This window comes from Homalodisca vitripennis, chromosome 3, assembly GCF_021130785.1.
Source record: "Homalodisca vitripennis isolate AUS2020 chromosome 3, UT_GWSS_2.1, whole genome shotgun sequence".
Classification (NCBI taxonomy): domain Eukaryota; kingdom Metazoa; phylum Arthropoda; class Insecta; order Hemiptera; family Cicadellidae; genus Homalodisca; species Homalodisca vitripennis.
In genome coordinates this window covers 20,636,882-20,690,246 of record NC_060209.1, presented here as the reverse complement: position 1 = coordinate 20,690,246, position 53,365 = coordinate 20,636,882, and the positions used below count along the sequence as shown (strand labels likewise).

At 34.4% G+C, this 53,365-nt stretch overlaps 2 protein-coding genes across 3 annotated transcripts; one reads left to right on the top strand and one right to left on the bottom strand.

Moving 5' to 3' along the window:
• Positions 1–513: 513 nt before the first annotated feature.
• LOC124356673 (ribonucleoside-diphosphate reductase large subunit) lies at positions 514–31,417 on the bottom strand. The gene is made up of 14 exons (XM_046807807.1): positions 31,227–31,417; positions 23,829–23,917; positions 22,172–22,349; positions 20,456–20,616; positions 20,090–20,292; positions 16,767–16,992; positions 14,965–15,206; positions 10,975–11,176; positions 10,664–10,813; positions 9,419–9,640; positions 7,431–7,643; positions 6,174–6,269; positions 3,191–3,379; positions 514–1,624 (listed from the first exon to the last, which is right to left on the bottom strand). The coding sequence occupies exons 1-14, from the start codon at positions 31,288–31,290 to the stop codon at positions 1,394–1,396; spliced, it is 2,466 nt and encodes an 821-aa protein (XP_046663763.1). The 5' UTR covers positions 31,291–31,417; the 3' UTR covers positions 514–1,393.
• Positions 31,418–33,032: 1,615 nt separating this feature from the next.
• On the top strand, positions 33,033–52,311 carry LOC124356672. 2 transcript variants are annotated; one of them, XM_046807806.1, is made up of 2 exons: positions 33,033–33,135; positions 50,917–52,311. In XM_046807806.1, the coding sequence occupies exon 2, from the start codon at positions 50,921–50,923 to the stop codon at positions 52,199–52,201; it is 1,281 nt and encodes a 426-aa protein (XP_046663762.1). In that variant the 5' UTR covers positions 33,033–33,135; positions 50,917–50,920; the 3' UTR covers positions 52,202–52,311. The 2 variants fall into 2 exon arrangements, with proteins under 2 accessions (XP_046663762.1, XP_046663761.1); XM_046807805.1 differs by lacking the exon at positions 33,033–33,135 and adding an exon at positions 39,727–39,906.
• The last annotated feature ends 1,054 nt before the right edge of the window (positions 52,312–53,365 follow it).

Below are 53,365 nucleotides of genomic sequence, written 5' to 3'. Positions count from 1 at the left end.
CCCATGCAAAAAACACGATTTTGTCTTCTACTTTGGTACTAAAAATTTCGTTTGGGAAGAAGGTTGGATTCTCCTTTGGAAGAGGCTAACCAGTGTGCGGTTTCAGCAATCTCACTAACCGCTGAAACAACCGACCATGTCCTCCTGGAGAAGTTCACAACTATTATCCAGACTGCAAAAGATGGTGTAATGCTCCTTTGCTATTGCAAGACAGTCAACGAGCAGGTGTTACAAGGCATTCAAACCTCATATCCAAAACTTTACGGTAGTGCTGTTATATTTATTAGAACACATGCAACAGGTTACAGATAAAATTTAAAACTTCTTCAAATCAACAAGGGCAATACTAGGATCATATGTTTGCACTTTCCTGGTGAGAAGAAATGTTATAAAGTTGATATTTGTTGTCGATCATTGTGATGTTGACATTACTCATTAAATATAACAGGGGCCACGATTTAAATCTACAGTGTACTAACCAAATTTCAACACATGTCAAATAAAAATACTGAATATAATAATAACGCTTTAATTTATTCATGTAAAAAATTTCATGTATAAAGCGCATTCACATGGTGTAGCAAATTGTACTATAGTACAAGCCTACACAAAATACGCCCTTAGGTTACTTTCTTGGTGTAAACAAATTTAAGTACATAATAATAACAAGTCCTAAATATAAAGGTGTATGAGAATAGAACACACAATAACTACTTTGTTCCATGAGCAATTAATATATCAGAAACTTAAACATAAGGCATGTTGAACAATTAATCTATATTGTAAAATTATTAAATATAAAGCTAATACACTGGTTACTTGTTTCAACTGTAGAATCAAAAAATGGTAAATAGATTATTTAAAACAAACAGTTCAGTTTCATTCCACTCTGGCAATTTTATGCAAACGCTTTTGAGAAATAAAGCTAACTCTAATACAAGCTATAAAACAACAAAGCAATTTACAACGATCAACAATACAATAATCTACACAATGAATCAAATAAAATACCTAAATAACCATCTTTAGTTTTAAAACATTGTGTTCAAGAAAATAAATTTTTGTTAATACCAGAATTAAAATAACATGTAAAAAATATTATATTTGAAAAACTATTTACTTTGAAAATTTGTACTTATGCTACATATTATCCAACTTGTATGGTTAAGTGGTGATGTAAAAACGTTTGTAACAAAGTAAAAAAGCTACATATACACATATAAATACAATTTCAAGTTAATATTTTAGTATGCTATGCATAATAAAAACACAAGAATTACTGATTTGGACAAAAATACTACATTTCATAATAGAACATCTCTAATGCTGCTCTATAAGGAACAAATACACTAAGGCTCTTTTGGTGTAAAACAGTGTGTGGGGTATGACGTTACTACGAGCCACACATGAGACACTCGTCTTTGTTGTCCAAGGAACAGACCATTCCACTCATGTTGTAGGCTTTTACATCTTCTGAATCTTCTTTCGCAGACGAAGCTTTTCCGTTCGAAGCACCGTTGGTTTCGGTGGCCAGGGATTTCTTCATTTTCGACTTGTCAATAGAGAACTGGATTGCATTGGCTGCAGGTTTGGTCCTCAGGTAGTACATACCAGTTTTCAAACCCTAAACAAACCGATACTTTTAAATTAACGGTGTTAAAGCATTAACTTAATAACACTATTGTAAACTGTAATGTATTATTTATTTCATTGCTCTTCACGGATCAGAATTGTGAAAATTCTCCAATAGTGTGAAGTTTAGCTCCACTTAACTATTCCAGGACAAAATGTTTAGTATACTAATTATTCCATCACAATAATCTAATTTATAATTTATTGCTAAGGAAAATTAATTTAAGATTTAGTGAGTCAGGTAGACTAAAATACAACTAGCTCTCAATGTATTCTCAGTGCAATGGTTCTGCATGAAATTGAAAAGAAAAAAACACATTGCCATCTTTTTTAAACACATTTTGAAAATGTATTAAAAAACATAAGAAGTTAAAGAACAAATGAGCTTAGTAGTTTATTGAATTGGCCCAAGAATCATTCAGCATGTCTACCAAAACCCAAAACTGAGATTCTCTCACTTATTCAAGTTTTTTTTATTTTCCAGAGCATTTATCAATACATTTAAACACACTAACATTAAAAAAAAAAAAACTAGAAATTTTCAACAGTGAAAAGGTTTTGAACTGTTTTCTTTAGTCCACACTCCATCCAGCCACATATTTGTATAAATAACTTATCCATAACTTTTAATAAGTAAATTATGAAAACTAGATTAAAAATACACAGAACAAAATGTTAATTATGTGACTGCAAACATTAAAATCAAATCCAAAATAAAAATTTAGTACTTGTATATTGGCTGAAATTACTTCGATTTTCTGTGACTCTCATATACGTTACATAGCTTTAATTAACCCTCAAACAGTAAAGTAGAAGAAAAATGGGGTTTGACTACACAAGTAAAATAAATAAATTAGTTTTCATAATATTTTTTATCAAGAAACTACAACTTAACCAAGCACATTTATTTACATCCAGACCTCAAGAACAAAGATGTAGACAGCGAGGGGATCCAAGGGGGCCGGACTCTCCAAGTTTTAAATTTTTTCAATTACCTTTTTAGTAATGATTTTCAATTAAATAATTCAGTATTACTGACATGTACTTGCAAAATATCGTTCTCAACTAAGAAAAGGGTCAAGAGCTTATTAGGGAACAAAATGAGGCCTTACTCTCTGTCCACTACAGGAAAATATCAGTTGTTTGGACCCCCCAAAATGTTTTCCTGGCTACGTTCTTGCACAAGAAATATTTAATTTGATAACTCTACAATAGGAGAAACCAGCCAAAGCTTAAATAAAAAACTGTCTATTTTCTATCTTTACACGAGCAACCAGCCAAAGCTGGATTTCGTTGTTCAGAAAAATATATCAAACTTTTCATATTTAATTGTTTTCCATAAAAAAAAAAAAAAAAATTCACTTCACAAGAAAATGTAAACAGCGTTTGGATGTGTCTTGATTGTATCTTTAAAATGAGAAATGTTCCATAATTCTAAGACCAGAAACGGCTTAAAAGAATTTGAAGTTTAACGTTGTTTCTAAAGGGCAAAACTCACGTCCATTTCACTACGGCCGGATCTTAAGTACTTAATTGTGCTTTGTAATTTTTTCCTTACCGCTTTCCAGCCATACATGTGCATGGAGGACAGCTTGGCGTACGAGGGCTCAGCAATGTGAACATTTAGCGATTGTGACTGGTCGATGAAAGCTCCTCGGTCTGCCGCCATCTTGAGTATGGTTTTCTGCGATATCTCCCACACAGTCTTGTACAGATCCTTCAGATCCTGGGGGATACCTTCAATGTTCTGTGTGACACACAAAAATACTCAATAAGAAAAAAGTGTATGCAGCACTAATAGCACAAGAATTTGAATATAAATACACTTGAAAACTAGAGAAAAACCATCTAAAGCACACCAAAGGTAAAAAATACTTAATTAAAAAAAAAATCTATTATCACAATTAGTGTTAAATTTTACTGTCCTACTGAAATTGTAAGAAGCAAGAAAATACTTAGACACAGAAGCTGAACACAACTTCAAGAAACCTATGTACAATAATTAAAATATATTAACACAAGTAAACTATAGCGCTTTAAAAAAATAAACTAGCTGTGTTAAATAGACCTATGCTCTAAATAACAATTTTACCTCTAGACACCTGAGAGTGTTAAAATTAATTACAGTACAAGATGTAGTGATTAAAAGGTCTAAATGTAATCAAAACACTATTAATTTATTATTATTTAAAGAGTTTTATTGATAAATAATGTCTAAAAATTAGAGCTGGTGAATTTTGTGCTCAAACCTAGAAATTCTTAAGACATTTATTCATTTGACAGAAAATCCTTTTTACAAACATGATAAATAACAATACTATAATTGGCAACAAATTTCAACTAGCTCTAACAACAAGACATGGCCTAAAAAGCCAAAAAAGTAAAATAGAAAACATATGTATAAAATATAAATATATAAAAGACTAATATGTTATAAAAACAAGGTGTAAAATAAATTATAGAATGACAAGGTATATGACAATAACAGCTAAAAAAAATGATAAAGAAATAACTACTAACTATATGATGGATAATACTAATACAATATTAATGAGATAACATATAACAAAATATAGTGAATATTAATAGAACTGACCAATAACTGGCTATAGCTCCTACACAAATAAAGATATCTTAAAACAGAATTCACATTTGTATTCCTAACAAACTGGCATTCAAGATAATGTGCCACAAGACCCCTTCCTAAATGAAACATTCTACCCAAATCCAAGATGGTACATTTTAAGATGGCCTGATCAACAATAAAGTTATTTTTTATTGTTTTTTACTTCAGCAACATATGAAGAGAGCTTTAAATACAAGTTAGAACCCTCAATATTCCTCCAGAAGAGGTAAAAAGATCAAATAAACTCAGAATCAAAAACTTAAAAGTAACACATGAATGCAAGATGACCCTTTTTCTAATATTAACAAATGTGTGAAATCAATCATTTGTAATATTTAAATAGCTGGGAGGACATGCTAGAGGCATTGCAGCAGGACTTCAGTGTGCCCGACTATCTCCTGGTCATTGTGCAGGACTACCTGAAGAACCGTCGGCTGTTGTATGAAACCAAAGACGGAAGGAGAACAAAAGAGGTCACTGCCGGTGCGGCTCAAGGGTCTATTCTCGCCCCAGACCTATGGAATGTTTCATACGATGGTTTGCTTTGCCTCGAGATGCTCCACGACGTCTACCTCGTGGGTTATGCTGATGACGTGGCTGCAGTCATCACGGCGAGGATTCCGGACTTGGCACAGTTACGCCTTAATCAGGTCGCCAAGACCGAAATCGTTTACTCACTCGACGGAGAATCCCCACTCTGATCTCTATGAATGTGGGGGGTGTCGAGGTTCGGACAAGGACTGCGGCGAAGTACCTGGGTGTGATACTCGACTGCCGTCTTCGGTATTGGGAGCACATTCAGGCTGTGTGTGACAAAGCCTCTAAGGTGGTTATGTCTCTCGGCAGGCTGATAGCTAACGTAGGAAGCCCTAGGTCAAGTAAGAGACGCCTCCTCATGTCTACTGTAAACTCAACCCTTCTGTATGGCGCAGAGGTTTGGGCGGGTGTCATGAGGATAAGGCGATAGAGTCAAAAGCTGTTATCGGTACAGAGAAGAGCGGCACTTAGGGTCGCCTGCGCCTATCGCACCGTTTCCGGTTCGGCCGTGGCGGGGGTGATTCCTATTGATCTGCTGGCCATCGAGAGACAGACCGTCTTCCGGGAGACTGCCGAGCGGGGTAGAGAGGATGCCTTGGCTGCTGCCAGGGTGGAGACTCTGCAGGTTTGGCAGCGGAGGTGGACGGAAGGATCGGACAGTCGCTGGACCTTCCGTCTCATTCGAGAGCTTCAATCCTGGGTAGATCGTGGCCACCCACGGGGAGATAGATTTCTACCTGTGTCAGTTCCTGACGGGGCATGGTTACTTCAGGAAGTACCTCTACAGGATGGGAAAAGTCAGGTCGCCTCGGTGTGCTTACTGCCCGGAGGAAGATGATGATGTTCATCACACCTTCTTCGCTTGCGGGCGCTTCACTGAGGCCAGGCGAACGCTCGTCACCACAGTTGGCGATGTTACGGCAGAGACCATTGTGGAGATGACGCTGCAGAGTGAGGACGCCTGGAATGCAGTCACCACTCATGTACATGCGATCCTTCATCAGAAACGTGAAGACGGATGCCTGGCTGACTCCTAGCTTCCGAAACAAGTAGTTTTGTCCTGGTTGGGACATAAGACACACGGACCAGACAAGATGTCATCCGAAAGGGTTCCGGCCTGGGCCCTCCGTGGCCCGTAGGGGGTTTAGTGGGTAGTCTGCAAGGGAGTCCCACACTCCGTGCGCAAATGCATTCTCCCTATGTAAAAAAATAAAAATTTAAATAGCTAAAAAAGTTATTAACTACAAATTTGTCTCAAACCCTATTTGTGGTTAACCGAACCAGCAGTGGTAGTCAATGATCTTCGTGGCTGATGATACACACTGATCTCAACATCCAATATGTAACATAACTAGTAATAATCAGTTACACAACGTACTTGGACTGAACCATTTTCTTGTATTAGCTGAGCTTTCATGTCCTCGTCCCATAGACCTAGCTCAACCAGGTCCCTCAGCAAGTGATGGTTGACCACCTGAAATCAAAGAACATTGGTGACTTCATTCCCCACAAACATGTCATGTTTCAACAATAACAATCTAGCTCTGCAATATGTCTTGGGAGCACTAAAACTTGATACAAACAATCCACAGCCAATTTGTAGACACAACTCAATTTTGACGGAATACTAAGAAAACTCGGACGGTATAAATACCAGTATTAATGGTAGCAGCACCACATAAACTTAAACAAATTAATGGAACACACAATTTATGAACACTATCAAAACGGAACCCAAAAATTGACATTGATGCATATTTTCCCCCCCTAAGAACCAGTGGACAAAAAAAATCGAATTAAAAAGTAAACACGAATTTCTCTAGTTTCGTTATATGGAATTGATGAATGTGACTTGGAGAATGCTGGTCACTAGTAAATATTTAACATACATTCCAATTAGATTAATGTTATGTATGTAACAAAATAAATAACAAATATGTGCACAAAATTCATACACAATTTTATGAATAAAATAAGAAGTAAATTTAATCAGTTAAAGATAGGAAAAGTAATTTAACATAATATTTAAACTCAGCAATACAAGTTATCACTATTATAAAATAACTTGAAATAAGGGAATACACACAAACAAATTAGATGTTTTTAATTTTTATTACAACAAACCAGTGAACATGGACTTTAAAGTTGAAAGCTCTCTTTTTATGGATTGTGATAAGACTGAGGATAGGTAAGCTGACTTCTTGTGGTCTGACTTAAGATGGTAATATGTTGAACGTGAGCATAAAAGAGGAGGCGTATATGGTTCCGAATTCAAAGAAAGTTACATAATTTCTACTCCCTTAGTATATCAGAGAAGTTAAAAAAAAAAACTCTAAATAGCTAGTTCAACACATTCACAGTAACAACTTTCAGCAGCTCAACATATATGTGGCTTCAAATTTAATTCATATATCATAACTACATGTACAATCGGTATAGAATAAGAGGACCAGAAACCTTACTTGAAGCAGAAGTTATGGAAGAAAAACTAACAAAACTATGATGGAAATCAGCAGGTGCCATACAAACTAAAAACATTAAAGTAATGTTAAATATGGAGCTTATATTGATTTCTTATTTTAATCACAAACAATTGACAACAACCAATGTGATTAAAATTTAAGGAGGTAGTTACCTGGAACTCGCCAGAGAGCACTCGTCGTGAATAGATGTTACTAGTGTAGGGCTCGAAGGACTCGTTATTGCCAAGAATCTGTGCGGTAGATGCAGTGGGCATGGGGGCCAATAACAGCGAGTTTCGTACACCATGCTTTGCGATCTTAGCCTTGAGTGCAGCCCAGTCCCACAGGTCGGTGGGTGTAACTCCCCACATGTCATACTGCAGGATCTGGTCACAAACATGTCATCATGTAAATAATAAACAACATGCCGGACAACACATGCTGTGCTGTCTTAGCCTTGAGTGCAGCCCAGTCCCACAGGTCAGTGGGTGTAACTCCCCACATGTCTACTGCAGGATTTGGTAAAAAAAAAAAAATGTCATCGTTTGAATAATAAACAACATGCATGGCAACAACATATATCCAACACATTCAACTCAACACAGGCTAGCTAAGTTCAGTGTCTAACCAACTTCAATTATGAAATTCCTGTACAATTCTCACATTTTCAAGCAGATACCTTTAAAATTCCAAGACGATGAGTTATCTAGTCTTTTCCAAAACTAGATAATGTTTAGTTGCTGCCTTAAGAATATATCTGGTACATTCAAATGAATTTCTTTTTTAACCATGTTCTGCCTACATGTTAATTACAAAAATTAGTTTAAAATTTTGACTCATTGACATTTTATTTTAATCTATTTATTGCCCCTATCACGTGTATTACGGTAAATCTCGCAATCGAAGTGTTAATTTTTTGTAGTGAACTATAGTTCGTAAAACTGCTGATAGAATGTTGTCCCAACCTCAGACAACGACTGCGCTCCATTCATAGTTCTCAGCCACCCGTTACCAATCCGAAACTGGTTATCATAGCAACTGAATGCCATTCTGACTTGCAGACTGGCATGTCTTACAGGATTTCCCGTGTGGTGAGGGCGACAGTGCTGTTCACGAGACTGCGCATAAGCTTGTTCCTGTGTTGAGTTGCATCATTGTTTTTTTTTGTTATTTCTGAACAATTTTTTACAGTTATATGATTTCAAAAATTGTGACTTCAATTTAAAACACTTTATGCTTCAAAGTGTTTCATTCAAAAAAATTTTTTTAATTGGCAAATTTCATGTTTTGTTTTGTTATACATCTTAATCTGTAAAGAATACAAAAGTCTTTAAAAATTCAGTTTTTATGTTTTTTCTTCCTATAATAACTTTAGAAATATTAAATCAAATAGAACTTTAAAAAAATTTATTTTTTAAGCTAATACCACGCTAGGGAAAAATATAGGAATTTTTATTCAGCGCTCTAAGGGTTAATAAGTGAGGGATTCGAAAAAGTAAATTACTTGTCCTGTAATAAAACCTTTTTATCAGCACAAACACAAAATAGCAAACATTACATATTGTTTAACTAGTAACTGATGGGAATACTGAGTAATCCAGAGTATAAAATAAATTTCCAGGATTAGAAAAACCAGGAATCCTGCAGGTTAAACCCAAAAAGATTTTCTCACAAACATGCAGGAAACTCAATGAGGTTTCACAGAGTATAATAGGGAACTCAAAGGCATCTCAATGTACAACGTTCCTAAGGTTAACATGCAGAACACAATATTTCACTGATTACTGCAGGGAATTTATAGAGGTGTCACAGTATAATGCAAGATCTATCAAGGTTATACTGGAAACTGTGTCGCTTCCTCTCATGACGTACTTTAGGGAATTTGTATGAGTTTGAAATTATCAAATTCACAAAGTACATTTAGATCTCAATGGTTAAGTGGAGAATCTCAGACAAAAAGAGAGAACACAAGATATAACTGTTAGGGAGTTTTTAGGGATCTTCTAGTATAAAGCAAAGAACTTAAGTATATTCAGGATAAGGCAGGAAAAACTTCATGTGATAGTAAATTCGCATAGGACAGATGTAAATAATTATAATGACTTTTGACATATCAAAGCTCTATATATACTGTGTTAGTAATACTGCTCTTCTCACTCACCCCTTTGCTGACTGGGCTTCCAGGGTATGTCTCATAAGGGCCAAGTTTCTCTGCCAGTTCACATGAAGCCTCCAGAGCAGCGTAGTAGATGGTTTCAAAAATTTGTAGGTTCAGTTTCTGAGCAGGTTCACTCTCAAACGGTAATCTCATCAGAATGAAGGCATCAGCCAGGCCTTGGATACCGATTCCCACAGGACGGTGTCTCATATTTGAGTTACGAGCCTTTTAACAAATCAATAGTTTATTAACTACTTTATTTTATTATATATTAGTAACTTTATTTGTCTAACTTAAATTATTACAAATGAATTATTAATTTCTACAAACAGTAATACCTTTAGACCATCATAGGTCAAATAATTTATGACAAATAATTTCACTGCAAGGATGTAATAGGGAAAAACAATGCCACTTATTTAAAAAGATTTTACTTAACAATGTTGTTTTAATGTTACTATTACTATATGCATTTTAAATTTGTATATTTCAATTAATAATTTTACAATATGTTTTTTCATTTTTATATTTAAAAATAGTTTTACAAAGTAAGGCAAAACAGATTGTTACTCTTGTTAAACTTAAAACAATTCATTAATTTTCGTTGTGGTTACAATACATAGTAGTCAGTAGATCATAAAAATAATGGAAAGTAAACTATTGCAAATTAAAATAAACGTTAAGTTGAAATTGTGTGTATACACATGGCGCGTGCACTGTTAGCCTATCTGAAATTTCAATAATAATTTTGGTTTGCATGCATTTCTCCGTTTAGTAAGAAAAACTGACAAAAATATGTTGGAAACAAAAAGTAACGTTTATACCTTTGTCTAAAATTTCACAACACGCAAAATGTTGCTAACCAAAAAATTTAAAAACATTCCTCGCTTACTGAAATTTAATACACTGTGCTAATGAATTAAATTTGGTTTTAGGTATTTGGCATTTCAAAATTACATTTTTGTGTTTACACAAAAAAATTATATATCGTTATTATCAGCGGCCTTTTCTAAAGCCAATAATAACATTTTCAGTTCTGTAACTTGTAAGGTGCCATCAGAATCTCAGGAACAACCTAAAGCTCTAAAATGGACACAATTCAGGGATAATTCTATTTCACCAAGTTTGCACCATCTGGCAACAGCACAATTCTACCCACCTACCCAATTTGGTGGCCCGACTGTAGTTATGACACCAGTTGCACGAGCCTAAACAATCTGTTATGAACTAAAAAAAGTACATTCTCACCTCTTGGACGGGATAGAAGTTGACTTCAATTACTTTGTTGAGGTTTCTGGTCACAACTTTGGTGATTTCCTTTAGCTTGGCAAAGTCGTAGGTCTTGTCTGGTTTGACGAACATGTTGACAGCGATGGAAGCCAAGTTGCAGACGGCTATCTATCAGGTGATAAAACATTTTAGGTTGTACTATAGAAACTGAATTAATTTATAAATTATTTGATTACAATTCCTGATTCATAACAAGACAAAAGAAAACCTGACAATTTATAAATTATAAAGTCTGAAAGAACTGAGAACTCCACCAAAACCACACTAACCTCATCCTTACTGGTGTACTCGACAATCTCTGTGCATAGGTTGCTACACTTGATGGTTCCAAGGTTCTGCTGATTGCTCTTGCGGTTGCAGGCATCCTTATATAACATGTACGGAACACCAGTCTCTACCTGGGCGTCTAAGATGGCGAAGAACAGTTGGCGTGCCTGCACTTGTCTTGTGTAGCGCCCCTCACTCTCGTATCTGCATAAACCACTCCTTAGTTTTAACTTCCAAGTTATTAAATGATTAAAATTAAAACAATTTCTAATCACTATTTTTCCAATGTATAAAATCTGATAATCATTTTTAATGGTTTGTTGCAAGTTTGAGGCATTTATTATTGAAATTAGTTCAGAGTTCAAGAATTTATACTATTTTGTAACCAGTTAGTTTTTGCTGGGTAATAAAGAAAAATGACAACACACTTTTTAACCAAATTATTATCAACCCTTCCCACGCAGCTAATAAATCCATTGATTTCTCTCTAACACAAAGACATCTATAAAATATACTTTTCTATAAGTTCAAGGCTAATGTTTTATTAAAAATATGCTAAAGAGGTAAATTAAAAACATTAAACATGGAATTTTAGTTGAAATTAGTACACTTATTGATAAAAATCTAAAAATAACAAATTACTGTAATATGAATTTGATGTAAGTTCAAATTCTTGGTACAAACTAATAAAACAGATAAATTATATAAACTACTAGTTATTAGACCATTTCCTTATCTAAGGTTTTACAGTTAAGGTCATCATCTTATCTTATCATCTTGACAGATAAGGATATATTTGGTTATGGCTTTGTAGGACACAAAAACAGATAAGCAGGTGGATGGCTAGACAAAGACCACCCCCTCCCCATGCCATTGAGTGAGAATGTCTATAAATACTTCCTTATCAACTGTGATAAGCATGGAATATATACCTGCCATTTTGAAGGTCTTTTGTGAACTAAAAATCTCCAAGAGACACAATGTGTAATATCAGATATACTTGTGTTTGGCGTTTTGGTCAAAGTCTACCATTGTGATATATCTGTGTGGGAGGGGTTAATTTTCAACCCTAGAAGTGGTGTACGGCACAATAACATAGTTTCCATATTATGTAACTTTTGAAGTAGAGATTAACCGGGATAAAATTTATACAGTTACAAAGAGGAGGAACCAAACTTCTCATATATCAGGTTTTTACCATATTAAGTGTGGATCTCATAATTCTATAAAACAACAAAACTTCTGAGGATGCTGTAACGTAATTTCATGGAATCAATGTTTTTAATTTTAACGTATTATGCAATCGATACTATTATATACTCGAATATGTACGCTATATTACATGAGCTTGTTTACAAAGTAATGGCTGATGACTTACATTGCTTGTTTCTTTTTTCGTCTGCCAAGATACCCAGAATTTCTCATTTTTTATATATATACAAGATGCGACAATAAAGTAGTTCCAGTGTTTCTGCTATTGACTGTAACATTCCTGGAACTCATCTTCTTTAATATCCTCCAAGACCCTCGTCACAGCTTCTTAGATATATTGTGCTGTTTGAAAACGGTTTCCCTTGACCGCCATTTTGACTCTTGGAAATAGAAAAAAGTCGTACGGAGCGATATTTGGCTGTGGTATTATTGAAATCTGTTTTGAGGTTAAAAAAATTGCTGTACAGACAGAGCAGTATGGAATGGTACATTATCATGATGCAGAATACAATTATCAGCAATGTTGGCACGGACACAAAGAATTCTTTTACCAAGTTTTTCTAAAATTTATTTGAAGTGATATTGATTAACTGTTTGTCCAGGAGGCACTCTGCCTTCTGTCTTATGAACAATTCCCTTGGAATCAAAGTAGCACATAAGCATGGATTTCACTTTTGACGTTTCAGTTTTTATTGGTCTAGTGATCCCTTTGAGCATCATTGCGAACTTTGGCTTTTTGTCTCTGGGTCATACTGAAAAAAACAATTCTCAACAGTTCTAGATTGATTTCCGTTTGTTCTAACAGATTGGCTGCCACATTTCCCCGTGTTTCTTGCTGTTGTGGTGTGAGATTTTTTGGGACAATTTTTGTTCAAATCTTTCTTATACCAATGTCTAAAGTTATTATTAGATGAACCGTTTCTCGATTGATGTTCAGTTCTTCTGCAATCATTTTCAATCTTCGATCAGATCGTACGAGTTCACACACCCTGGCCAAATTGACAGTTGTTCGTGAGGCTGATGGTCATCCACTGCGGTCTTTATCTTCAACATTCAACATTCGCAACATTCGTTTTGCATTCACTAAGCATTTTATGCCAACGAAAAACTTGAGCTCTTGACATAACCTCCACTCCTAAAGCCTTCTGAAGCTTACCGTAAGTTGTCGTAGCATTTTCACCCAATTTAACACAAAGAGAAATGGCCTACCGTTGCGCAATATTATATACTATGTGAGAAATTCAGTGACTTATGTATCTCAATGTGTTGACAAACATTGTATATACCTAATAACTTCCTTTCTGTGATGTTTGGAAAACACACGTATTCAATCCGTAAAATAAAAAGAACAAACAATTACCAACACCAGACTACAATGGGGCAGACTGCAATCCAGCATTATGGATCGGTGCTGCACAAATTTTTGGTATGAGATCACGATTTTTTCGGTACAGAAGGTCAGTTTGATACAGCTTTGTTTGACCTTTTGGGAAAAGAAAGCCTAAGAATACCACGCTACTCATATTTTTAAAACTACAAGTCATATCCTCTACCTTCTGCTTTTAAATAATAAAAATGGTAGTTTCCAGAATATATTCCATTAACATAAAAGTGCATGGATGTATATTTATGGATAATCAATTTAAAACTACACAAAGTAAGATTTATGAAAATAATAAAAATTAGCGATTGTCTGTTTGCCGCAGACCAGCAAACATCCACTTAGTGAACCAGTAGACATGCTAGCGTTGACAAATATAGACACAGAAAATACGAATTTCAATCAAAATATTCTTTATAAATCACGTTATTTTGTTAACTGTTATGTTTCTAAATAGTTTTTATACACAAAGAACTAAAAATACACATTCTAGCAATCGGCAATTTGTGTAATGCTAATCAGCTGTCGTCCGCAAATACATTTATTTGCATTCGAGATTCACCTTCCACATATGATTTTCCAAGCATATCTTAAGCACTTCTGTTGGTATACAAATCTCGAGTGAAAACATCTGCGATATCGGAATCAATACATCCCTAGTTGGCCCCAGAATATGATCACATTATCAATTACTATATATATATTTTGTGTTTGCCTTTAATCTTTCCCACACCGTAGACAGATATATCAGAATGGTAAGACTTTGACGAAAACGTTAAACACGTGTTTATCCGATATTACACATTGTGTTTCTTAGAGACATTTTTAGTTCACAAGAGACCTTTGAAATGCCAGGAGCATGCTCCTTGCTTATCAGTTGATAAGGAAGTATTCACCATGCACAGGCGAGGAGGTGTCCTTTGTCTATGGCCACCCTCCTGCTCCTCTGATCTGTGTCCTACAGAGCCATAACCAAATATTACAGTTGTCTGCCCAGATGATAGACCTTATCTGTGGAACCTTAGATAAGGAAATGCTCTAATAACTAGTACTTTATATAATTTGTCAGTTTTATTAGTTGGTACCAAGAATTTGAATTTAGATCAAAATCACGGTATAGTAAATTGTTATTTTTAGATTTTTATCAATAAAAATGCTAATTTTAAACTAAAATTCCCTGTTTAATATTATTTTTGCATTTACTTCTTATAGCCTATTTATAATAAAAAATTAACTTTGAACTTAAAGAAAAATATATTTTATAGATGTCTTGGCGTTATAGGGAAATCAATGGATTTATTAGTGGCGTGCGAAAGATTAAGATAATGCAAAAGAATTACTCCATCACAATGACACAAATACAAAGAAAATAAACATCATGTTTCTATGATTATCTTACTTGGTGTATAGTTTCTCAAACTCCTCCCCCCAACAATCAGTAAGTCCTGGACACTTGTGAGGACACATAAGACTCCAGACATCGTCTGCCTCCACCCGTTTCATGAACAGGTCTGGGATCCATAGAGCAAAGAACATGTCTCGTGCTCGCACCTCCTCAGCACCCGTGTTCTTGCGCAATGCAATAAACTCAAACACATCTGAGTGCCATGGCTCCAAGTAGATCGCAAACGCTCCTGGTCTCTGCAAGTCATAATTGACATAAATTATTACAAGACACAGCTAGGACCTTTTCATAATAGGAGTTCAGAAGTAATATTGTAACTGTCCTACTTAACCTGTGAGTGAGGTAGGACAGTTACAATATTACTCTGAACTTTTGATAGGTTTGTACAACATGGTTTTTAGGTAGTATTTGTTTTGTATTTTGATACAATGTTACATTATAAAATGAAATAATGCAATGTACTTATACCATTTAATGATTTATTACACGCTTTTTCACACGATGTAACTGGAAAAAATCTAAAAATACAGTAAATACAAAAATTAACATCAAACATAAAAAAAAAACTCTCACAGTTGTTTATAACAAAGCTTCTCACATGAATAAGGATAAAACATAACTGTTACGAGTATTGCAATCCTTATTTCTTTACAAACAAATAAAAAAACCTCCATCAAAAATGGTTGGTTAGTTTTCTTTTTGTATTAATTTCCCCCCAGATGCAAGCAAAACTGTATTAAATGGACCGGCAATTTAAACATATGAATTGGGAAAATGGTAGTGGCACTGAAAGTTACTTCTAATAAAACTTATTAGTCGTTATTGCAGTGTCTGGTATCTGATGCTGTCTTGGATACTAGATGCATCAATAAAAAGAAAGGTGAACTGGAGCTAAATTCAACATTCAAATTGAATCAATCCTTCCTACCGTAGGTACGTTATGTGTTAACTTTAATTATTATTTTTTTATTTCAAAAGCAATATTTAAAACGTTTTAGTTTTATTGTTTTTAAATTATACAAAGTTACAGGTTGTTTAAATAAATGTTTTGACCAATGCACTGATCATCATTGAAATTATATATATGCTAAGTAAGCTGTATCAAATATATTTGTTATATTTGTATTTTACTAATTTAAATTTAATCCAAAGTTTATAGCATACAAATATTTTTTTAATAATTTTATAGTTTTTAAGATTTGGAAGATGATGCTATGTTTTTTGTTATAATGATCATATTGAACAAAACTGGAACTTTTCTTGTGTTAGCCAACCAAAAGGTGCCATCGCTGCAAATGTTTGTTTATACATTCGGTTCCATGTTTGGCAGCTGTTACAATATTGTTTTTAAATAAAATACTTTTTATATATTTTCTATTATGATAGGCAAACAGAAAAATAGCAATTTGGTTGAGATTTTCTATATTCTGTACAAATGAGGGCAGTGTAATGAAATGGTTAAGGCAAAAAGCATAACAAAATTGTTATAAAACTTGGATGGTGAAAATATGGCTTTTTTCACTCTCCACTGAGTGAAAGAAACTTTCAGTACGCTCCAGCATGTTCCGAACAACTTAAAAAAGTGTTGTAACTAACCAATGAGCTTTCTTTGAAGTATGACCCTTAACCCAGTAATGATATAACTAATAATTCATACACTATAAGATTGTTTTACTTCAATTTCACATTGACAACTCTGTGATGGCTCTCCACAGTAGATAGTAATTGCGAAGCACAATGTTTCACCCACACGCACACTGACACTTCAGTTGACATGAAAATAAGGAAACACTAACCTTGTTGCCTCCCTGGTCTACGTAACGTGCCGTGTTGTTGAACACTCGAAGCATGGGTACAAGACCATTAGACACTCCATTGGTACCAGCGATGTACGTGCCTTTGGCTCTTATACAGTGTATATGTACTCCGATACCACCAGCTGACTTGGAGATAAGTGCACACTGCTTGAGAGTGTCATAGATGCCTTCGATACTGTCTTCACGCATAGCTATTAAGAAACAGCTGCAAAGAGATATAACTGTTAGGAAACAGGAACAAGTATCTGGCCATGCAGGATTTTCCCCTCAGCCCGTACTTATTTTCCTTATCTTACCTCATAAGTTTTATTCTTAAGTTTAATTTTTATAACAAGAGTATATTTTTATAAAATATACTCTTCATATTTTAGTTATCATCATTGTTTAACTTAATGCTCATTAAATTTGTAAAATATATACAGATTATTTGAAAAAATATATATTTGATTTGTATTTTAAATTAAAATTGGATTTAATTACTTTATATCAAGGTCAAGAAAAGTATATTATTTTCTTATAAGTAATTGTCGTAACAAATCATGAGAACAAATCATGGACTAAAATGAGATAATCAGTTTGAAGTTTAGAGTTATATAGGAATGGTCTAATTGGATCTATATGCTACCATATCTTTGCACTAAATGTGAATCCAAATATTGTTTCAGCTGAACTAAACCTAATATAAAGAAGTCCAGAACTGGAAATGCTTGTGCATTTTAATTACATCTGATTTTCACATCGAATTATGTTCATACTGTCACATGTTTCATTATCATCAACATTGGACCGATTAACGTCTATTCATTGTGAGGAAATTTAGTGATTCATAAACTTGCAACTTCGATGATTTTTATATAAATATATACACACATATATATATATATTAGGTTTTTGATTATCCATACAGCAAGTTGTACTATCTTTTTTAATACACAGTTCGTAACTCAGTACCGCCGATATGTGATCCTTGCACTAGCCAATAGCTCATGAGGACGGGCAGAATAAAACTTAGAAGGGGAATTTCCTCTCCCTAAAAAGAGCATAATTCATAAATGAAAGCAGAATGTCATTATGTATTGTATCAGATTTATGTACTTGTACTAATGACAGTTAATTGTAGTGGTTCATATGGCAATTAAGTTTATAGTGTGAAAATAAATTGCATCATTACAATCATACTACAAATAGTATTTTAAATTCAATTTATGTGGCGAATAACATATATAACAATTTCATACAAGTACAGATTTACATCAATGATTTGCTTAGACAATGGCATTAATCTATTACTTTTTTACACACTTTTTTGAACATATATTTAGGAGTGATAGCTGCAACTAATTTACTCACAATTTTATTTGGTAAATAAGTTTTTATATATAAATTTTCAAATTTACAATGTCCCCATTTTGAAGTGAGGATAGATAATTTTTGAAATTTGTTTGCCATAATATCTTGACAGGTGCAAATAACTTTGTTAACCCTTTGAGTGCCAAGGGCCGATTTAATTGGCCTAGCAACGTTTCCGCATAGTGCCAAGGGCCGATGTAATCGGCCCGATCGTATTGAAGAAAATTGCCACGGGCCAACTAGATCGGCCTTTCCAATATTGGTCATCCTGTTGCTAAATATTGACGTATGATATCGTAAAACGTATCAAATTAAAGCCCAAGATTTGTACGACATAATTCACGTGGTGATAGTTTGTATATATAGTATACAACATTTTTATGTAGCTGATATCTAGAAGGCTGTTTTCGCAAACCGGCTGTTGTCACGCTGCTGTCGTTTTGTTTACGTTCAGTTGTTTTTGCTACCTGTCTAGTGTGGCTGTGTTGACATTTTGGTTAATGTTTTTAAAAGTTTCCTACTTTTATTACTTCAGTTCAATTTCATTATTGAATAAGGTATAGTTTTGCCGAAATGAGTAAAAGGAACAGATCGCCCTTAAGCGAAAATAGGTCAGATTCCGTTATATGCCCCCAACGCTTAAACTTTATTCAATGAACTTAGAACGTTATAACACAATATAGTTGAGTAACAGAACTAACATTATGCCCCCAACGCTAATTTTTCATTTACGGATGATCATAATGAATTACAATTATTGGTTACTAGCAATTGGTGCTGCGCGGCCTGCCGTAATCAGGATTCTCGAGAAAGATAAGATAACAGCGACAACAATACCGATCGCTATACCTGGAAATGCTTGTTGATTGATGGAATGTTAGTTCTGTTACTCAACTACATCGTTTTATGACGTTCTAAGTTCATTGAAAAAAGTTTAAGCGTTGGGAGCATATAACGGAATCTGACCGCGAAAATACATTAATTCATTCTTATGATAAAAACACTCACTCAGTTATTTCATTTGAAGGATTTAGTATAATAGGCCTAATGAAATAAGCCCAAAGTAATTAATTTAAGTATGTTCTTAATAAATAAATAACAGTTGTATAAACTACCTTTATTTAATTTCTTAAAACTAGTAAAATATATTTTACATGAACAAGAGTAAGCGTGCATGTTGGGACAGGTTTTCAGCATTTTGCAGCAATATATAAAAAAATTCAAAACTTAGTTATATATAAATGTATTTTTATGAAACTTGGTACATGTATTCCAACTAACATGGGGAACATAAAATTGGCACATAAAACTCATAAAACAAAAATAAATAAATACTTTTTGTATCTTAAAAAAAATAATTTTTTTTTTGTTTTTGTGTTTTTGTTTACACATAATATAAATTTTTTTTAAAATTTTTGGTCAAAATATATATATATATATCTCAATTTGTAGCCTGCATCTTGCCCTAAATAATAAAACAAAAAGTGTCCCATTATGTTAATCTTTAAGGAAGGTGTTAATTTTTTAGTAAAAAAATGCAGTAATATAAAAATAGAGCTTGGCACTGAGGGGAATGGCCTGTCACAAATGATTGGCACTGGCTGCATGACCTCCACCACTTCGCGTGGCACTCAAAGGGTTAAAGTAATTAGTTTAATAAAAAAAAAAAAAATGAAGTATCGAGGGCACTTATAACCCCCCCCCTCCTCTGCTTTCTTTATTTTTGCACGAATCATCATTCTGAAATACTTGTATTTTTTATTATAAACAACGTGATAGAAAATGTTATAAATTGAAATATCAAAAATTTGCCAATATACTGTTAATACTCAGTATGGTCTTCCCTTAAAAGAGCGATATGAATATTTATAATATTGCATTGTGAATATTACTGCACAGTATTATAGATGTTTATATTTACAATATTTAAGAGTAAGGCTCGTTTCATGTACCTGGAGAGCTGTGGTCTGGGTGTGCCTGCACTGAAGAGCGTGGGGGAAGCGTGAGTAAAGTACCGCTCAGACAGGTAGTTGTATGTCTCAATGGCCGCAGGGATATCTCGGCCGTGTATACCTACTGATACTCTCATCAACATGTGCTGTGGTCGCTCCACCACTTTCCCATTGATCTTCAGCAGGTATGATCTCTCCAGAGTCTAAAAAAACAATAGACCTACATTCTAGCATCTCTCTACCATTTTCACTTGTAGGAGAAAAATAACATTCAAATATATTCTTAATTCTATGAGTATATTTATGCAATTATATATGAATTAAATAAAGAATACACATAAATGGTGCTAAAATAATGAGAATGACCTTAAACCCAAAGTAATTGTAGTTGAAATCTCTGTCGTAGATGATGGAAGAGTTAAGAACATCTGCATTCTCCATGACAATGGTGTGCGTTTCATCCGAGATCATAGGAGTCTTGAGGCCGGTCAACTCTTGTACCATGTTGTACAAGTCGTCGATCACATCTGCGTGTAAAATTAGACAAAAATTAGTTACAACCAAAATAAGAAATTTAAAATAACTTTTTGTGATGTGTCTGAAGAAGATATCCTTGATATCGAAAGGCCTCACAAAATAATAAAAGTATTAAATATTGGTTTTATGTTTTAATGTAAGTAAGTTATCAGTACCAATATAAGCTCCATCTACAACATTTCAAAATAAGAAATGTAAAAATGTTAATAATCATTTTGGTTCAATTTAATTTAACTTGCAAAAAGAGTAAGCATTCAACACATGGCGATTATAACGGTCTAAAAAATCATCACATGAAGTAGGCAGGAGCCAATATAATATATCATGAAGAAAATAAAAAGATGTTCCTTGGAGCAACTGAAGTTTTTGTGGTAAAGTGGAAAGTGGGGTGTCTGGACTGCACAATAGACAATAGACAATAGACAAAATTCTTTATTAACATGCTCATTGAGAACAGTAGTAGCATCATAGTAAACAATAAAAGTGTTTTTTTTTTTACAAAATATAGTTTTGTAATGATATAAAGGTCAAATTGTAAAATTTAATGGCAAATGCTCTTTGAAAGAATTCTTCTATGGAGTAGAAGGGGCGGTCAGCAAGCCATTTGTGTAGTGCTGGTTTGAGTTCATTCTCTCCTTTGTCTCTCAGCTCTGATGGCAGGTGGTTGTGAAGCTTCCTCCCGATGTATGTAGGCTTCTTTTCGAACTGTGACAGTCGGTGGGCTGGAAGGTCATACAGAGAAGTGTCTCTGAGGTTGTACTGATGATCTTCACCCCGCTTTGGTAGGCCCTCTCTTACTGCATGCATCACAGTTTCTTGAATGTATAGTGATACGACAGTGAGGATCTTATGGATTCTAAAGGCTTCTCTACAGCTGTTTGGTGGTTGCAGTCCTGCAAGTCGTCCTGCACACTCCACAACAACCACTCCACACGCCTCCAACAAACAACACTGTTACTTAGATTCCATATATATGTTACAGAATAGTAACATTTCATATAAACAAGATACAAGAGAGTGACAAAACCTTGAGATGTGATAAGTTTGAATAGGTAAGAGGAAAATTAAAAAAAAATGTTATTTTCTTTAGTATTAACAAAACGGTGTCTTTTGAAAAAGTTTAAAGCCAAATAACAAAAAATATACTAGAGTTACAAAATATTTACTAGACACCAACTATCTGAACAATTGCATTACAATTCCAACGGTACTTGTTTCTACAAAATCTGTCAATGCATAAGCGACCACGACTAATTTAGAGGTACATTTGCACAAGCCGGGAGCATTAAAACTTTTCCTTTGATAGGCATGAGCTGTTTTACATAGGTTATAAAAATGTACAAGATACCAACTATTGTGCAATTTTCACAACAATTCCAACAGTATTTTTTCAACAAAATCCGTCAACGCATAAATGACGGCCATTTTAAAGATACCCTTGCACAAGCCAAGAGCAACAAACAACTGATAACTCTTAACTGTGACATGTGCTACCAGGTTGCTAGACACACTGAAATAATACAACGGCAACTATGGAAGACGGACCTGAGAATGTTTTCTTGGTCTCCTTGTGTAGGTTGGAGACAGCAATGCGTGCAGCAAGGATAGCGTAATCAGGGTGTCTGGTGGTTAAAGTGGCAGCAGTCTCAGCAGCCAGGTTATCCAACTCAACAGTTGTCACACCTGGGTAGAGGCCGGAAATAACCTTCATTGCTATTTCAGCCTGCAATCACCAAAACGCATACATAAAACGTTAATTTATTTTACTGTAGAAGTAAAATATACAGCAAAATAGTGGTTGCGTTCTGGACTAATAGTTTATACATGCTATTGGAAGGCCAATTGTATCAACCTAGAACTTTCCACCCGCAAACCAATTCCTTAGAATCTACTAGATTATTCAGGGTGTTTTAGACAACCAGCCACATATCCTGTGGTTGACCCGTTCAACATAGCCCTAATAGATCTCAAACGATGAATGTTACAAACAACATAATTTTCCATTTACCTTTTTTATGCCCTAAATTAATTCCAAAAATTTTGGTTGCCCGCTATGAAACAACCTACATGTTATTTGCATTTGTATGAAGTTTAGAAGATTCTACAATTTCTCATTCCAAATCATTTTAAAGTTATCTAAAATTTGTTTAGTAAACAAAGAATAGCTAAAGTAAAGAACTACTATAAATTTCAGTTTGAATATAAACCATTTAAACTAAATTACACTCGTATCAGTAAAGTTCTTGTTCTATAGAAAAGTGATTATGAAACCACAATTAATACTTTATATTTCAGTATGGTATCTTAAGTGCAGATAGAAAAATTAACTATTAGTCTTTTCACAGAATTGTAGGAATTGTAGTCTTTTCATACGCTGTGCAAAACTCTAGTTCCATCTCTTCAAACACCCGAAACGCCAGTTTACATTTCTTTCTTTTGTTAATTACATATCAAATTTTATTTCACCACTTTAGTGAGAAAATTTATGTTGGAAATTACCTTGTTACACTATTAATTCGAAATTATATATATATATTTATTTTAACTAAAACTGTTTAAGTTGTACAGATGTAACATCCATTAACTTTTGAATGGCCCATAAGCCTATGAAATGAGATTACAGCTATTTTAATAGTTACGTTCTTAGACAGTTATGACGAAACTTCATTAAGCACTACCAGAACATAAAGGTCTGATAAAGAAGAATTTTTCAAAGAAGCAGTCCATAGAGATTTGAATTATGCGAGGATACTTCCAGATCATTGTTTATCTCATTGAGGAGTATCTCTCTTCATCTAAAACCTGTAATAAATTGATTTATTGCGAGAACTTTCAAACCACTGCTCTCGATTCTGTGTAGTGTAACCTACACCACCTTACTTATAATGCTCTACAACGAGGTTCAACACACCAGTCTTCGCCAACTAGGAGATGTTGATGCACGGCATTTAGGCAAGATTGGTCATTCTCTGCTATAGTCCTCCTAGCTACTATTTCACAAAAACTTTGAATACCAAGTAAGTAGGCATGAATTACACTGAGTTTACTACTGTTATCTAACTACATAAAGCTTTTGAGCAACATATACGTTAATTGCTGAAGACAGGGGAAAAGGGGTTTCATAAAAGCACAAAACTGAATAATATCCTAGGCACTACGAGGTACATAATTTGAATTTAAAACTACTGTACATAGTACTTACAGGATCTACAAAATCTTGATTCAAGCCATAGCACAGCTTTTGGATTCTTGAGGTGATTTTGTCAAAATGTACAATCTCCTTTCGGCCATCTATGGAAAATATAAAACATTAAATAATGGTTAATAATCATAACAATAACACTAAAAACAATCAGTAAACATAAGGTTTATCTTATTTTTAGTTATTGATAAAGTAAAACTGTTGTTTCGCAAATAATATCATAGTGCTTATAATAATCATTACTTGTTGCCAATCAGGTAAAATGTTGCCAACTTTTAGACATCGATTGACTTAAGCTGATGTTTATATCTCGATAACAAGATGTCAATATTTTCACATACGTACATCCAGTGAAATAACGTACATATAAATTCTAGTAATTGATAAACAATAAGGATGAAATGTTATGAAAATGTGACAATGCTGTTTGTTCTAATAAAGTTTAGAACATTTTAAACACGTTTTCATGATTGTTAGAATAGTTTTATCTTGATCTGGCAAACGACTAGTGACTAGTCATTGTGTTTCTCCACTAGTCATTAATCTTTCTGTAGTAATCTTCTTTATCAAAATTTTGATAACGTATAAGATATTTAAATAAGATAGAAGTATAAAAACTTGTATAGCATTTGTTTAAAAAATCAAAGTTATTATTGTCACAAAATGAAAGGAAAAACAGACGTCAATGGACACAGAACCTTTTTTACACATTGTTTGTTTGGATTTTCAAAAAAAGAACTTAGTTAATTTTAAAGAATTGCAAACTGATTTATGTTTAAACTTTTTAGTTTTTAAGTGCAACGAAAAACAAAATGCTAATATGAAACCAAAATACTATTTAATTTTCTTTCCTGTTGTATCGAACAAAAAATATTCATTGCTACATATTTTACTTTAATCTACAGTATTTTAAATAATTATGTACTGTACACTGTTTGCGTACATCGTTTATCAGCTGCCAAATCCAGGGTTTTAAAATCTTTATAAGGCATTATCATGGTTAAAATTCTGACATTTCTGAAAATTATCAATTTAAAACATTTTAAATAGTGGAAATTGTAATTATGCAATTTTATTTCATACAGATTCTATAAAAGTACATTACAGTATTGCAAAAACACCTCATATTAAAAATATTGCCCCTATATAAAAATGTTAAACTTTACGATTCATTTGTTTTAAAAATTATGGTTATTTGATATGGACCAAAAATATGTACATTGTAGTAATTTCATTTTGTTTTAATGTTCGGTTTTTGCTGTTGAGATAAAAATTTTTTTCTTTTGTTCAACATGTCTGGCAAGGTTCATTCTACACTAACCATGACAAAAACTAATTCTTTATGACACAGTCTTGTAAAAATAAAACCAATAACTAATATTAGTAATAGGTCTAAAATTATATGTGACAATTAACAAATTATTATATTTCTCTTGTACTAGTTATGATATAACTTAAGTATTTAACTTATAACACAACTAGAAGAATGTCCTAGAGCAGAGTTCCTAAACTTTGTTCCACAGCTCCCTTAAGTTATACTGATTAATCAGTTCCTTCACACTAACTAAAACTACTCATCTCAAGTAATACATTTTATACTACAAACTGTAATATATAAATTTAATTGCCATTCTTTTATGACATTTTGACAATACTCATTACAAAGACACTAAATTATAAATATGAGAAGAGAGAAAAAATTTGATAAAAAAGATAAAATTGTTTCTGTGGAACAAAGCAAATTATTTATTGTTATATAAACAATTAATGTGACTGAAAATTGCGTTAACAATCATAAAAAATAAAACAACCTTTTTGCCATACTGGGAGGGATGGTTTGTTTATTATCAGTGTAATTTTTGACAGAATACTGAAACATATTTTGATGTTAAGATAAACTTTGGTACTTTGGGATTATACCGACCACACCCAGATATGAATCGTTATTTGACATTTAGCTTCTACTGATTACTAGATTAGCGTAGAACAATATTTTGTCAATATAAAACAGGAATTGTCTTATCGCAAACCCCTGCCCATCCTCAGACAGAGGTCAAAGTCGAGCGGTCTAGTAGATAACGTGATTGCAGAGTCTCGCCGCCCGTTCAGCTGGTGCGTCGCTTTGTTGTACTTCCGTGTTTTACCCCTACATTTCTCCAAACACAAAAATTCAACAAAAACACATTACCAAACAAAAACTAAACTCTTTATTGAAAAAAACACACACAAAACTTGTTTTTATTTTTGATCATACTCCGCCACCCAAAATGCGAGTGCCTCCGCTGCCCCGCGCTGTCAACGAAAGAAAAACATCCCTCGAGATAGTACCTATCAGTAAAATATCAAATTCTAGAGGTGCTGATCAGAAATATAAATTGAATTGTAATGGAAAGGCAATTATGTACCGTGCAAAAAACTTAAATAATCATGTGATGCCGCGCGGCCTGCCGTAATCGGGATTCTCGAGAAAGATAAGATAACAGCGACAACAATACCAATCACAATACCTGGAAATGCTTGTAGATTGATAGTTGGATGGAATGTTAGTTCTGTTACTCAACTACATCTTTTTATAACGTTCTAAGTTCATTGAAAAAGGTTTAAGCGTTGGGGGCATATAACGGAATCTGACCCCATTAACAATTATTGATAATCGTTGTAAGTTTGTAATTAAAGAGTTGTTTTTCGTTCTATCATGTTTGTTTCTATAAATTTTTATTTTTGTGTTCTTCATACTGCTGTGGTCGCTATAATTCCAAAGAACCATATTTTTTTACCTTTGTGTGATGCACGTCTTTTTTTAGCAACATTGTATATTTGCAAATATATACATATAAAATTCTTTTTGATCATTTTCAAATCTACTCCTGAAAATAGCCAACGAAGATCTTGTGAGTTAATGTTAAAAATATCAGCCACAGCTGTAAATAGCATCAGTCTAATATTAATAGCCGGCTGCATTATAATAAGTTTTGACCTTCTACATGCAAATCTATGATTACTCATAGGTAGCCTAATAAAAAATATTTCAGCAAATAAAACGTCATGTGTTTTCACGTGGTATATGTGACTTGATGGAGACGTTTTTGAGAAAAAAGTAGTTTTGGCCGTGTATTTGCAAATTTACCATACATAACTCATTTGTAGCATCTGAACTAACTTAAGATCTCACTTATAAAACTGGAAGTATTATATATGTTATTTATATAGTGTATATTTTTGGTACTTAGGGATTATACCGACCATACCCAGACATGAATCGTTATTTGACATTTTGCTTCTACTGATTACTAGATTAGCTTAGAACAATATTTCGTCAATATAAAACAGGAATTGTATTATCGCAAACCCCTCCCCATCCTCAGACAGAGGTCAAAGTCGAGCGGTCTAGATAATAGAGCAAGAGCCCGCGACGCCCAGACATTCGTTATTTCATAAAAGCTGACAACTTGTCAGTATACGGGTACTATACAGGTATAAACGTACCTCGAGTATGGAGCGTTATATTCCAAACGTTTGTTTGAATACATAGTAGTGTGAACGGTTAAGACAGCTGATGCGCAGTAAAAGATCGCCGTAGACATTACGTACTATCTCACTCGTACCCGCTTGTATGTATATCTCTCGCGCTCGCACCTACAGTAACTTTTGAGGTGTCTGGCTGCATGAAGGAACCATAGAAAGACGTGTCTGGGAACTGAGAAAACATCTTTTTATAGTTCCCCTAATAACATAAATAAATTTCAGGTTTTATAATATGACGAAAGTACTAATTTTATTAATCGTACTTTAGGGGTGTCTGGCAGGGGGTTGGAACTATACTGTGTCCGGCATCGCACATGCAGCTTTCTAACGTTGTTTAATGTTGAAATGTATAAAAACTGAGCTTTACACTATTACGAATTTAAACTGTGATTTCACTCACCTTTACTACCTGTTACCTGCCGAAGCCACCGCGAACCAGGCTCCATACTCGAGGTACGTTTATACCTGTATAGTACTCGTATACTGACAAGTTGTCAGCTTTTATGAAATAACGAATGTCTGGGCGTCGCGGGCTCTTAGACTATAACGTGATTGCAGTCTCGCCGCCCGTTCAGCTGGTGCGTCGCTTTGTTGTACTTCCGTGTTTTACCCCTACATTTCTCCAAACACAAAAATTCAACAAAAACAAACATTACCAAACAAAAACTAAACTCTTTATTAAAAAAAATGTTTTTATTCTTGATCACACTCCGCCACCCGAAATGCGAGTGCCTCCGGCCATCAGCGCGGGCTTCGGCATAATTATAAATTGAATTGTAATTGAAAGGCAATTATGTACCGTGCAAAAAACTTAAATAATCATGTGATGCCGCGCGGCCTACCGTAATCAGGATTCTCGAGAAAGATAAGATAACAGCGACAACAATACCGATCACAATACCTGGAAATGCTTGTTGATTGATGGAATGTTAGTTCTGTTACTCAACTACATCGTTTTATAACGTTCTAAGTTCATTGAAAAAAGTTTAAGCGTTGGGGGCATATAACGGAATCTGACCCCATTAACAATTGAAAATCGTTGTAAGTTTGTAATTAAAGAGTTTTTTCGTTCTATCATGTTTGTTTCTATAAATTTTTATTTTTGTTTTCTTCATACTGGTGTGCTCGGTATAATTCCAAAGAACCATATTTTTTTACCTTTGTGTGATGCACGTCTTTTTTTAGCAACATTGTATATTTGCAAATATATACATATAAAATTCTTTTTGATCATTTTCAAATCTACTCCTGAAAATAGCCAACGAAGATCTTGTGAGTTAATGTTAAAAATATCAGCCACAGCTGTAAATAGCATCAGTCTAATATTAATAGCCGGCTGCAGTATAATAAGAGGCCAACACAATAAAATCATGATTATCAATTAGAAATGATTGAGTACATTTGCCCTACAGATATTCATAATTAATCAATGCCATCTTCATTTACATACTGAGTAGGCTAGTAAAATCAGCAAGAAAAATGGCGATGAACTTGCATTCTTTGTCTCAAAATGTACTTTTAAACATTGAACAATGTTTTAAATAGTTACAAGATAATGACCTTGCTTCTTTAAATCCGAAGTGTCCAGTTTGTTGTGTGGAGATAAAAACTAGAATTAAAGGTGGAAATAAAACAGTGTCTCGCTGCAAGAATCACAAGAATTTGGACACATCTATCCTTCAAAATAGTTAAAAAGTAGGTAAATGTACCTTACCGTACATTGTTTTGTTTGTAACATTTTATACGGATAGAATATGATAAGCGGACCCGGTTTTTTATATCGATTTTGACAAACAATATTACTTAATTATAATTAGATATCAATATAACCAACCAATACTGATTTTGAATGATAACTAACTTGGGGTAGAGTAGGATAAGCAAATCCGGTTTTTTTATATCGCTTATTACAATCATTGATACTTTATATATCAAATAACAGAACTATCATTAGACATCAACGTATATAAAATATTAAACTTAAATCACATGTTTCAAATTACTAGAAATAGTTAAAACAATACAAAATTTCATAGATAGTAAAAATACCATATAACTATCAAACAAAAAATTAAGATGTATGATCGGGAAAATGACATTTAAATAATAAAGATAACTTAACAATAAAATAAACGTCTTGAAACCAAAAAAGACACAGTAAATGATATCTGAGTGTTATTTTGTATAGTTTTCTAAATTTAACTATCTTATTAAATTTCAAAGAAGTTATGTACGGAACAAATTCTGTTTAAAATATGAAAATGTGTGTTCAGTTGGTGCAGATGATTTAGTAATTTATTGTTCTAATTAAGTAGGTAGTTGGTTGATTATACGGAAATTATAAGATTAAAGGTCAAGGTGGCAAATCACGAATTTGACATTATCAATGTATTCTGCTCATCCTCCTGAACAAAAATATATATGGTTTTAGAGGGTGCAAATGACAAATAACATGATTTTAAAGGATATATACATAAATAGTTAAGTTCTTAATGTTCTGTTTGTGTGCTGTGTCTGGATATTTGTAAATATTATCTGCAGGTGGGACTGATAGCATATCTGTTATCTGAGCGGTCTTGGACAGAAGTCAGAGATAACATGTACTGTAGCTTGGATCGAGTGAGTGCATGACAATCATGGATCAACCATCCACTAGTTCGACCAATCGTAGTGAATTGGTGTGTCAGAGTAAGAGGTTACGTTTCGACCGAAACAAGATTATTTAGTTTCTGTACATTCTGTGGAACACACTAATGGTAAGTGTTCTCTATTAATGTCCATTTATATACGTATTCATATTAAGGGTATTCATAATGTATTAAGTTTTTTACACGGTACACAATTGCCTTTCCATTACAATTCAATTTATATTTCTGATCAGCCCCTCTAGAATTTGATATTTTACTGATAAGTACTATCTTGAGGGATGTTTTTCTTTCCTTGACACATCAGCGCAGGGCAGCACCGAAGGTGCTGCAGAAGCCCGTGCTGATGGCCGGAGGCACTCGTCTTAACTCGATAACAACTAATTAATTTTTAGCTCGAAATTTAATAAAATCATTGTTCATTTGGATCATAATTCAGCTCATTTTAGTATTATTTTTCATTTACGTTTGCAAAGATGGCGCCGCATCCGATGAGGTCATCACGAGGTTGAATCATGGTCACAAAAGGTCACGTGATGAGCAATGTGGATGTAGAACATGGAAATATTGCTCCGCGCTTGAACAGTTGTTCCATAACTTTGTTATTTCTCATTTGCACCTCGTCAAACCATATATTGTTTTGTTCTGTAGGACGATTCCAATAAGTTAATAATGCGAAACTCGTATTTTGCCGCTCCGGCCGTTAATGTGACAATTACCAATTATATAGAGGGGTAAAATGATTAAATATTGTTTCAATATAAAACACCGGTTATCGTACTCTATGTTAACTTGTATGAACACTCTATCTAGATGAAGTTTTAATGTTTCAAATTATGAAAATTCTCTTAAGGAAGATTTTGAGAACCATCCAAACTTGTAGAGGAGAGAGATTATAACCCACCACCCCATAATGGTTCAAATTCTCAGCTAAGATATTAACTTAATGTTTCTAACTAAATTGTCAATTTTCACTGATAAATGTGGCCAATGAGAGCCAGTAAAAAAAAGGTAGGTTACGTTTCAATTAAGAAATGATATTAATGTTACATTTACACATAAGCTTACAAGACAAATGTGTAATGATATGAAGATACGCTGCACTAATAATTAATATTATAGTAATAGTGAATTTGTTATAGTATTGGGTATAAAATGAAGTCTAAAACTGTTAGAAGCCTATGTCTTTAGTCTTTACTTTTACTGTTACAGTGTTCTTATCACTTACCTCTTTTGTGGACGAACATGCGCCCCTTTGGTTTTTCAGGTGTTTTTGAACCCGCTACAACCATAATTAAAAACTGCTACAAATATTACAGTAAGAAACTAAAGAAAATTATTAACGAGTAAACCAAGATCACTATTGAAATGATAATCCAAGCCTGGCCTGACAAAGATATTTGGCGTTTGAGCGGGATTCGGAAATGTTACAAGGAGTAAGTAATCTAAAGCAAAGCAAGAGAAAAAGGTAACGTATACATTTAAGGAATTAATCCAAAAAAAGTATATCTATTATATATAAAGATGTAATGCACAAAACTATAACAAAAATAACTGAAAAATCAAGTTAAACTTAAATCGTCGCCCTTGAAAACGTGTTTTACTACATTCATATCCCATCATATAGTGTTAGTAGCAGACTTAGTGTTTTTGTTTGTTTTATATTATTTTCTACCAACAGCATCTACCAGTATATAAAATGTAACAACAATGATAATCAATATATGAAGAACAACTCAAAAATAATAATAAGCATAACGGTATAACAACAGCAACAATAATACAAGAAAAGTGAAATAATACTAGATAAACCTCTAGATGTTAAGTCAAGAGCACGAGAAACGCGCTAACCATTGACTAACACTAATTTAAAAAATACTAGAAAAACTCCATTTATGCGAAGATACAGAAAATTAATTTGTTTATCGAAAGAATAAATTATACCAAATAATATAAGGAAACAATAATATTAAAAGATAACAGTAATTTATAAAATAGTAAAAAAAAAAAACAGCAAAAACAAATTAAAGTAAACAGTTCAAAATACTAACAAAAACTTAATTACTATGATGAAAAAGTATTTGTTACAAATGAAAAATAGATCAAGTAAAATTCCTTTGTTCTTAAAGATCTAATTTTGGCGTTTCGGCGTCAATGTGAACTAACTACGAGTACTAACACTTGAAAACATAGAAACTGGCCGTAGAAGGTTTAGGTAACTTCACCCAGTTACTGTTATTATAACGACTCAGCACAAACATATTTTAGTTTTATTAGACCTTAAATAGTTAGTCAATTATTGATGTATTATTTACATTTCCATAATGGTATATCTTACAGTTTAAAAATGGCGGGCGTTGCAATTTCTGAATGGAACGGTTGTAATATCAACTTATATTGGCATCATAAAGAGCGGTACTAAGTTTAATAACCCCCAGATTATAAAAAACAATGTTCTTGCACGATTTTGACATCTTGTATAGTTGTAAAATGGACCCTACCTAGTTCTGAGTAGGATATCATAACAGCGTAGCTTTACAAGACAATGCATCTACAAATATATTTGTGATTTCTAGATAATTTCATTTAAATAAACAAAATTCATTTTTATTTTAGAAACCACACTTGAAATATATTTTCCTTTGAATGCGGTGGTAGGGATATTGGTCCCGTATACATTAACAATATAAAATACTGTATGGACCAATAGATAACTGAAATAAAAAACTAGACAACCTAAAAACGATGTTTAATATATAATATAAAATATTAGTACTCAATAAAAACTGCTGTGTGAGTCAGAATCAGAGTTGTAGTAGTAAAATAGTATTTTTGCGAAAATTACTTTAGACCTAAGAAAGTTTCTCATATTCCTTTCGGTAATTAATTATGTTGTATCTAAGAACTTACTGGAATACATTTCAGCTCAAATCAAATATAATTTCTACTAAACAACAGTACCTCCATCTGGATATCGCTAAAACTCAGCTGTTGCTGTTTCTATTTTAATCTGACAAGTCTGAAAAGTGTTATGATAATATTGGCGTAATAGCAATCGATCTAACGATTTTACAAACTATAATAATTAAGTGTTATGACTCATATAAAGGTACAGTGGTTACACGTGATGTCAGTTAGTAAGTACAGTTGTTATTATTTGTTCAGGTATTATTATATAAGAAAATATCTTTTTGTCAAGTGAAACATGACAAGCAGAAGTGTGGCACCAAACGTCATGTAGTTATTTTTAGTGATATTTGCACTGATCATAATATCCACTTTGAGCTCTCTTTGCTGAAGCATCTTCAAGAAAGCTGTTTAGAGACAACCGACCACAAAATGATTGCAGCTGGGTATTACTATCCATCCAATGATATAATTTTTTGTTCGGTCCTTAAATATTCTTAGCTGTTATTTTTTAGAATATTAAAGATTTTTGTGTCGTTGGGTGCAAATACACTTAGAAATAATAAATTTTAAAACGTATTTCGTGGCTAAACTTTTTGTTTTTAAAGTTATAACACTAAGTTTGTATCCATACATTTTCAAACATTCCGAGAGATTTTCAAAGGGTTTGTATTTTCTCTTAAACTAAACTATTCAGAAATATTTCCAGGGTTTTAATGAAGAATGTGCATTTATAAATTTAAAAATGTTGTATTTTTAATTTTTAACATAGGTGTAAGCAGGTTTAACGGATTTGCAAAAAGTTATAAAAGGAGAGTTGTGTAATTTATGAAATCCATAAAAACCAAGACTTAAATCCATCAAGTTAAGAGGTCTGAGTAATTTAATCAGTGTATCTAATTAAAATCTCAGTTGTTGACTGTTATTTGAAAATGTACAACACAATTATACTAAAAAATACAAATACATCACAATAATAGCAAAATTAAACCATCCAACTTAGTATTATTATTTTCTAAATCTGTATTATGCAGTTAATTTCAGAGAATTAAAAAAAATCTAAAACCAACGGAAACCTCTTCCGTAATATGTTTGCTGTTAACACTATTAAAACAAACTGAATAAGCTAACACAATAAATTATTTATCCTGAACTTTATACTTTATAATTTCAAAAGTTTTATTTTCGCATCGATATTTTCGAAAACTTCCTAGACTTGGCAGCCTTTATTAATTTTCTAACCTTACCCAAAATAAACGTATGCATCCGTCCCTGGATTAAACAGAGATTTAATGTTACCAGGTGATAGAGATAGTAAGAGAGAGAAGTGAGCTATAGATTATACGACCTTCCCAGCTGTTTAGGATCAGCTGACTGCCGCCATTCAGTCATGATACTAGACACACCACACTTACAGTGCTTAGAAATGGGAATTGTCACAACTTTAGCGTCAACGCGTTGTGACGTTATCTGCCAGCCGACAACAGGTCGCGGCAACATATTATTTAAACTGTTGCCGACTTACCATTGCGAAACGGTTGTCCGTCTATCCATCGCGCAACGTTCTTTGAACAACGTTTTCCAGTGACTGAGTTGCTTATAGAACATTATTGAAATACAATCAATTACTAAAACACGGAATTTGTTACTATCATAATGTATTAAAATTTTATCGTTAAATCTACTTAGTCACGTTACTATAATTTATTTTGAGATAATTAAAACCCTAATTTTGGTTTAATTAAGAATAAACTTTCAAATTAAATAATCTATTATTCATAAAATTCTTTTAACTATTATAATTTATAATAAAATAACATTTGTAACACACGATGTTATAGGTCCAATGAAGCTTTGCAAAATTTAATAAAACTCTAAACTATGGTTTTATTATATATCTGATTAATCACTCATATAATTTTATCGTTGAGAATAAATTATACAATTAAAAACAAGTAATATTGATTTACAATAAGTATTAGAATAATGAATTGATAAGAAATAAAACAAAAATTATTGCAGTTTTTTAATTGTAGACTATAAGTAAACAATGCACACATAGTAATCTCCCACAACTATAGATCACATATGAACATAGTCAAACTGAAAAATTTATTTTGTGTATTAAATAATTAAAAACATTTGTTTACAAAATATAAATTACACTAGGACTTTATAAAACTGATGTACAAACTGATATCATTAAGCTGTAGATAGGTTTCCGTTAATTAAACAATAATAATCAGACTACATATTATATTATTAACTTAATAATATGAACTCTGTTGTTCATAATAACCCCGTTGCTCAAATAACAGCTGAAGAGTTTCTAGTCAGACTGTTTTCAGATCAAGCTTACCGTCAGGGCCCGATTAACCAGTAGGCTAAGTAGGCTGCAGCCTAGGGCGCGAGACCGGTGACGATTTTAGGGGGGCGCTTCGGAGTTCAAGATGAAGTGCTTTTTATATGTAGTAAATAAAAATGGTATGGTCTAAAACTTCACTATACATTTTTGTACATTATTTACACATCCACCTAGACCTTGGATTTACTCCATTTACTTAAAAATAACTATTAAGTAGAAAAAGAAATTAATTAATAGCGATTAGTGACAACGCATAGTAATTATCGTAAACGGTAGGGAAACTAAAAGGGAAATTTTGCTTCGCGCGAGGGGCGCCGCCGGTCGCCGCCCTTCGCCGTTTGCAACACTGACGCTCTCTGACAGATAGAGACAGAGTGTAGCTGCAGCTGCAGTCAGTCGTCTCCTCGTCTGCACTGTTTGTTTTTAGGCTATGGCCTATGAATTATTTGGGACTTTCGTTGTGATTAATTGGTGTCATTGCTCGTTATTATAAACACTGACATTTATTCGTAAGTCGAGTAGAGTGTTTGATACTGAAATATTAGAAGAAGCAGTGGTTTGCTTGTTTTACATATGTAGGCTACATTATGAGTAAAAAACCAAGTGGTTCCGATATACCGTAAACGGGCCCGGGAGCGTAACGAACGGGAAAGTGCTCTTCTAAATAAAATTCATAGACTAGACGATTTTTTCAATAAACCCGAAACTCCCAGTTGTTCTGCTGAGACATTGCCGGTCGTCACGGGAACTGAACGAAACGTTGTGAGTGAGGACAGCGGTGTTATAGTGGAAGTGGAAGTGATTTCAGCAGCCTGCCAGTGCCACTGCTACCGATGTCTCAGACACCACAACGGATAAATTGCACCTGTACACGTCCCTTCAACCACCATCAACGAGCAAATAGCAGATTTGGGACATTCAGTTTGCAAGATTGTGTACCAGCAAAATAAAGAGGTAAACCGATTCAAAAAATCTTGATGATCCCGCTTTATGGCTGGTAAATGAGGCATTGCGTGAATACTTTGCAGTGCACAGCATCAATCAAAATGACAGTGGGGATTTTTCCCAATCAAAGCGGCAGTATTCTGACCAAAACCGTTATTTGAACAAAGCTTGTTTTTTCAAAAAACTTGTAAATGGAGAGATTGTAAAAAGAACTCATTTAGTTTATTCCAAATCAACTGGCTATGTATTACTGTGCTCCTTGTAAGCTCTATGGGGGGACGACTGCCTTAGCTACATGCGGCTTTAATGATTGGAAAAATTCACACAAAATTCAAGAACATGATAATAGTCTAGAGCACAGAGAATGTGTGAACAAATATTTGACCCGGATGAATGCACCTCAGAGAATTGATGCAAAACTACTTGAGCAGCATCAAGTAGAAGTGAAGTATTGGAGAGATGTATTGTCAAGAGTTGTTGAAGTAGTTAAAGTATTTAACTTCTCGAGGGCTTCCGTTTTATGGTGAAAATGAAAATTTTGGGGTCAACCAGTAATGGTAATTTCCTTGGCTGTATCGAGCTTTTGTGCAAGTTTGATCCTTTCATGGCTGACCATGTTGCTCGTTTCGGAAATAAAGGTAAAGGAGTGCCCTCATACTTATCTTTCCACGATCGTTAAACGAGTTTATTACTCTGTTAGCTGACAATGTTAAATCCAAAATCGCGTCAGATATCAAGAATTTCTAAGTATTTTTCGATTATTGTCGACTCTACTCTAAATGTTTCCAATGTGGATCAATTGACTTTTGTCATTCGTTTTGTAGCACCTGACGGGTCACCTAATGAGCGGTTCATAACGTTCATCCCAAATTGTGGCCATAAAGGGGAAGATATGGAGAAGGCTGTGATAAATAACTCTTGAAAGTTTGAACTTAAATATCAGTGACTGTAGAGGTCAGAGTTACGACAATGCAAGTAACATGTCTGGGTGTTACAAGGGGCTTCAAAATCGAATCAAAGAGCAAAATCCTCTTGCTCACTACGTTCCTTGCGCAGCTCATTCGTTACAGCTAGTAGGTTCGACCGCTGCAGAAAGTAGTAGTAGTTCTGTTGAATATTTTGCCCTGGCACAGCAAATGTACAACTTTTTCATTCATCTACACACAGATGGGAAATTTCTCTTGTCGCAATATGACAAAGAATGTTTGACAGTCAAGACCCTTTCGAAAACTCGCTGGAGTGCAAGAGCAGATGCCAGTAAAGCCATGCACAAGTCATATAAACAAATAATCGCAGCGTTACAAGACATGACTTCAAACGAAAGAAAATAAAAAGACGTACGACTTGAAGCCAAACAACTGATAGAGAAGCTCCAGTCTTTGGAAATGACCATGATGATTTGTTTTTGGAATAAAGTACTCATGAAGTTTCATGACATCAGTGTACGACTTCAATCTGAAGATGGAGACTTAGATCAGACAGCACTTTCGTACGAGCTCCTAGAGTCTTCTCTAAGTTCATTAAGGAAATGAGGAACAATTTTCTAACTTTGAAAGTGAGGCAAAGCTTATGTGCAATTCTCAAGAGTACAAACAAGACAATACAAGGAAAAAAGAAACCAAAAATCCCTTTTGGAGAAAGCAAAGAGGGGCACACTGAGTTTGATGGGCGGAAATCATTCCTGATAAATTGTTACTACAAAGCAATTGATACACTCCTAGGGCAACTAACAAGGAGAAAATCAATTTATGTCACACTACGAGACTCCTTCAACTTTTTATGGAATTTGAATAAAATTGAGAGTTCAATCTTGAAGGAAAAGGCAACAAAAGCTAATGAATGAATATTCAACAGACCTAGATGATTCATTTCCAGATGAGTGTTTGTATCTTCAAAAATTTTTAAAAGATGATAATACATTCTATGAAGAGGAAAATGTACTGTCAGACAGAATGGAGGAAAAGAAGAAAGTCAAACCGACCGGGACTAAAGCCTACAGGCTATTGAAACATGTAAAAAACCCTAAAACTTGAATCTCTTTTTCCGATGTGGAAGTGGCATTGCGGATCTTCTTGAGCATGGCGGTGTCTAATTGCAGCGGAGAAAGATCCTTTTCTGCTCTTACTCGAGTCAAGAATTATTTGAGGTCGACTCTACGGCAAGAAAAACTCCAGGCACTCGCTCTCTTATTTATAGAAAGTGACTATGTACAGCTCGTTCCGTTTGATGACTTGATCGATGCGTTTGCCTCATCAAAAGCACGGAAGAAAGACTTTGTTTAATCAGGGAATATATCGTCATGAGAAAATAAATGTTCTTTTGTTAACAGTAGGCCTAATAATTTTATAGTTCTAGCTCATTGTTTGTTTATTGTGATTAAATGTTCAAGTCACCAAGTTTGTATACCAAAGTCTAATGTCATTTCTATGTAACATAATGTACTTGAATAAACCAGAGAAAGTTGATGACCAATTTGACCATGTTCATTGATTTATTATAAATCCTTTTCAGTGATTTACAAGCTAATTAAAACAGGCTATACGTAGCTACTAAGCTTTCTTATTAAAATGTACAACAATAAAATCTCCATTATTATGGCAGCATTTATACTGAAGTAAGAGATAAAATTCACATAATTTTAACAGCCTTAAAATTACAGTATGCATTTTAATTTTATTTTGAAAAAAATAAGCCTACAGATTTTTTGAAAGTAACATTACAAAGTGCTGAACTTTGAATTTTGTGACTATTTAATGATAGTAATCTACAAAAAATGTATAAGAATTAAAAACTCATGTAACGTTTGGCTGTAGCCCAGGACACATTTTTGTATGTCCTACAAAACCAGTGGTAAATAAGAACCCTTGATTCTCTTTAAAGAATGTTACCTACAAGTCTACAAACAATAGACCATATTCCATTTTAAAGATACAAATAAATGCTCAGCAGTAAGCATCCTTTCCCTTTGCAAGTTTGCACTTTCTATAATTTTGCTGTTTTTGTTCGTTTGTTTGTGTGTTTTTAGGAAATGACAGCAAACAGCATAGTTCTTTTAACCGTTGAATTTGAACATATTACATAGCAGTTTATACATACATGTATCATTAGACCTTTTGAACAATAATTAAAGTTTATAGTTAGTTGCTGAATGTTGTTCTTTTCCTAAAGTTTAATACTCTAAATGGTCTCTCTCTGTAATGGTCTTTAAATTTAAGTAAGTTGAAAATTTTATTACAAAAATATAATATGGCCGCTATACAGCAGAACACTTTTTATTATTGAAAATTGACAGAGGGAAGCCGGCCGGAAACCGTTTGGGGGGGGGGGGGCGCGAAGTACAAGATAGCCTACGGGCGCCAAAAACCTTAATCGGGCCCTGCTTACCGTTGCCGGCAACGAAATTTATTGTTCGTTGTCATTACGTTATCAAAATAACAGTGACTTTCTTGCAACACGTTGCGGTAACAACTGTTGCTTCGCGGCACCATTGTTGTTTCTCATGTGACGTTAAATAACGCCCATCTCTATCAGTGCCGCCCATCATTCTCAACTCTCAGTCCCAACATTCCTGTGTTTAACTGCACTAGCTTCACGTGATTAATGGATCTCTAAAATTGTATTTGATTTGAACTTGATTTTGTAATGATTCTAAACCGTACCTAATCCTATTTTAGCGGAAGATTTATACAAGGTAGGTAATAGGCTAACAGTTGAAGTATGGTTCAAGGCCATCATTGTACATTTACTGCTATCCTTACAATTCTAAACTTACACTGTAATTTCTTTAAAAAAACTATGGTTGAAGTTACTTATGAAGAAGTTAATTCACTAACATGTTTAATTATTATTGTTTAAATATTCAATTAATATTTTACGCTAGACTACGACATGTGTATAGGCCTACACATAAAAATAAGGCCGAGCGATGAAGGGAAAGTAACTATTTCAACTTGAAGGTTTTAGTACAAAATGTACTTTGCCAAATGCTTTAATGAGAAAGTTAATATTAAAAGTTTCCAATTGTTTTATTGTCATTAAAACAATATTTGTATATATAATTAACAGAATTACTTGACTTTTGCCCGGCCATTTTAGGTATCTAATAACTATTATTTTAAATACATAAATTTGATACCAACTGAAAATAGGTTGTGCCCTTTATGGATTTAAAGTACATTTAACTATAGAGATTTGACCCACCGACTTCCCAATTTCCAATGTTACTCTTTTTTAAATTCTCTTTTAAGCCTTCAGCTCTTAGGCTATGCGGGCTTGTTTTGGGACAATGTGGCTATTATTCCTATCATGATTGGACCTCCCCGGGATTTGAACCCGTGATCTCTCAGTTAGAGCCATGACTGTATCCACAAGTCTACGGAAGAGGACAATGTTAATCTTCTGAGATTGTCATTGTTTGATTAAAACAGCTGATTATAAATAAAACACACGTGTTGCTCAGCCAGATTCAATCCACACAACCAAATTAGTATCATCCGAGTGATTAAAACATTTACTAATCACCTTATCACCTAATTTCTTTATAATAATAATGATGTTATTACATCAGGTATTAACAATATTAATTTATAGAAAGGATAATTTTTCTGGAGTCAAACCGACCACATTTTCGAGTATGGTGGCCGACGATAACAATAAAAGAAAAAGTTATTTGTAGAGTCCAGAGTAGCTGTTGATAACTGTTGAGCAGGTTTTCTGTGACATTTGTGTCAGACGCAGCTGACTTACCCTTATCGCTATCTCTAAAACTAAGATAAGATTTAACAAAGTTTATATAATCTAAGGACTAATTGATTGCGATAAGAACAATTACTGTGCCTCGGAAAGGTGATTTTACACTTGCTAAGCAAATACTGACTATATAGCTCCATGTACTGTCAGTATGTCGGGACATCAGTGTTTATATAAACATTAATATATGTGTACAAATAAGCACAGTTCTAGAATATATAATGAAGTCTCAAACGGCAACAATATCTTGGGGTAAGATTCTATAGCTAGGGCTGCGGTTGGCATGTGATGCGTTTTGGGGCCAAGAAACAGCACCCCCTTCCACCGGGATCACACAAACAAAAATTAATAATGCTCTTTATAAATATTTACTTAAAAATCGTAAATGATAGCATAGACCGATTTGTACATCAAATTAAAGATCTTAATTAGTATAATCGATGTTGCGAACCTGACCTCATTATTCACCCTAACTAAAATTGCAGCATTTTGAATTTTAAAGTTTCTCTTCAGTTACACAATGTATTTTATTAAAAGTAATAATAATTATAATGGTAATAATAATAATCATAATGGTAAACATCAATGCACAGTCAAATAACAATTCCACAGATACCAACCTATCTATCACTCATATAAAATAGTTCATTAGTATCTGTATTACTCATATATAGCAATGTAATACTGTTCTGAAATTAGGTATTTGTGATTACGATAAGTGTTCGAAATGCTGTACTATTATCTCTTGACAACATCACATTCTGTGGTAAAACCTAGTCACTACGTGTCATAACATATCAGGAGATATTTGACGAACTGCTGATGCACTGAGTTGGCAGTTTTGGTTGTCTAAGAAATGCAACATTATCTTAGAAATTTGTATAATTGTATAAAATTTGTTGAAACTTTTTTCAACATTAAAAATGCAGTTTTACATGTCCACCTTTTAAGTTGATTTAAAGAGGTGATAACAATTATTCTCTTAGAGCTCTAACATGAACCTGGTCCTAAAAAGTAACACTTGCATTAATCCCATCGCTTACATTATGACGATGACGTAGGAGGGGCAACCGGGTCGGGCCGGGAAATTCTCAATGAATTATCAATTAAAAGAGGAACGTTGGAATGACTATAAAGTAATAGTACAATTGTAGGTTTGAAGTGTAATAAAAGTGAAAATGAGATCTTTATCTTATCTTTCAGGAGGAAGGCATATTGTCTACCTCTTATCGCTATTATTCTTACCAGTTTCGTCATGATATTTCATAGTATTGGATTACTTTAACTTGTTTACTTATTCAGTAATTTCTGAAGAGTGTTTAGAAGAGTTTTAAAATTCTTTCTTCAGCAAATGATTTAATAATTGTGTTGTTGAAAGATTTATTTGTAGTTTAGTAAGCAATTACACGAATTTTAATTGAGAAAAAAACATTACTATATATATATATATATATATATATATATATATATATATATATATATATATATATATATATATACGTATACATACAAATTTTCATAATGGTCTGTCTAATATTTTGCGATTTCATAAAGGACAAACAAACAAACATTCATTTATATAGACGGAGAAGGTTTATAAGCTATGCCTATTGATGTAACTCACCACCAAGCGACGCTGGAAAAGATAAAAGGTTTCAAAGCGCCTGCACACTATAAACTGCAATTACGAGACAGTTACGTCTATTACATAGCCAAACACTATTTAAAGGAGCTAAGTTGTTGTGTATATTTGTCTTTAAGATACATTTCTGATTGAACTTAAAGTTTGAGTGTTAGACCACTTTATAATAAAGTACATGTACGTGCACTATGGCTATAAACATAAACATATTTTCTTGATCGTGGCAACAAGGCAAACTCTACATCGGCGTTGTAAATATAATTCAATTAAACCAGAAGTTCACATACACGGGCAAAGCTTACGAAAAGCGTGCAAAGCCGCAGGAAACAGCTAGTGGTTGTATAATATTTAAAACTAGTTACACGCGACTTCACTCGCGGTTTTTATAATCGCTTTCTTAATAAAAGCATTTGTGGCGTAATATGATGGAGCCCTGCTATATATTTAAACACAAGTAGGCATATCAGTTAATCTACATATTATTTCAGTTTCAATGGTTGAGAGATTAAAAAGGTAAATAAAATTCTGACTTGTTCCATTTTAGGTTGCTGTATGAATAAATGTATACATATAAATCTCAAGAACTTAATATGGTGAAAAAATGTCAATTTCCGCCTGTTTAGATTATTTTTTTGTCTAAGGTATTACAAGCGCCATAGCTAAGTTTGAGCTGTGCCCCAATCAAGAAAATATGTAATAACTAAACTTAATAAGACTTTTCAGCACATATAGTGATAGTTTGCTTGCGTGTCTCGATAAAGAAAATATTTAACTTATGTAAGACTGAAAAGTTAGCTCAAGGAAACCCAGAGGAAGATAAAATTGAAAGGGGCTGTACAAACATAAAGGAAACCCTACAAAACTGTGCAAAAGATGTGTGTGGAAAGAATGAAAGGAAGAACAAAAAACCATGGTTTGACGAAGAATGCAAAGAAAAAGTGGTGCAAAGAAAGGAAGGGAAAGAGACTTGGCTCAACAGGAAACAGGCAAGAGATAGGGAAGAATATAAAAAACGCTCAAGAGAAACGGTAAAAACACTCAGGAGAAAAAAGAGGGAATGGGTGAACAAAATCCTAGAGAAAGCGGAACAGGATTGGACGGCAAACAATAGCAGAGACTTTTATCGATCGGTGAGATTTTTCAGGAAGGGATACAGCCCAATGCCATATGGAATCAAAAACAAATCTGGGGAACTAGTGATACAGAGCAAAGAAGGGATACAAGTATGGCAAGAGTATTTTAAAGATCTCTTGAATGTAGAAGCATTGGAGGAAAAGGGAGAGGAAACCGAGGAAGTATATCAAAATGTGGAACCAATGGTGCCAGATCCAACACTACAAGAAGTAGAAAATGCAATCAAGGAATTAAAAAACAATAAAGCTCCAGGAGAGGATTCAGTACCATCAGAATTGATTAAAGCAGGAGGGGCAAGACTAGCGAAGGAGATTCACAAATTGATTCTGAATATTTGGGAAAAAGAAGTGATTCCAAATGAATGGAAGGAAGCGATAGTCATCCCTGTTCATAAGAAAGGTGACAAAAAAGAGTGCACCAACTACAAAGGAATTTCTCTCCTCAACTGTATCTACAAAGTGCTATCAAAGATTTTACAAAAAAGATTAGAGGAGTATACATCCAATATAATAGGTGACCACCAAGCAGGCTTTACTAGAGGTAGATCAACTATCGATCAAATATTCATACTGAAGGAGGCAATTTCCAAATACCATGAATTCAATAAATCCTTTCTATGCCTTTTTATTGATTTCTCCAAAGCATATGACTCGATTAGCAAAAGAAGACTCTGGAAGATTATGGAAAAGTATGGAATACCCAACAAATTAATAAACTTGTCAAAATCATGCATATCAAGATCTAGATGCAAGGTTAAGATAAATGGGGAAATCTCGGAAAAGTTTGATGTAAGCACAGGCGTAAGACAGGGGGATGGATTGTCCCCATTGCTATTTAATTTAGCTTTAGAGGAAGCATTACAAGAAGTAAGACAAACAGAAGCTGGAATTACAATAGGGACCAAAATAAATGTTCTTGTATTTGCGGATGATGTTGCAATTATAGCGAAGAGTAAAGAAGAGCTGAAAGTGCTGGTCGCAAAAACTCCTAAACCATACACAAAAAGTTGGTTTAAGCATAAATGAAGAGAAAACCAAAATAATGGAGTGTAGGAGAACAACCCAAATAAACAATGAAAATAATATAGAAATAGAAGGGCACAAATTTGAAAAAAGTAAACAACTTCACTTATTTGTTCAGGTGTGCGACCGATTCGCATTGACTCACAACACACTGCATCACACTGACACCTCTGAGACACATGGTAGTACTAATGCCACTCTTGTACCAAGTTCTCAAAGTAGTAATAATTCTAGGTCAAATTTGGCAAATGATAAAGTGTGGAAAGTTGTGAAAGGTAAAAAATGTGCCAGGCGAAACTTAAATCCGAATAAACATAATCAAGTACCTTGTAAAAATAGATTTGTAGTTTTAAGTAACCACACTTCTGTTACTGAGTCAGTTGTTAAGGTTGTTAAGAGCTCTTCAGGTGTATGGAGTGAAAATTCTGGTCATGTAAAATGCAAGGAAAAACGTAAAACAGACTCTTTGAAAAGCAAAGATAAAAGAAACCCCTCTAAAAATAAGAGTAAAATAAATGTTGAAAGTAGTAGTTGTACAGTAGGCCTAAATAATACAATGGTTTTGAGTGGTTTGTGTGCCACTGATGACATGTTACCGGCTGTAGAATGTGCAGGCCAGACTACTCTGGAGGGCAATCACTCTCTCAAACCCGTTGAGCAAAGTAATGCTGATTATTTGCTTATAGGTGATTCAATTCTCCGATATTCGGGGAAGCTTTGTAAGGAAAATGGTTGTACTGTTAGGGTACACCCTGGGGCGAAAATAAAAGATGTAAAAAATAAGTTGATGGGTTTCTTGCAGCACCAACCTAAAATAATTCATTTTCATGTAGGAACCAATAACTTGCCTTTGAAATATAACGGTGGTGCTGGGTACAATGGGGGATGCGGCAAGCGCGAGGCATTGCACTGTATGGCAGACCTGTTATACACAACACGAATCCGTTTTCCAAACAGTGTTGTTTTAGTTGACAGCATTTTGCCAAGGTCTGACAAAAGTGGAACTGCATTAGCACAATTTGATGAGCAGTTGGAGCTGATGTCTGGAAACTTTGGTGTCGTTTTCTTGAACTGGAATCAGCTGGTGCGAAGGTACCGTCTTGCTCGGGATGGCAGACACCTTAACAGAAAGGGGGTGTCTGTGTTTGGAGCAGCACTTTTGAATGTCTACGAGCAGCTTACATCCTGTGAAATGGCTTCGGATGGGGTTTTGTCTAGCGCTGAAAGCGCTGTGACGAGTGGTGTGCTTCCAGTTGATGTTGTCGGAGGTTGCTTGTTGAAACTTGTGGCTGACGGTGTAGACGCCGTAACGAGGGGTGAGCTTGAGGTGGATGATGTTGAGGTTGGGTTGCTGGAAACTGTAGTTGACGGTGTTGAAGCCGTATTGAATGTTGAACTTCCGGTTGACAGTGACAAATCTGGCTTGCCGAGACTTGTGGATGATGGGAATGTGGTGCAGTCAAAAAACGGATATATAAACTTGATAAATTTATCAGGATAGCACATCTAAATATGAACTCTCTTTCCACGGGCTTCGAAGAGATGCGTGCCGTGGTAGAGGATTTAAACCTGGATGTTTTTGGTGTTTCTTAAACTTGGCTGAATGAAAGTAAATCTTCTGATGAGTTTGCGATGAGTGGATATTCATTGTTTAGGAGCGACAGAAAGGGGAATGCAGTTGCCTCCAGAGGTGGTGGAGTGGCACTATATGTGAAGAACTGCCTACAATTTTCGCTGAAATCACTTCAATTTGAAGATTGTAATTTTCCAGAGCATATTTGTGGAATATTGAAGTGTAAAAGTGAATCTTTCTGTATTTGCATTATCTACAGACCAGGAGATATGCCTTACACTTGTCTAGAGCCCGCTCTCCACTTTGTATTTTATGATATGGCCCAGTACGCAGATAATATTGTTGTAATGGGTGACTTGAATATTAACTTGTTAGATTTATCATCCCCAGAGACCCGCTTTGCAAATAAACTCTTTAAGAGCCTTGAGGTGACTCAGTTGGTTAAAGTTGCTACAAGGGTTACTAAAACCTGTGCAACTTTGATTGATCACATTATTGTAAATAGCAATGTTAAATACGTACAGTGTGACGTCGTGGATATGTCAACCATCTATGACTCAAGAGGTGTTCGAGTATCTGATCACAAGATGACATATGTCGATATAAAAACAAAAAAATCAAGAAGGCCTCCTAGATTTGTTACTTATCGTGACTTCTCCCGATTTGACATTGACAAGATGATACATTGTACGTCCAGTATTAGGTGGGAAGATGCTATGTCTATGAACAATGTAGATGACATTCTAGATTTTATTAATTCTGCTATTATTCAAGTTTTTAATGAAAATGCACCTCTAGTACATAAGAGAGTGACCAGAAAGAAATCTCCATGGAGAAATAAACAAATCATTCAACTAACCATAGAAAAAGATTATTATAAGAAGAAAATGCTATCTACAGGAAATGAAACTTGTAAAAAAAAACAACATATTGTAAGGTTAGAAATATGCTCAACAATGAAATAAGACGATCAAAACAAAATTATTTTCGAACTGAAATGGAGAAATTTAAAAGCTCTAGAGACTTTTGGACTAAAATAAGGACAAGTGGTGTCACTAATCCATTCGATCCAGCCATACCCAACTTTGTAAAAGATTTGGAAGAAATCAATAAGTATTTCGTTAGTATGGGCTTAGGTATCATGGCAAATGATGATTGCGTACAGTTCTATGAAAGAAACAAATCAGAGAGTGTCACTTGTGATTTCTATTTCAGGAGTGTTACAAGGAGAGAAGTGCAGGAGGCTTTGAATAGCATCACATCAGAGGCAGTTGGAGCTGATGGCATATCAATAAAAATGATTAAAATGATAAGTCCGTATTGTATTGATGCCATAACACATTTAGCTAACCAGTCATTGGCCACTTCCACTTTTCCGGATGCATGGAAGGAGGCAATTGTACTGCCTCTTCCCAAAGTCAAAGCACCTTCATCTGTATCCGAGCTGCGTCCAATTTCGATATTGCCTGGCCTGTCGAAGATAATGGAGAAGCTGGTTGTTTCACAAATGGTACAATTTCTGGAGTCGGAGAATATCCTTCCAGCCTTACAGTCTGGGTTCAGGAAGGACCATAGTACTGCAACTGCGCTTTTGCTCGTTTGTGACGAGTTGCTTCACGCAAGGGCGGATAAGAAAGCATTTCTTCTTGCAATGCTGGACTTTTCACATGCATTCGACTCAATAGACCACAGGATGTTGTTGGCTGTCATGCATTTTTATGGTTTTCGACCAGAGGTGGTTTCTTGGTTTGATTCCTATTTGGTGAATAGGAGACAAAAGGTTAAAATTGGGATGGATTTCTCCTCATCTTTAAGTAGAGTTGCTGGTGTTCCACAGGGAAGTTGCCTTGGGCCCATTCTATTCACCCTGTTTTCCGCCACTATGGGTTCAGACTTGCAACATAGTCGCTTGTATTCATACGCCGATGATGCTCAACTGTGTGTTTCATATGAAGCCGGAAGAGCTGACTCAGCAGTTTCCATTTTGAATGCTGACTTAAGCATTGTCCATGATTGGTCTGAGAGGCATGGGATTAAACTGAACAAGGAAAAGTGTAGTGTGTTGTCGATTCCTTCCAATGTGGGTTCGGAGACAGTGGGTGAGGTGTTGCTTGGCAGTGTCAGACTGAAGGAGTGTGAATCCTCAAAGCTCTTGGGCCTCATGCTTGATAGTGGCCTCACACTATATGGTCATGTAAGTGCTGTTTGTCGGCGAACACTTGGTCGACTGAGAATGCTATACAAGCATAGGTACATGTTTCCTAGAGAGACCAGGCTTCGCCTTGTCCGGGCTCTTGTGCTCTCTGTGATCGATTATTGCCTCCCTGTCTATGGCAACATTGTGTCTAAAGGAGATTTAGAAAAATTACAGAGGGTATAAAATATGTGTGTAAGGTATGTATGTGGTTTAAGAAGGTTTGACCATCGCTGGGTTTGTTGACTGTAGCTGATACTTGTACCCTGCGCTCCTCATGCCTGGTTTACAGAATCCTGACCACTGGCAGGCCGGGATATCTGAGAGAAAAACTAAAAAGCAGGTCTCAAGTCCGATCTCGCAGTACTAGACAGGATCAAGTGTTGTAGATGCCTCGCGTTCGCCGTGAATTTGAAAGAAAGCGATTTGCGTACTTTGCTCCTAAATTATATAATGAACTGTCCTCCAGCGTAACAGGCCAGGGTGTATCTGAAACGACACACAAAGAAAATATATACTCGTACAAGTATTTAATGTACAATACAAGGTGATATAGCCATATATAACTGTATGTCTAATATTATGTTTTATTTATTAATAACTATAAAATAAGCTTTTAATTTTTTAAGAACTATAATAAGACATGAGTCGTTTTGTAAACCAGCAATTATTGTTGAAAACCGCTCCAAAATAAAGTCCTTATTTATTTATTTGGGAGTAATGCTGACGAATAATAATGAAGAAGACATGGAAATACAACAAAGAATAAATGCAGCACACAGAAGTTTATCAGCATGCCACAAGCTATTAAGCTCTCGACTACTATTACACAAAACCAAACTCCGTATATATAAAACCATTATAAGACCAGTTCTGTTATATGGCTCAGAGAAAACTGGGTGTTAAGTAAAAAAACAGAAAAACGTTTGATAGTATTTGAGAACAAATTATTGAGAAAAATCTATGGGCCAACCCTTGAAGATGGAGAGTGGAGGATAAAACATAATGTAGAGTTGAGACAACTATATATGGACCCAGACATAGTGGCCGAGGTGAGAAGTAGGAGAATGAGATGGGCTGGCCATTTACTAAGGAAGGAGGACAACTCCTTAGTCAAGAACGTCCTTGTAAACAATCCGGAGGGCAGAAGACCACCAGGAAGGCCCAAGTTGAGATGGCGAGACCAGATCAGAAGAGACATAAGAAAACTGGGGAAGAAGGGAAGAAGAGGCAATGGATAGAGAGATCTGGAGGCAGTGTGTTGGCGAGGCAAAGTACCACCTTGGGTACCAAGAGCCACGGCAGTAAGTAAGTAAGTAAGACTGAAAAGTTATTACGGTCCAAAAGAGTTTCACTTCCGCTAATTTATTTAGGGTTCCACAGTTGAATTTGTATTGTTGCACTGACCAAGAAAATAAACACATATATGCGATTTGGAATCCAACTTAGATTTAAAAGATTTATTTGCGGTCTGCGATATTTCTGATGCTATAAGTAATATTGATTTTTACCCCGATCAAAAAATAATATATGCATACGTAAGCTTTTTTAAGTAGTCTTTTTAGACTTCTTTAGTCTACTACCTTAGCTTGTATTCTGCTTCTGATATAAGGGGAAGAGTTTGTCATACCTTCTTTTCCTTTAACTACAGTGACATTATTAAAGGAGACAGTCAGTTTCGATAACCTTATGTACAAAATATCCGCAGCTTTGTTCATCAAGATGGGTTTAGAACACTGTTTAAATATTATTTTCAATGTATTAGATGGTTTATTCCTCACAGGTGTAAACTAAAATAAAAATTAGATAGTAACTTTGTCCTTGCAGTGTGCATAAAGCTACTGATCAAGCGCTGTATAATATTTCAATATTTTCTAAAATTAAGTGTAAACAAATGTTTCTGCCACTTTGGCGAACTTCAGCTGAAAGTGTCAATAGGGTCTGTTTAGGTTTTGTTAACTTTGGATTACGTGTCAAAATTATTTTAAAGAATTATTAAGTATTCTGATGAACTTTTCCAATGTTTCTCACCTTTTAAATCTTCCTTGGACTTCTACAAATATTTAAAAACCAAAATGAGCCAAACCGTTCCAGCCGTTCTCGAATTTAATGAGACTAACAAACGTCATTCCATTTATATCTATCACGAAGCCGGCGTCGAAGAAGCTCAAAACGAACCCTTACATTGTTTCGACATCAGAGACACCTATAAATAGGTGCCAACAGGTGCTATAGGTACAATAGATGTAGTGACAGTCTCATAATCTCATCAATTGTGCACCTGATGAGACAATGAGACTGCCACAACACCTTTATGGAAGGACCTGCCAGGTCCTTAATAAAGAATGGAACTGAATCTATTTCATTCAAATTATTTTTTGTTTCAGACAAATGGCAACAAATACTCCAGAGTGGTTAACTGGTGATTTTCTCAAATCCTGTCTTGAAGATACCGAAGGAAATGTTGCAGGAGTAATTATCACAAGCTACACGCTCGAGCCAGCTATCGCTCCTGGTAACAACTATGGCAGTCAGATGATCAGAGCAAATGTTCAGTACAAGAGACTAGACGACAGTTCTACTGAGGAATCCATTTCTTTAATCATAAAAGCGCCATTATCTGAAGATTCGTATATAGGGGATCAGTTCGGAGATAACTTCAAGCAATTTTACGAGAGTGAGTCAAATTACTATCATAAGTTTATATCAGAAACTTACAGACTAAGCAAACACGATGTTGTTCCTAAACATTATAAATCCCCAAATCCATTGTGTGTAGTATTGGAAGACTTGAAGGCATCAGGCTTTGAAATGGCTGACCGTCAAAAACTACTAGATTTCGATCACTGTGAACTTTTCATAAAGGCTTCAGCCAAGCTTCACGCTCTTTCGATGGCAATCTTCAAGAAAGATCCTGGATTGATTGAAAGTTTGGGTGTTGAAAGCCCGGCAATGGCTGAGAAAATGGAGAAGTCATTTAAGCTGATGCTGCCCAACAGTCTTCTTTGTATGGCTACGTATTTGGAAGACAAGCCAGATTATAAAAAGCAATTTGAAATAATCAAAGAAGCCTGTGAGGAAGATGTATTTTGGAATATCTATAAGGAAATGCTGGAAGATTGTAAATCGAAACCCATCAGAGCACTGACACAAGGAGACCCTTGGTGCACGAACATGATGTTCAAATACAACAGCGCGGGAAAAGTGACGGATATAAAAATTATTGATTTTCAGAATGTCAGGTTATGTTCTCCACTTGTCGAACTTGTCTTCTTCTTAACGGCATCAGCCAACTTGGAAGTCCGTCAAAAGAGATTGAATGATCTTTACCAAATTTACTGTGACTCATTGAACGAAAATCTTGCAGAATTTGAGTGTCCTGAAAGGTTGACTATGGAAGAACTGAAAGCGGAAATACGATTTCTGAGCCCAATAGTATTCGTTAATCTGTGTAGTTTACCTGTAGCGTTGACTGATGCCGTTCCAGATATGACGGAATTCTTAACCGTCAAATTTTCAGCTGAGTCTGTTAATGAAAGATCGTATTACAAGTCAGTATATACAGGACAGTATTTTAATATGAACTATCCACAAATTCTTGACGCTTATGACAAGCATGGTGTCTATGACTACATGTTGAAAAAGATTAGAGAGGTAAAATCTGAAAAATAAAGAGTATTGGTAGTTGTATTGATGTATCTGGAATTTGTTTAGAACTGTTTTTATCTGGAAGTCTCTAAAATTAACTGTATTATAAAATAAACAATAGCGGTGAACCAGAATTTTATCTAATTCCTTTACACTTACCGGACTCTAATATCTATTAGAATTGCTCTAACTGTGTCCACTCAATGTTTTTCGATCACCGAATACAAAGTACTTGAATGATTTCGATATAAATTCTCATTTTTCTCTCCATAGTCTACTTTCTATTACATAATAATAATCCAATAATAGGGATATTAGTCTTATTACATGTAAGCCATCATTATTGAGACTAATTCACTTTTAGCTTGCATCTTTAGTCATGAGAGGCTGCCATTTTCAAATGAATAGTCTTTTTCAGACGGTTTTGTGGCAATTTGTTAACCTAAGTAAACCCTTTTAGTCGACCTATGCTTACATTTAATATTGTCACGACTTCCTCGAAAGGACATCCACCATAGCAAAACATGGCACCTAAACTGACTGGGCTACGCCCCACTGGTCTCTAATGGAGTTAAAAGTCCTATCTTGGTTGCGAAATTGGAATTGAAAGGGCCTGTGAAATGCAATCAACTGTTCTGAAAAACCATTGTTTTATGACAAAGCGATGATATGTTAATGTAATTAATTCGACCACTATTTTCAATTTGTTTACATTTGTGTTTGTTTGTCAAGTGGACATCTGGACATCACATCCATTTCTTACTGACTAGATATACGATACTGATTAGTTACATAAATACTGATATAATTCCTAGACTAGCCAAAGGAAATATGATATAGGAAAAATCGAATGGGATGCAAGAATATGTACTGTACTTTAATGTATCATGTATCATATTCACATATGGATGACAACTATCATAATGTAAGTACAATTAATTTGATCCAGAGGCCCAAAACCTGAAATAAGAATTAATCACTAGTTTGCTTAACTTCTGGTTCTCTAAATCATAAACACTGAAAAGTGAGTACCTGATGCATGATATATGACGAATTAAATTTTACACATATCATATGATCCTATCGTTTTGTATCATATTAATCTTCACAAAGAACGCTCCGACTATGGAGTTTCTCTAAATTGTTCTAAAATTGTTCAAATGTTACTGAAATCGTGGGAGCTATTCA

What these genes read in the sequence shown, in the direction of transcription:
- LOC124356673 (XM_046807807.1), bottom strand. Translation starts at nt 31,290, where the DNA reads ATGGTTGTAGCGGGTTCAAAAACACCTGAAAAACCAAAGGGGCGCATG. An exon ending in ATCAAGATTTTGTAGATCCT is followed by an intron (nt 22,350 to 23,828) that starts GTAAGTACTATG and finishes TGGTGATTGCAG; the next exon opens with GCTGAAATAGCAATGAAGGT. An exon ending in TTTGAGAAACTATACACCAA is followed by an intron (nt 11,177 to 14,964) that starts GTAAGATAATCA and finishes TGGTTTATGCAG; the next exon opens with ATACGAGAGTGAGGGGCGCT.
- LOC124356672 (XM_046807806.1), top strand. Translation starts at nt 50,921, where the DNA reads ATGGCAACAAATACTCCAGAGTGGTTAACTGGTGATTTTCTCAAATCC.